This window comes from Oncorhynchus mykiss, chromosome 16 (assembly GCF_057628025.1).
Source record: "Oncorhynchus mykiss isolate SJ-2025 chromosome 16, ASM5762802v1, whole genome shotgun sequence".
In the NCBI taxonomy this organism is placed as follows: domain Eukaryota; kingdom Metazoa; phylum Chordata; class Actinopteri; order Salmoniformes; family Salmonidae; genus Oncorhynchus; species Oncorhynchus mykiss.
In genome coordinates, this window is record NC_143037.1 from 45581355 (window position 1) to 45653443 (window position 72089).

Genomic DNA, 72089 nt, shown 5'->3' on the forward strand with positions numbered 1-72089 from the left:
GGGGGGGGGGGGGCGGCAGTCCTTGTTAGCAGGCCGCGATGGTGGCACTGTATTATCCTCAAAGCAGGCAAAGAAGGTGTTTAGTCTGGCTGGAAGCGTGACGTCGGTGTCCGTGACGTTGCTGGTTTTCCTGTAGACCCTGCCACGTATGTTTCTTGTCTGAGCCGTTGAATTGCGACTCCACTTTGTCCCTCTACCAGCATTTCGCTTGTTGATTGCCTTGTGGAGGGAATAACTACACTGTTTATAAGCAGCCATATCCCCAGACCTCTTTCCAATGCATGGTTTGCGCTTTCAGTTTTGCAGGAATGCCGCCATCCATTCACGGTTTCTGGGTAGGGTAGGTTTTAATAGTCACAGTGGGTACAACATCTCCAGTGCACTTCCTTATAAATTCACTCACCGAGTCAGCGTATAGGTCAATGTTATTCTCTGAGGCTAACCGGATCAAAATAATCTTGAAGCGTGGATTCCGATTGGTCAGACCAGCGCTGAATGGTTCTACTCACTGGTACATCCTGTTTGAAACTGGTACATCCTGTTTCTGCCAATAAGACGGTGGGAGTGAGATGGCGTCGTGGTCGGATTTGCCGAAGGGAGGGAGGGGGAGGGCATTGTATGCATCGCTGAAGTTAGAGTAGCAGTGGTCAAGTGTATTACCCCCATGCATAGTGCAATCAATATGCTGATATAATTTAGGTAACCTTGTTCTCAAATTTGCTTTGTTAAAATCCCCAGCTACAATAAATACAGCCTCAGGATATATGGTTTCCAGTTTACATAGAGTCCAGTGAAGTTACTTGAGGGCCTTCTTCGTGTCTGGTTGAGGGGGAATGTACACAGCTGTGATGATAACTGACAAGATTTCTCTTGGGAGGTAATATGGCCGGCATTTGATTGTAAGGAATTTTAGGTCGGGTGAGCAAAAGGACTTGAGTTCCTGTATGTTGTTATGATTACACCATGAGTTGATAATCATGAAGCATACACCCCTGCCTTTCCTCTTCCCAGAGAGGTGTTTATCTCTGTTGGCACGATGCGTCGAGAAGCCCGGTGGCTGAACCGATTCCGACAACATATCCCAAGACAGCCATGTTTTTGTGAAACAGAGAATGTTACAATCTCTGATGTCTCTTTGGAAGGCAACCCTTGCTCGAATTTCGTCTACCTTATTGTCAAGAGACTGGACATTGGTGAGTAGTATAATCGGGAACGGTGGGCGATGTGCACGTCTACGGAGCCTGACCAGGAGGCCGTTCCGTCTGCCCCCTTTGCGGCGCTGTTGTTTTGGGTCGGCTTCTGGGATTAGATCCATTGTCCTGGGTGGTGGTCCAAACAGAGGATCCGCTTCAGGATATTCACGTATTCCTGGTTGTGATGTTGGTAAGTTGACATTGCTCTTGTATCCAATAGTTATTCCCGGCTATATGTAATAAGACTTAAGATTTCCTGGGGTAACAATGTAAGAAATAATACATAAAAAAAACTAAATATTGTATAGTTTCCTAAGGACTCGAGCGAGGCGACCATCTCTGTTGGCGCCATCTTTAAAATATATATATATATATATATATATATATATATAGCCAAGTTAGCATACTCATTGTGCATTTATTCCTAATGTTATTATTTTTCTATTATTGATATTTTTCCCCCTCTCTCTGCATTGTTGAGAAGGGCACATAAGAACGCATTTCACTGTTAGTCTACACCTGTTGATTACGAAGCATGTGACAAATACAATTTGATTTGGTAATATAGCATTTACTATCTATGGAAATAATTCAAGTTCCTTTCTTCCATCATCTCAGAACCCTTGGTAAAAACAAAATGGAACTTAAATCAATGACATTTTGCACATTATTATCGCTGAAACAGCCCTTACATATCCTGGTGTGTTCTCTGGCCCCTGGCCCTTTAATAAACTCATGATTATCTGGTGTAACAAATGTCTCGCTGCCATCATCAAGTCCAGGCGAGGGAGGAGTTTTTAATGTTCAGTTTGTTCTATGGATCGATGTTTGCTGGCATCGCCTCACCCTGCCTGCTCCGTGCGTGATAGCCTACCATTACCCAACGTTTTACGCTCTTCCTTGAACACACGCTATTCAATACAGAGCGCTCTCAAAACCTGCCTGGCATCTGACGGACGTAGTCCCATGGCTTTGGTGGTCCAACACGAAAAGAAAAGAAGACAATCCGCCCTAGATGATCTAGGAACGGAGGTGAAAGAAGAATAACTGCTCTGACGTCTGTTTTGCCTAGACAACGTTTTCTGACTCTGGATTTTATAGTGAGAGAAGTAGGCTACTCTAAATAAAGAGTCGCTCTCTCTGCATGGACTATCATACTAGACCGCATACCGATTTCACCTGGGCAGAGTGAGTGAGCTACGTGAACTACCAGTTCAAAAATGCCAAGGAGAAAACAGCAGGCGCCGAAACGGGCTGCGGGTAAGAGGACATTCACACCTATCATATTAGTCATAAACAATATTAGATGTTGTTATTATCAAACTGATATTGTATATGTTAAAACAGTATAGCAGTATACTTTGATCTGTATGATGTTTTGGGTAGTACACTGGCCCAAATCGAATGTCAAAGTGACAGTAATACCGGATGACGAAGGTGCAATTTATTCAAATATGATACTCGGCAATCTTTTATAGCCGAGTATCATATTTGAATATTTGGCTATCTTCGGCTATAATTTTTTAAGTTTTCTGTTTTTGAAGAAGGACATGTATTGTAATTTATTCCAAGTCGTTCAAAAGTTGTTTTAGTATAACGCAAAAGTGGTGTGTATTGCCATAAACAATTAAGACTTGCGCAAATGTATATTTCATGTGTGCTTCGGGTGGCTGTCCTAAACATTTGAACTTCCGATGAACTCTTTATATCTATAGCCCAGACAAATGGAGGACACAAGCACGCACACGCAGAGAGAGAGAGAATCTATTTTAAATTTTAAAAAATATATATGATTATTATTATTCAAGCATGTCACATTTTGTTTGTGTGTGTGTGTGTGTGTGTGTACTGTGTTGTTTATGATGTTCATAAACAATTATTATTTTTCCTAGATGGATTACACCCGAGACAATCATTGACAAACACTGTAACAGTGTAATGCACATTTTATGTAAATAGTTATACCTGGTTGTCACTCATCTGTATTCAGTCAGCTGAATACATACAGTAGGCCTACACTTACAGTACAATGTGCAAAATATAAACACAAGAGTAGACCACGCTCTTTTGCCTACTGTAGTGCTTTGGGTCATCAGTGTGCCTATGGAGGGTTTATTATGGTGACCGACTCATTTGAGTGTTTACAAACCTGGTTACTAAGACCAGATAGGCCAGTACCAAAAAAAAAAAAAACCTACTCTTTCGTTCATCCTTTGTTACCCCACACTGCAAAATAATTATTGTTATTGCTTAGTAATTCATCACTCGTATGATTAACCTTGACTTTGTTCTTGATGGTGTTTACACAATGGCATTCTATAGTGCATCCAAGTTGCGTTATTAAAAAGAGGGAATCAAAATAATTGAGATGATGGATAAGAATGAATTGATGAAGGGTATTATCAGTGGAGGTGGTGGGATGCTGTTCAGTGGGTTTAGAAGTTATCGGTCCTTATTATGGTTGCGATGTAGACACCAGATGGTGATTGTTCTCTGCCAATAATGGCGGATCTTTGTATCCGCTTCAGATAGTGAAACCCTTATCTAATAGACACACTCAAGTGTATGTACACACACATACATACACACACACACACTTAGAGAGAGAGAGAGAGAAAGAAAAAACATCACCAAACACAGAGACTCATCCTCATATTCATACACAAAATATTTGTCCCACATTCCACTCTGAAAAAAAGCCTTATCCCACTATTATTCTGGGAACTGTTGAGAGTTCCTAAGCGATCCCTTTACACGCTCTCAGCTGCCTCGCCTGTAATCTGGTAAATGTGTCAGCCCTATAGAGAAATAAGCCTTCCAGAAGAGTTTCTTCATTGTTGAGGTAATTGTCTCCTCTTTGACAGGCACATTCATCAGTGGCTTAATGGTCAATCAAAAGTTGGCAGGCAGAGTGTTTTCATTCTTTCCTATCCACTACATTAGGAATACTTAATCAAAATGTCTCCCGGTAATGGCTGTGAAGAGTTCATGACTGACTGATCCGTTGTCTGTGCCGATAGAAAATTAACAGCTCGGCACTGGAGAGATGTGGGCCTGCAGATAAACAAATTGTGCATTAATATTTCATCTTCAAGACCTGGGATGTGCTATCAGGCGGCAGAATATTCCTGGGCTGTGTTGTCATTTCTCTCGCTCGCTTTTTTCCCTCTGTATTCTTGAAAGGTCTTTGCAGCTGTAACTCATTTCGCTTGATGACTTTACTGGGGTTACAGAGAGTGACGACAAATTGATTACCTGGCAGAGCAAGAATGGAGCGAAGAGAGACGTGGGCTGACAGTCATGTTATAATAATATGTTTAATGATGTGTGGAAGGGAACAAGGAGAGAGTGGTATTGAAATAAGAGATGCAAGGAATAGGTTTCATTTATATGTAGTGCTCTTGAAGATGTAGTTGGCCTATCCCTCTGTGAAAATTAAAAATGTTAAGGGGTAGTAAAGACAATCTCCTCAAGCAACAACACATTAATTCATGGGACATTTGGTTTTCAGGGTGCTTCTCTTCTCCTTGGAGAATAGTACTATTAATAGGTATGTTTGTACATTTGATTCGATTTTTTTCAACATTCATTGAGCAGAAGGTAACTTAAAGTGACAATTCCTTCCTGGCACACTGTAGAACACGCTAAACCTTTAGATTTAAGTAGAATAGTTCATGAATATAGGAAGGTATATAGTAAACATTTATGAAATGTGTATTTTGGTTTCCTATGTTGGATACACGTTTAACCCTATAAGTGGTTAGTGGACTAAATACATTTCTGAGTGAAAGTGGCCTTACGTTTATTTTGCGTCAGTGGAAGTATTTATCTTATAGGTTTTACAATACCTCTAGCTGTGCCTCAAACCGTTAGCCCAATTTGCTGTTAACAAGATAAACTGGAGAACAGACAAAGGCATTAAGTGTTGCAGTACCATTAAGTGAGTGACAGCAGCTTGTGGGAATTGGCTAGCTGAAATTCCTCCTAAGTGGTTTGTTCTGGAAACATCTTACCATTAAGGCAGATGTTGTTGATCCTAGTTTAGGTAAAAAGAAGTCCATTGCATCTGTTTGATTTGACATGGATTAAAGGAAATTACACCACCAAATAAAATTGTGAGAAATTATCTGTTTTTCTGTCGAAGATTACCACCATTGTTATTGTCATGTTTTGTTCCAAAAATATAGAATTTTGCTGCATATCTTGGATTTTGGTGGCTTGGTTTTGCTCCCCTTTTTTAGCTGCCCCCATCCTTCGCTTATATTTGGTGTAAGAGTAATATGGGGTTGTATTGTTTGATCTCATTGCATTTCCACCTGCATGCCATGCCAGTGAGGTGAGGTGACAGCAGGTGTGGATAGCTAATAGTTTGGAAGGCTTTTGTTTTTTTGAGAGGGAGTCAGACAGGGCGGTGCACTGTCTAGGTGATAAGAACACAGACTACTGTGCCCTCCAGCGTACTGATCTCGCTCTCCTCTCCTCCTCTCCTCCTGTGTGGAAAACAGACTGTTATGATTGGTCTTAAGGCAAGTGCCTGACTGCTCCTCAGTCACAACGCAACTGCAGCCTGCTACCGCTCATTCACCTTGTGTTCCCTCTGAGACCTGCACTAGTTTCCAGGCAAATTACACAATTTGATATGCTATTGGGCTGGGTGATTCATGTGGATAATGTTTCCATGTGATCGTCACAGCAGAAAAAGACTATTTCTTGTTATGATTTATTTCCTCATTAAGGCAGACAATAACAAGAGTATTGGGAGAGTTTATTGTAAACAGGCTAAATCTCATTATTTCTACCTGACATCCCAAGTATGAAGGAAATTATGCCACGGCACTGTGTTTTGTCCATGTCCCTACAGACACAATGGGTTAAAGACCGAAATGATGAAAAGACTGAAGAGCAAAGGCAGTTCATCAAATGTACTTTGAGGATGAAAAATTGGGAAGGGACTATTATAGATAATATAACAACACTCTGTGGTCCTGCTATTTGATGACATGGAGAACGTTTGTCCATGATGAAGTGCAGTGGAGTTTGTCTACTTGCAAAGCGCACCGCATTCTTATAAGAATGTAATAAGCACTTTTACCCTGTACATCACCTTCTGAAACACAGTTTACTCTTACACAATGAAGTAAAAAAAAAATAGGACCGCTTCATGTGTTGTTGACTGAAATGTGTAGTTGTACACCAAAGTGTTGGCCATATGGCTCTGAAGTCAGGGCTGGATCAGGTATCCACCACCATATGCCTCTCAAATAGATATCCATACAGATCCATATCTGTTCTAATTGCCACAATTCACAGAAGAATATCCTAGATACAAAGATGTCCTCTTATTTCAGCGCTATACAAGGACTTACATGCCGCATTGCATTGTAAGTTACTTAAATTGCGAAGAACATACTAGCATAGAGCAAATGCAAAATGGAGGACAGAGAAACTATATGAACCATACAAGATAAACAAAAAGCCAAAACGCAGGGAAAATATTCATCTGAAGTTCTCTGCGGCGTACCTGATTTGCTTCTAATCAAATCCTTAATGGGCTTCAATTAAGATGTATTATGCAAATTAACCCTCAGTAGTTACTGTCTGCAGTAGCAGGAGCTATGACAATATTTTGCTAATGGTGTGATCTGTAACAATTACAGAGGAAACTGATTTCATACTGTGCCTCTATGCTTCTCCTAAAGGTTAACAGGCAGTTCAATTTGCATTTAAATGTTGTTCGTATTTAGTTTATTAGTATATTGGAAAGACTGCATTCTTCTAATTATTTTCAGAAAGTTGGAACAAGGACCAAACAATCTCACTACATTTCTTCATAGGTTTAAACAATTTTTTTTTTTTTGGTAATGTGCTGTTACGATGTGTTATTTTAAGAAAAACTATTGTACTGCTTTCTCAAAATTGACAGGCGTAACAAAATTGATTAGCAAATTCATCTATGAAAATTGCATTTGTTGAGGTAATCAGCGGGCTTAATTGCTACATTGCCCAAGCCGGCTTAAAACACCTCATCTCTATAATGCCAGAGGAATAGGAAGTTGGACACCTTGCACTTTCATTTAATATGAGCACTGATTGCCCGTCTGGCTGTTTTATAGCTGACACCTTTCGTGAGTCGTTCCACAGTGTAATTACATAGGACCTAATTTGATGAATCAACTCAATACTCTGTCGTCCAGGCTGACCTCCCTGGCCTATGCTCTCCATTCTCTAGACTGGTGTCAAACGGTGGGGCTTTCACTTTTGAAATGTTCACCAATTCAATCACGTTTGGTGTCTAGAAGAACGATGCTTGGACCTGAACCTCTTAGTATACCACCGATCCAGGAATATACAGAGGCCAATAAAAACAGGATATTTCCAATGTCAATTACTGTATACATATTGTATTTGACAACCAATCAATTCCTTGATTCCCTAAGCAGAACCATATATCGATTTCTTCTGATGTTTGCCATTTTAAACCATGTTCTTATGGTAGCTTCGGTTCATAATGTCAGTTAATGGGCCTCTTTAATAACACATGGCAATAAAGATTCATACTGTACAATATTCCTTCAAATGTGACATGGTTGGAAATACGTTAAATGTAGTACGAGTACCCATACAATGTGATAATGTAAGACTATCCTTGCTCTTCACTTTCCATTGGTGTGCTTTTCAAGCCTTGAGAATTTGCCTGCATGTGCTGAGCCAGTCTGTTGAAACTAACATCGTAATTGAGACTCATTAAATAGCACTGACAGCTTAGGTGTCCGTGTTGAATATAGAATAATTCTGTTGTACTTGCAACTTGATTAAGAGGACCCAGAGAACATATTAATGTTGTATGCCTTGGTCTACCCTGGTATGTGGAATTCATAAGTAAATCATCAAAGGGAATAACCTGTATAATGACTTTGTACCACATATGTACATATTAGGTAGCAGTTATAGGTTACTTACGTGCATAGTACTTATCACTGTTATTTCAGTTTGCAATAAAATACAATACTACACAAACGATTGAGTAATTACTGCATACGTTAATAATATGTATGTAATAACTTGTAATATGTATGTAAAAGCTTGTAATAGCCTGTTACTTTGTAATTACACAAGTTTTTCCACTGGTAGTTACTCTGGAACCTAACTTAAAGTGTCACTGTGAATACTCAACATACTCAACATACAGTAACAGGCCCATTCGCATGCAACCTAACATGTGAATCATGTTAACTTATTATTCTATTTATTCATGCAGGTCACAGTGTATTTTCTTAGCTACAATAACAGAGTCGAGACAGAGTATGCATCCAAAATATGCATCCTGTATCATCTAAGCTAGCAATGAAAGGAAATTGGAGTTGGTTCAAAATTGACTGTCCTTGTAATGAGCGTATGATGGATGGTATAATTTAAGGAAAGAAAATGGATGCGGGCAAACCCAAGATATAATGATTCTGTTGCATTTTGATACACCATGAAGATTGACTAATTCCACTTAATATCCCAAGAAATCTATGATAGCAAGTTACTCAGTAGATATTTTCTAACATTGTTATAGTCTTGTGGTAACCTGTCTCACATGTATGACACATGAAAAGGGCATAGATAGTATATTTTTATATTTATGAGGATATGTTATGCTTCTGTTTAGAGACCAGTGCAAAAACATTTTCAAATAATTTAGCTGGAAGCAGCAATGAACGGGGTTCACAGGAAGACAGAAAGGACACAAGATCAGTTGGATAACAAAGCAAGCACTCTATCATGTAGGAACTATCTTCCTTTATGTGCAATCAGTGAAAGCATTGCCCCATGTTTATCTCATAATACCACAAGGATGACACAAGTGAAGTAATAAACTAGTGCTGTAGGTTGGTTATTTTTTTCAAATTTACTAGAGGCTAATTCATTGAGTATACATGTACTGAACAAAAAAACGCAGCATGCAACAATGACAACAATTTTACTGAGTTACAGTTCATCAGTCAATTTAAATATATTCAATAGGCCCTAATCTATGGATTTCACATGACTGGGCAGGGGCGCAGCCATGAGTTGGCCTGGGAGGGCCTAGGCCCACCCACTGGGGAGCCAGGCATAGCCAATCAGAATGAGATTTTCCATGCAAAAGGGCTTTATTACAGACATAAATACTCCTCAGTTTCATCAGTTGTCTGGGTGGCTGGTCTCAGACGGTCCTACAGGTGAAGAAGCCGGATGTAGAGGTACTGGGCTGGCATGGTTACACATGGTCTGCGGTTGTGAGGCTGGTTGGAGGTACTGCCAAATTCTCTAAAACTATGTTGGAGGCAGCTTATGGTCTAGAAATTAACATTCAACCCTCTGTTAACAGCTCTGGTGGACATTCCTGCAATCAGCATGCCAATTGCACACTCCCTCAAAACGTGAGACATCTGTGGCATTGTGTTGTGTGACAAAACTGCACATTTTAGAGTGACCTTTTATTGTCCCCAGCACAAAGTGCACCTGTCTAGTGATCATGCTGTTTAGTCAGCTTTATGTACCACACCCATCAGGTGGATGGATTAGAATATTTTTAAAGTATTTTTAGCATTAGCATATGTGCTAACGTGCATCTATAGGTACAGTGTAGCCATATTTTAATGCAGCATCTATTTCTCAAAACCATTAAGACTTATGTAATGAGTGAATCTGACGTATGGATCATGAGAAGAAGATGATTGCAGATGATTTTGAGCATTAGCGCTACATCATGCAAAGAATGAGTTGTTAATAGTTTCCTTGTTGTTTGAGACATCAATACCAAATTCAGTATGGTTCATCTTAGGGACGACCATGATAGTGGTGTCATACTTTCTATGTATTTTTTGCATATTTTAGCTTATTAGCGCATGGTATAATCTCTAGGTCAAACCCAGTGATTGCTATTATGCTTATAACATTGCCCCCTATAGGCCAATCATTGCCATTATTTTTTTTACCAATTTACTCATGGCCTCTACTTTCTGTGTGTCAAATTAGAAAAAAAAGTTCCCAATCTATGCTTGAGTTATTTGACCATGTCATAAGAAAAAGAAGAATAACAATAGGTTTCAGAGCTTCACTGCGAACCCCTGATTATTTAGGCATTTTCTTAGCCTTTTCCTCACCTCTTCTTTAAGATGATCATCTCACACATAAGAAAGAACATTAGCTGTCATCAGGAAAGGTTCATGTGGGTGTTGGATGCCGTGATGATGTCACAGATGAGATTTAGAGAACCGCAAATGTTTCATGATTGATTGGACAAATGCATTTCCTGTTCAGTCAGTTCTAAATAACACCCAGGCAACTTTTTCCAAAGAACTAGTTGGTTAAAAAGGTAGGTACTGTGATTGAAAAGGGATTGAATACAAGTCTTCAAGGTAACATTTATCTATTGAATACCTATTAATATCACTTACTTTAGTAATAACACATTAGTAACTGATTATCCACGTACAATACAGTATGAGCAGATACAGATGAATCTGTGTCCTCTGATACAGGAATTTCAGGGAAGAGTTGGACATTGGACAGATGCAGGCAGTAGGCCACAGATACTGGACAGTAGGCGACAGATACTTTGAATATGTGAAAATGTAACGACTTGTGTACTAACTTTACAGTTTTCTGTACTGCATATAGCATATTGTGTTGTTTGTGTATTTGAATGCTGACGTCACTACAGGAATTTCCATGTAAATGGGCAATAAAGTATATTGTATCCTATCCCCTGTCGGTTGTCCCTGTGTTCCCTGCTCGTCATATTTCACATCACGTAATGTACATTCAAGCGGTCACTAACCAGGCCCCTCATAAGTTATGCTGTCAAGCTAGTGAAGTATCTCCACGTTTCTCTTCCTGTCTTTCAGATTGTACTCATAAACCAAAAGCAGTAGGGAAAAAAACGTTTTGAAACAGTGAAACAGGGAGTTAGTACCTGAACCTGCCTGATAAGGAACGCTCATTTTCTGTGGTAAAACGTTTTGCTGTACTGAACATGGGAATGAACTGAGTGAGAAGGCGGGTGACGTCTGAGAGCTAACCAGATCGTCTGGTCTGATGATGGCAAATAGTCTGAGGGGCCTGTGTGTGTGTCTAGGCCAGGGAGGCAGGGCTTTGTGGGATCAGCACTCTAATACCTGCCATTACACTGCCAGAGGGAGTCATTAAGGGTTAGCAGGATCCTGTTCCACATCATACTGTAGTTCAATTAATTCTGAGGGATAACGACAATATGCATTTCAATGGAAACCAGATCTAGATATTTCTCAGGCGTTTCCTCTGTTGTTCCCTGAACATACAGTGTCGATTTGTATGCGTTTCAATAAAATGTCAAATACAAGGGAAAAGGGATATTATATTAATAAAATATAGGAAGTTATTTAAAAAAAAAAAATCCATGACTAATCTTTGTTATTTATGGTTTCCCTTTACACTTTTTTTAGTACCTGTAGTTGTTTAGGTATACTCTGGCATTAAATATTAGCATTGTGCTAACCATGACGTGATCAGAAACTGTTGTAGGACGTCTTGTTGTGGGAGCTCAGCATTCTCCTTTTTGTTTGATCGAATTACCTCACAGATCCCTCAGGTTATTTTGGGAAGTTCTGGAAGATTGGCCATTTTCTCCATGACTGTCTGTGGTATAGTGTTTGGGACAGAGGAAAGCCATTGTGTCTGGTGGTGAGAGTGATCATATTTGGATTCAACCACGAACCTTGGCCATAAGCCACAACAATCGTCTGTGAGTCTGTGAGTGACATGACCAGAACTCAGGGCTTTGGTGTCTCTTTGGTAACCGTTGCCTGTGGGGAGATCATCTCCACGACAACGTCACAGAGGTCATACACAGATCATAGCCCATCGCCCGGAGCCATGACATTAACACTGGACTGGCTCTTTCTCAGCTGAACTGCCTATCCCTTCATATCTACTGCACTATAAACATACATCTAAACGGTCTGAACCTCTATCATTGTTATGTTTTCAGACAGACTGGGTTCAGTTCTGTTTGTATCCAACAACAACCATGGCATGTCTCAGCACACTATATGTATTCATACACAGCCCTGTAAGGCTGGCTGAAAGAGGCTTAGTGACAGGGGTTGATTACATTTGAAAAAGGGATTGGCTGTGATTGGCTGTTTGATACGTGAAACTATATACCAGATGGAACACATTTGATGTAGTTTATATAGATCTGGGGTTTGTTTGTAAACAATGCAGGCCTATCCATCTTACATTTTAACTGCATTTCCATCGTATTTTGACAACACTGTATTTTTGCGCATGTGTTTGTGTGTGTACGTGCATACATACATGTGTGTCTGTTAGCATGTTCCCTGCATGTAGCCCTCCCACCCTGGCACGGACCCAGCTGAGAAGGTTCCGGCTGTGTCCAGGCGCATTCTTTAGGGACCTCATCAGGCACTGAATTTCCTTCCCCACTCTCCTTCTCCCTCTCGCCTGCCGGAGGGCATCCATATTCATTTCCTTCTCTGATTTGGGGGGAAATGATGAAAGGCGAGTTTCTCCCCCCCCCCTCTCTTATTTCCTGCCAAGTTTGCCTGCGTAACTTTACAACACAACGTAAATCTGAAAAGACCTGCACACTCATTCCCATTGGATTTAGACCCTAGATTATTTACACATGATCATCATGCCACACCAAAGGGAAGAAGGAAAAGCTCTATGTTAGGATGGATGATTACTGAGTGTCGTGTTGGGGAAGTGACTAAGTGGAAGAAAATGTTTGACCTCTTTTATTTGAGATCCTTCGTATTTAGAGTGTACAGGTTCTTACTGGAAAAAATTTGAAATTACATTCTTAGTTGCTTTATATAATAAAGCTATTAGTGCCTGATGATATCATAGAGATAACTGTGATGGTTTGAAATAAATAGCCAACCCTATCATAAGACTGCTGGCTGTATATTACTGAGGAAATGAATGGTAATGAAAATAACAGTCAGTCAGTCATGTTGCTCAACTCTGTAATTACTGGCATACTTTGATGATATGACACAGACAGTATACGCATCACCCTATTTATCCAAACCTCCGGTGTCATCAGCACAAAAAAGTATCCTTCCCCCTCTTCTACATATGCAGGCCTGGGCTGGGTGGCTTCACTATAGCTCTGTGATTCTGTATGGTTGCCATGTCAACTCTAAACACACATACACACAACCTTAACGCCTTAGCTTTGAGAGGATCATCTCCACCTCTGGCTCCGATCATGAGGGGTCTCTGTCTCGGCTCTGTTCAGTCAGAGAGGAATGTGCTCCCTGCTCTCTGCCTCCCTCCCGCCTTCAGGCACATTGAACAGAGTGTTTGCGGTCTGCAAACAGCCCACATTGATCATTATTCATGACAGAAAGTCATATGATGGTTTATGCTTATTCTAGCAAGAATAGAACCGTGTGTTTTTGATCTGAGTAACAGATACATTACTACAGTTACTGTAAAGACACCTCCTTCTTCTTTGAAATAGGTGATGTGATTCATATTAACAGTCATAATGTAGTACCTACTGTATTGGCAGCTGTGACAGTTATAAAGGCCAGATTCAGATTACTAAATGGAAACTGAAACTAAATATAATAGAAAAATAGTATAATTACAGTGCCTATATACGTTTTTCATTAGTAATGGAATCATACACAGCAAATTTGAGGTCAGAATTTTAACAGCCACGGAGTTAAATTGAACACCTTCAACATTTTCTTAGAAATTTGATGTGACCCACCAAAATAGTGTTAAACTATTGGGATGGGGGGAGGGGGGGGGGGTTGTTGTTGTTGTCTGGTTTGTCAAATGATTAGTAATTCCCATCAGAATTGAGCCAGAGGAAGGATATCCAACAATTGGAATATTTTATCATCCACAACCTGCATTCAAGACGACCTTAACCATCTAAACTGGATCAATCGTCTCAGTAACGGGGGAAATAAGTCCATCTCCTTACAGATTGGATTAGTTTAGATTTTTATTTGATATTTACTGATTAATGAATCAATCAATGTGCATGCAGAAACATAGATATTAACACAAACTATTCTAAAAATCAACACGTCTTTTTAACTCTGGGAGGGTTAACGGAAATTAACTCGACACAGTCGAAGTAACAACAACACCATCAAGTGTTCATTCCACAGTGATTCAAATAACACTTAATTTATTCACCGCATGTGGTGTCAATTTCAATCCCCCTGGTGTTAACCCCCCTAGAATCAACACTCAGATATAACGCTCACAACACATTTTACCTTAACACCGAGATTTTAACACTTGCAAAGTTGCTTTGTACTAACTGTGTTAAGGCGTCAGTGTGTTTTGGTTCGGCTGGCGCCTACTGTAGCCAACATTCACTTGAAAAAACGAGAAAAAATACTGTTTATCAATCTTGAGACGCCGTAGCCAAAATAGTTCAAATTAATCTAAAATAACTCAAGAAATCTGCCATTCATTTTACATCTAACTAAGATGTTTGGTGTATTTCTCAATGAAAAAATATGCATGAAAACAAGTCATCCCTTGTTGAATGACAACAAACACTTTGTTGAAGAATCTCTACTGTTGACCAATCACCGACAAAGAGGCATAGACTTTGGCTACTGACTTTGGCTTGCCTCTTGATACATTTTTGTGTGCACAAACAGCCCCAAAAAAAACTTGCAGAAGATAAAAACAAACAAAAACGTCAAAATGTTTTGTCATAATACACAGTGGATTCTGAAAGTATACAGACCCCTGGAATTCTTCCACATTTTGTTAAGTTACAGCCTTATTCTAAAATTGATTAAAATGTGTTTTTTCCTCAAACTACACACAATACCCCAAGAAAAAAACAGGTTTTTAGACATGTTTGCATATGTATAATTTACATAAGTATTCAGACCCTTTGCTATGAGACTCGAAATTGAGCTCAGGTGCAACCTGTTTCCATTGATCATCCTTGAGATGTTTCTACAATTTGATTCGAGTCCACTTGTGGTAAACTCAAATGATTGGACATGATTTGGAAAGGCACACACCTGTCTATATCAGGTCCCACAGTTGACACTGCATGTCAGAGCAAAAACCAAGCCATGAGGTCAACTGAACTGTCCGTAGAGCTCCTAGACAGGATTGTGTCGCGGCACAGATCTGGGGAAGGGTACCAAAAAATGTCTACAGCATTTGAAGGTCCCCAAGAACACAGTGGCCTCCATCATTCTTAAATGGAGAGGTTTGGAACCACCAAGACTCATCCTAGAGCTGGCCGCCCGGCCCAACTGAGCAATCAAGCAATCAGGGGAGGAGGGTCTTGGCCAGGGAGGTGACTAAGAACCCGATGGTCACTCTGACAGAGCTCCATAGTTCCTCTGTGGAGATGAGAGAAGGACAACCATTTCTGCAGCACTCCACCAATCAGGCCTTTATGGTAGAGTGGCCAGACGGAAGCCACTCCTCAGTAAAAGGCACTTTACAGCCCACTTGGAGTTTGCCAAAAAGGCACCTAAAGGACACTCAGACCATGAGAAACAAGATTCTCTGGTCTGATGAAACCAAGATTGAACCCTTTGGCCTGAATTCCAAGTGTCACGTCTGGAGAAAACCTTGTACCATCCCTATTGTGAAGCATGGTGGTGGCAGCATCATGCTGTGGGGATGTTGTTCAGCAGCAGAGACTGGGAGACTAGTCAGAATCGACTGAAAGATGAACGGAGAAAAGTACAGAGAGATACTTGGTGAAAAACCTGCTCCAGAGCACTCAGGACCTCAGACTAGGGCAAAGGTTCACCTTCCAACAGGACAATGATCCGAAGCACACAGCCAAAAAAACGCAGGAGTGGCCTCGGGACAAGTCTCTGAATGTCCTTGAGTGACCCAGCCAGATCCCAGACTTGAACCCGATCATCTCTGGAGAGACCTGAAAAATAGCTATGAAGTCAAACTCCCCATCCAACTTCACAGAGCTTGAGAGGATCTGCAGAGAAGAATGGGAGAGACTATAATCGCTGTCAAAGTTGCTTCAACAAAGTACTGAGTAAATGGTCTGAATACTTATGTAAATGTGATATTTCACATTTTTATTATTAATACATTTGCAAACATTTCTAGATACCTGTTTTTGAGTTGTCGTTATGGGGTATTGTGTATAGATTGATGTGGAAAAAAACAATTTAATAATTTTTAGAATACTGCTGTAACGTAGCAAAATGTGGAAAAAGTCAAAGGGTCTGAATACTTTCCGAATGCACTGTATGCACAAGCTGTTTCAGATGAGAAGCATGCAGACGCCTTTCTGTGAGCGAAAGAAGGTGTTGTGTTGAATTGGTGTGTGGACAGATATGAGCACCGTAGGGGTGTGACTGTGAATGTCTATCTTGAGTCCTCTCTCTGCAGGGGCAGAAGGCAGTAGGTTGTGGGCAGTAGGCTGGCTATGGCGTCAGGCACTGGGCTTGGCTGGCCTGTGCTGTGTCCGGCCTGTGCTGTGAGTAATTGACCTGCTCTGATAACTCCTCTGAATGGTATAATTCAATGTAAAAGATGCACTGTCACCAAGAGGAGCTAACTGTCTCCCAGAAATATATGGGTGCAATTTTCGAAATAGCTTTATAGCAATTCCTGGTGAGGAGAGCGAGATAGTGATATTACTGCAGCTGAACACCATCTAGCACGTTTCCCCTCTGTATCTCTCTTCCTCTATTGAGTATTGTGAAGGATCGCATAGCCCATACATTTTAGATAAGGGAATATTTGAAACGGTACTTCAGTACAGTGCAGGATAGGAGGATGAATAGCCACCCAAACATTATTACCCATTTATACTGTATATTCTATCACTGTTGTAGCTAAAGGCGTCATACAGTTTCCTGGTCTTCTGTTAAATTACTGTAGTTGTGGCCCTTGGTAGTAATGGTGGTGTTTTCTCCAGCCACGACTTGTTTACACCTTATAATATGAACCTAAATTGTGTGATCCGTTTGTATTATGGTCGATATTTCCATATAATAAGCACCAACGTCACCATAAAAATGTTTTATTTCTGAAATTAATTAATTTACTAGAATGTAGTAGACTTTCCCACACACAATAGGAATGTGTGCCAATGACTATAATGTGGTGCACAAAATACATTGGAATTACAACTGAGATTAGGATATAGGACTTTTTCTTTAAATGTCATCTACAAAAACATTCCCTACTAAAGGCAACTGGTTCTTTAACAATCAAGGTGCATTCAACTGTCTTTTTTATTAGAATGAACAGCTCATTGTTGAACCCCGCTCATTGGATCATTCTGGTGTCTTTACTCGTACCAAAACAGAATGTGAACTCCTAAATAATAGAATTAGAGGCTGTATAGCGCATCCCATAAATCGATGTTGACCCAAGCGTTTGAACAAAAGGAACACTGTTACATTGCCCATGTTAGAGAGCTGAGGCCACTCCCCTCTCTGGCTCCAAGTGAATACTCTCCTTTAATAGTATGATGGGTGGTAGCTGAAGAAGTGGCTCATTTTGTGGGTTGAGGGAGAGAAGAGGTAGGATGGGGTTTCTGTGACTGGCAGCAATCAATCACTGTGTGAGCGCAGGCTAATGAAGCGGCCTGTGGTTTATTAAAGGGCTAGCAGGGAAAAGATTACTGCGGGGCCTGGATTTCCCAGAACCAAACAGAGGATGGATACAGACAAGACAGACAGACAAGACTGGGCTGCTGTAGCTGACGGTTAGAGGGCCAGCCATAAAGCAATCAAGGTGTTTACTCAACACTGGCTCCTTTTATGTGACCTGGGTGTGAATGTGAATGCTAAGCTTTATACATTCTTTCTTTTAGTAGGAGGAGAGGCGAGAAAATCCAAATAACATAAACATCGTGTTGTTTGTGGATGTTTAGTCTTCAGAAAGTATTCACACCCCTTGACTATTTCCACATTTTGTTGGTGTTACATCCTGCGTTTAAAATGGATGAAATTGAGATTTTGTTGTTGTTGTTGTCACTAGCTCACACACAAAACTCCATCATGTGAAAGTGGAATTATGTTTTGTTTTTATTTTACAAATGATTTGTAAATTAAAAGCTGAAGTGTCTTAAGTCAATACGTATTCAACCTTTGTTATGGCAAGCCTAAATATGTTCAGGAGTACAAATGTGCTTAACTAGTCACACAATAAGGTGCATGGATTCACTCTGTGTGCACTAATAGTGTTTAACATGATTTTCGAATGACTACCTCATCTCTGTACCCCACACATGTGTAAGGTCCCTCAGTCAAGCAGTGAATTTCAAACAGATTCAACCAGACCAGGAATATTTTCCAATGCCTTGCAAAGAAGGACACTTATTTGTAGATATTTCAAAAGAAATAATACATTGAATTTGCCTTTGATCATTGTGAAGTTATGAATGACCTTTGGAGGGTGTATCAATACACCCAGTCACCACAAAGATACAGGCGTCCTTCCTAACTCAGTTTCCGGGGAGGAAGGAAACCACTCGGGGATTTCACCATCAGGCCAATGGTGATTTTAAAACAGTTAGAGTTTAATGGTTGTGAAAGGAGAAAACTGAGGATGGATCAACAACATTGTAGTTACTCCACAATACTAACCTAATTGACAGAGTGAAAAGAAGGAACATATTCCAAAACATGCATCCTGTTTGCAATAAGGCACTAAAGTAATAGTGCAACAAAATTTGGCAAAGCAATTCAACTTTTTGTTCTGAATACAAATGGTATGTTTGGGTCAAATCCAATACAACACATTACTGAGTACCACTCTCCATATTTTCAAGCATAGGGGTGGCTCCATCATGTTATGGGTATGCTTGTAATGCTTAATGGGATAACAAATAAATGGAATTGAGCTAAGCACAGGTAAATCCTAGAGGAAAATCTGAATCAGGCTTCTTTCCACCAGACACTGGGAGATGAATCCACCTTTTCAACAGGACAATAACCTAACACAAAAGGCCATATCTACACTGGAGTTGCTTACCAAGAAGACAGTGAATTTTCCTGAGTGGCCGAGTTACAGTTTTGACTTAAATCAACAACCAAATCGAAAAGTTTGAAAACATTTATTTACAGAAAAATGGGCAAATGTTGCACAATCCAGGTGTGGAAAGCTCTTAAAGACTTACCCAGAAGACTCACAGCTGTAATCGCTGCCAAAGTATTGACCCAGGTATATTTCCTTTTCAACAAATAAGCAAAAATGTCTAAAAGCATGTTTTCACTTTGTCATTATGGGGTATTATGTGTAGGCCATCAATCCATTTTGAATTCAGGCTGTAACAACAACAAAAGTCAAGGGGTATGAATACTTTCTGAAGGCACTGTACATGCTGACGCCACCGATTGACAGTGTCTACACAATTACGATAAACTAATCACAAGTTGGTTATTTTATTGGTTTCTGAATTCATGTAATAGTAGTAGACACATATAGTTAGCTCAGGTGTGGGAGTGAAACAAGTTTCTAATGTACGATTAATATCATACGGTATGTTTATATGAATTACTTTTGATACTTTTTTTGTTTTGTTTAAAAAAACGGCGAGAGCATTTAAATCAGTGCTCACAAAGATATCATTTGGAAGACAAATTAGTACAGAGGGAGTGAAAAATGCAAAGCAGATGTTTTTCTCGACATTTCTAAAGGCAGTGAAACACTACTAATGCCATTACAGAGACATTTTTATGGCTTTTTTTAATCCCTCGACACACCCACCCACCCGCCCGGAGGAAAGAAACCCCTTGTGGTGCAAAGTAGCATTTTCTTGATAGTAACCGTTTTAAGCTGTTTCCAATTCATTTCCTTCTGTCAGTTATATACATGGTTTCCGTTGGTCTCACTCTACTCGCTGAAATATAAGTAAAGAAAGATACCGACACAACACTCTGAGGTAAATCAAGTTTTTTTTCATCTATGTTTAGATTGATGCAATCAAAACACAAAAATGGCACTTAGTGATAATACAGATGCATCACAGCAATGGGAACATTTTTGCCCTTATTTACCATCACAGATAGTTAAGTATTTTGTTGGTCAACATATTCTCACTTTTAAAGGCGGTGTTAACAACGACCCTGTTAACTATTACATCAATTCAAGTCAGACATCCTAACAACATATCCTGAACAGATTTACATGTGGCTGACCCAACCTGCAGTACAAAGCTCTGAGGAGCACTTCCAGAGTTCTGACTCTGGGATGAGGAGTAGATGAACTATATGTCTCCATCCCACAGTCCAGCCGGTAGTATATCAGCGGAATCGCAAGCCGCATGGGCGTGTGTCTGAACGTGCTGCTCATAAATATCCCCGTCCCCCCATAGGGGCCCCTCTGATGGTGATGGCGAAAGGATGTCGCTGTCTGGATGATTGAGTGCTCCTGCTCCTGGCCCTGGGCACATCCCTGCGCTCAGTGCCCGAGTGGGAGGCCTACCGCTGAGCTGAGCAGAGCACTGGGCTGGCTGGCTGGCCTGAAGGGGCTCTACTCCTAAAGCAGGCCGAGCAGGAGCAGTCATACAGCCACACACAGCATAGAAGCAGCACTGTGAACACAGAGCAAATGGGGTTTTGTCTGATATTAGGCCTACATCTATGGGGAAAAACGTACATACATTTATGAAATGTGAAAATCGGTGTGTTTAATCATATTGTTACCACGGATGTAGTGGAGAAACATCATAAAAACATTTAGTAGATTGTGCGATTAATGTTTCTTCACCTAGCCTCACACATACTATAAAATATCAATACAGTTTGTTGTGTGCCCTGCTAACTTTCAATTTCAAATAGGACTATCCCTCTCTCTCTCTCTCTGTTTCTTGCTTTTTCTCGTATCTCTCTCTCTCTCTCTCCTCTTCACTCTATCACTCACTCACACAGGAATCTGAGATAATCAAGGAGCGGTAATTAGCCTGACTTGCTTTATAGTAATTGAGGGCAGGAGGAGGTTGCTCTTTCTCAAATGTTTTTTTTTTTTTTACATTTATTTTATAATGACGTACTTTAGGTTGCTCAAGCCAGCTTGATTCTTTTTTTCTCTGTCTTTTCCTCAGCTTGTTCTCATACATTCTTTTGTTAGGGATTTTCTTTTTTTAAACAATGACCCAGCTTTCGTCATCAGTTAGTAACAGCTCAAGCCTTTGAGAAAGGGTAGAGTTCAGGTTCTGATACTGTTGTCTATTCCTTTTTAGGTTTAGTCAGTGCCTCAGTTCTTCAGCTGAGCTTTCAGCCTGAGCACTGACACTGTCCAGGTCCATCCTACTTGGCAAGAGACGCAGCAATAGAGAAAGGGAGAGTTTATTTCCTGTTCTTGTGAATCATATATCAGTACAATTCCCCTCTGTGCTGTTTGGCAACGGCGGAATGACGGGTGTCATTTATCATAAAGGCTGAACGAGGCTGTGGGAAAAGAGATTTTGAATTCTTTCGGAGGTGTGTGGATTCTCCTTAGTGGGGGATCATTAAACGCTGGAGTTTTTCAAAGGGGGATATGAGTAGTACCTCTCCTAGATGTTACTTTGTGCCCTGTTGCACTGGTTGGCTCAATCACTCAATGTCTCCAGAAAGAAGATTTAAGAGTTTTCATATCTCAATGGAGACAGAAGGCTTGTGACATGTCGTTAGCAGTAGGATTTTTCAGCCTGCTGGTAGATCCACAACTGAACATTGCAGTACTTGTTGGGTTGGCAATCTAGCATGATCTTGGTATCATAATCATTTTCTAACATCTGCTTATAATTACATAACATTTGAAGGGGCTAATAGCAGTACCTTGTCGGGTGTGAAAACGCCCAGGTGTGTTGAATTCTGATTAGTTATCAAATAGAGCTACCGGTATTATTATGAAATGTTTTATTTTATTTGAACTGATATCTGTAAACTGTTTTGATATCCAGTGGTTTCTGTGGTAGGTTTTTGTTTAATTGACACATGGCAAACATTGAATAATCATTAACATACTCGAAACAATCAAAACACACTACCAACTGTAAGATGAGGAGCTGCAGGCATTTTGATCTCTTTTGGAATATTTTTCCAGCTGTCTCCAGCATTTACCGTTTCTCACGTTTTGAATATGGGGGATCACACAAAATCTTTTCTGATGCGCTGTCACCAAGTCTTCAGCTGCAGTAGCAGAAATAAATGTGTCAAGCCGTAACTTATTCCCAGAGAAATACCTCCTTCCCTTCCCCTTTTTACCCCTGCTGTTCTAATTGACTGTAAATCCCTGAAACCTGTGAACACACACACTGAACTAAGTACATCATGAATCAGGTTTCTATAGACAGACCCAGCCTCCCAACCCCCAACCCTCCTCTTGTGTCCACCCCATCAAGAAAACCCCCTTAACCACCACTTTATTGGTTTTTGTGGGTTTACTGGAATGTGGAAGGCAATCTTTGTTCATCTTATTTCCCCCAAAATCAAATCTAAGTGTATTGGTCCAACTAAAGGTTTTATCAGGAAGTGATACTCTGTCGCCATCCAATGACAAATGACGCGAACATACTGTAGGCCTATAGGAAATTGCATGCTCAGAGCCTTTCAACTGTCAACAGTGTTAACTGTCTCTCATATGGAGATCACAATGTTAAATGTGCTGTCACCAAGTCCTCAGCTAGAAATAAATGTGTTGAGCTTAGGTTATAAAGTACCTCCATCCCCTGCTGCCCGGCTGAATAGAGATCCGTCAAATCTGGTGAACACATAAGCAAACCTGATCATACTGTGAATGTGCACTTGATTGAAAATATGTTCAGTTTTCATTATGTTGTTACATACAGTATTAGAATCTAAGTTCAATGAAAAGGCATAATTTACCTGTATCTAAGGTCCAATTGTGCCATTAACTTCCTGGGTTTACTTCACACTGTTTATCAGACACACAAACATCAGACCAGGTTACTAGCCACTGTGGACAGACATCGTCGCTCCCTTCACAACCTTCACTCGCACTGAGTGCAGAGGTGTGTCGGGGAGTCTTCTAAACCCAACTCAGAGTGCACAACCTTTTCAGGTAGCAGTAGAGTCTGGGGCCGGTATCTTGACATGTAAGGCTGCCACTTCCTGCTGAAGGAGAGTGTAGCCGCCCCTGAGGTAAACGAAAACATTTGGTTCTTGCCAGACCTGCTCAAGTCACGTCTCAACTGGGCCACATGGGCAGGCAGGCGAGCAGGTGACACGTGTACCAGAGGAGATCTAGACTAGAGACTGTAGTGTGGTGCTGGCCTACTTTTTTCTACTGTCTCCATGCAGGCCTGGGCCACAACCCAGAAACAACCCAATGAATGATTCTCATTGGCTCAGAAACACCCTCCTTGCATAAAACATGTATAGGTGGTTTACAGGGTTTGTTCAGCCTTTAGCCACTGCCTTCACAGCATCAAACCATTATCCAACTTCCCTACAGTGTTACAGTAACATACTGTGTATGAACTGTAAGTATCCTAACAGTATTAACATAGCACTACTACAGTGGAAGGAATGGAGCCACAGAGCATCTTCTTCCTGTTGTCTAGTGTATTGATGTTCCGTAGACAGGCATGACTAATCAACCTGCTGGTCTATCTGTTTTCTACTCTGAAAATTCACCATGGAGGGTTGAGAATGTGTCACCAACTCATATAAACGTTCGCAATTACTGCACAGCCCCCTTATGAATCCCTTAGGGAACCATGATTGCAATTAAAAAGCATGGGCCAAATGTTAATTAAGTAAACTGCTTGAAACGAAAAACAATGAATGCTTGAAATTCCTTGACTTATAACCCTGTGCTACAATTTAAGTTCCATTTTATCTTTGTTGCCTGTTGCACATTAAGATAATGATAATGCTGCATTTCACTGGCATACTCATTATCGTTGCTGTGTCTTAAAACAAATGGTTTTGTTTTTAAAGTATAGCTATTCACATTTGTTGCGGATAGCTGATATCCCAATTTGAAAATTAAACTCTAAAATACAGCTTTCTTTCAGAATCGAACCCCCACCAATTGGACGCGATGGTTTATTTTTTGTGGCGCTCGTCAGTTGAGTGAAACCTTGTTGTAGAGAGTAGAAAAGAGGACTTCAGTTCATGGGGTTATTAAATCATTCGAGGAATAGCAGCTGAACTTCTGGCTATCCTCTGTGATTGATGACCCAAGCCTTATTTGCTGAGGCGGAGTGTTTGTTCCTGTGTAATTGTCTACCAGATGGCTAAGCTAAGTGTTCTTAAATGCCTTTAGACCTGCAGGGGTCTGGGGTCCAAACATTTTCAGTACTAATGGTATTGTTGTTCTGAACATCCTGGCGTTCTAAATGCTGTTTAAGATCAAGATTCACTAGCAAGCTTTGAGTTTAAATAATTTGTTTAACCTAGATGTTTTCCGGTGACTGTGTTTGTAAGCTCTTTCACTAAAACAACCCTTGAATTTCGGAAGAAGAGAAAAGGGAATTAAAAATAACAGATTTTGTAGGGTATCCACCAGCTACGCTACCTGGGGTAGAAGAGTCAGATTGGAGCAGAAAATGGATCTAGGTGGCAGTGCTAGTCATCAATCACAGCCCCTCAAGGGGAGCTGCAGCTAAAGCTGGGCTGAAGTGCTATCTGTCAGCTGCTGCTCTGATACAGGCCTGACACCCCCAGAGAGGAGAGAAGAGGGGCCCTATCAGTGCCCATCAGCTCATAGCCCAGCTACAAACTGCCATGTAAACACGTGCAGGTGCTCCTGTCAAAATAACCCCTGTCCCAGTTCAGCGGGTCACATTATTTCCACAAATGGATGGATAGTCGTCCTTGTTTAGTGGGAGGATAGAGGACATGGCCTGTTCTCCTTCACGTTGCATTGTGAGGTTTTACTGTTTTACACTGCTTTCTCGAGGCGGCTGCCATTTTTAAAAGAGGTTTGTTTATAAAGGCTGGATTTGGAGCTGTATAATATTATTCATCTACTGTGTGTACTGTCTCTCTCCCTCCGCATCCTACTCCTGAATAAAGCCACCAATGTTGGTCAAGCCGCTGCTGTCAATACCTCTCAAGATGGATAGTTGTTCTGCATGCTTATTGATTCAGCACAGGCAAGAGCTATAAGTATCATTTGTCATTTCTGGAATTATTTGGAGTCCTAGTTAAAACCCAGAGTGGGGGGAGATAGCCATGTCTTGGGGGGTGGGAGGTACTGTAGGTGGGGTAGGTTGTCTGACGCTTTGATGAATGACTCCACAGGTTTTTGGTTTTTACTGTGAGTGCCGGGGCCCTTAAGCTGCTATTTGCTTTCACCACGGTCCAGGAAAAACAATACGATGGGTCCAAGGACTGAGCAGCATCATCCTGTCACGTGCAGCCACAGCCACAGCCATGCAGCGAGCAGGGTGGTCTGAGCTGAGCAGAGGAGTCAGGAAGAGGGACAGGGTGGGCCTTAGCCTTAGCCATTACATGCTGCATTTGCACCGACGCAGTAGACTTCAGTTCAGCCTGCTGGTGGGTAGGGCTCGTTGAATATGATTTTGCCTCTTTGAATACAAAACAATATTATTCAGGATACATCGAATACAAGTATTCAGGATGCTTTATCGAAAACAGACATTTTGGTAAATTGTAAGATAAATACGACAAGGAAGAAACACTGTGTTTTAGTAGTCAGGGCTACAGTATTATCCCCATGTGACTTCACTTTGATTATGTTCCACTTTGGGCTGGGAGCCAACAGGAGAACTGGCTTCATTACTGTATGGATCATCTTTTAAGACCATTTAAGATCACAGGGGCCAGAGTCACAGAGTCAAGTAATGACTGCTCCAACACTCGCAGAGGTTCGTTAAGCTCTTTCTTTCCTTCAACTGGACAGCACTTCTTTGATGGGCTTGTTTTCTCTGTACAGAACACCCCTACCACCAGTGTTATGACATACGGTGGATTATTATTTTTTATTTGTAGGAAATATGCTATTTGTTTGACTTCGGAGCTCTCCCTCAGTGGCTTGAATTTGAAGAAGAAGAAAAAAGAGTATGAGCCGGGACTGCAATAAGAAAACAGAGAAAGGAAAACTGAAACAGATGAATTGACAAGCAATTACTTCTGTTGTCCATCAAACTGTCTTGATTCCGTTGTTGGATCAAACATGATTGATATACAATGTCAAAATCCCACCTGAAAATGATTACTACTGCGTTTGAAAAGCTGTTTGTGTCAATGTGCATGTGAGCTTGTGTATACTATATTCACAAGTAGTCACCAATATGAGTTCTACTGTCACAGCTTTTCAACTCTTGATAGCCATTGTGTCTTCATTTCCATTTTAGCCTGCCAAAATAGATTTTCCCCCAGCTGGAGTGAGAGTGCTTTGTCTGTCCTTCGGCAACATCGGTGAAAATCCCCACACCCAGTATACATCCCAACTCTCCCCAGTCTCCTACAGACATTGAATATAGGACACTTAGGACAGTCCACCAGGCCTGCTACATACTCACCATGTAGGCCGCGCACACGCAACAACCCACACGGTAATGCGCCCCTGGGGCACTACCTGATGTCGCAGTGTGTTAAAGCATCCATAAGAGAATCCCCTTGCTGTTAATCTTCCAAAAATCAAAGTGTTAGCATTACCGGAGCAGTCATCTCCATTTTGTTTGCCTGAGCAGTGACACAACGCACAGCAGATCTCGCCTGCATTCTGAATCCCTGAAACTAGTGCATGAATTGATGTCCCTCGCTTTCCTCCGCTTGCTAATACCTTTCCTAGAACTTGAACAAACAGTGTGCGCTTGTAGGACACATGCGGCAGATGTTTAGGATTACTTTCACCTCGGTGCTCCATTGTGTACACTTTAACAGAGCTCAGCTGATGTGGAATGGCACTCATTCAGCCTCACTGCTACTCCAGGGTTCTTCTAGCTTTGTTTTCTTCCATAGAGCCAATCCCTGTGGTCAAAGACTGAACTGATGTTTATTGCTCTATTGAATCAGCTTTTTCCCCCCAAATATGTCATGCCATCCGGGACCTCTATACCAGGCGGTGTCAGAGGAAGGCCCTAAAAATTCAGCCACCCAAGTCATAGACTGTTCTCTCTGCTACCGCACGGCAAGCGGTACCGGAGTGCCAAGTCTACGTCTTAAAAGGCTCCTTAATATATTCTACCCCCAAGCCATAAGACCGCTAAACAGTTAATCGATTGGCTATCCAAACTATTTGCATTCACATCCTTTATAACGCTGCTGCTACTCGCTGTTTATTGTCTATGCATAGTCACTTTACCCCTACCTACATGTACATATTACCTCAATCACCTCGACTAACCTGTACCCCCGCACATTGACTCGGTACCGGTACCCCCTGTGTACAGATGACCTCGTTATTGTTATTCTATTGTGTTATTTATTTTTAAAAATTGCAACAGTTTTCTTACTTAACCAACAATGCCGTTTTTTGAGGGCTTGTAAAATAGGCATTTCACAATAAGGTCTACACCTTGTTGTATTTGGCGCATGTGACAAACAAACGGTTAGTGTGTATCTCCACGCTATTATCACTGTGTAGGTGTGTAGGCCCGCTGTATGTTTTTCTCAGTGTGTGTTGCCGGGTCTGTTTGCACACGTAAAAACAAATGGAGTAGGACCTCCTTGATATTGTTGAGGAGTGACATTATCTTTAAGCAGTGCACTTATCTAATCTGTCCGCTGTGCTTTGGGAAGCCGGAGGATGCGGCTATACGGGACAAGAGCAGGGAGAGGGGACAGGGATGCTACTACATCTTTAATTACCATTGATATCGCCACAGAGAGAGGGAGAGAGAGAGAGAGAGAGAGAGGGAGGATAGAGGAGTAGAACGAGGGAGGGGAAGCAGAGGGGGAGAGAGAGGACCCGCCGTGTTCACTTTTTAATTAAGGCTCCGTAGTGTAACTCGTCAATGTACATTATTGGAAGAATGAACGTCAATGCCATCGCTTCTCCTCCTTCTCCTTTATCTCTGTCAATGATTCAAAGACATGATTTATGGTTCGTCTCCGTCTTTCAGGATCATCCATCAAGTTCCGGCTCTGCCGGCGCGCCACCCGTTGTAAATCATCCTGAAAGCCTGTCACTCATTTCCATTAACGTTCCTCTGTTGCTCTGGTCTCCGCCTTCCTCTCAAGCTTTTTTTTCTCCTCCTTTTCCTCCCTCCCTCCTTTCCCTCCCTCCCTCCTTTCCCTCCCTCAGTTCAAAAGCTACAGCCACACGGGGTATCGGTTCCGTTCCACTGCCTCGTCCATCCGCCTACCTTCTTTTCAATAAATGAACCAATGAATAAAAAAGGCCCTGCACTCGTCAGGCAGGCAGCTCCTCCTCCTCCTCCTCCTCCATTACGGTTGAACACCACAGAAATGTCACTGCTGAGAAGCTCAGGGTAAATGAGGATATAGCGCAAAGACAACATTTGTGTTGTTGTAGGTTTACTAACTTTGCAATGGAGATATTATTGGAACACCTCTATATCCATGTAATAATAAACGTAGCCTACTCAGATGTTCCAAATTAATTTGGCTGTTAGTTCCACTGCTCACATCTAAATTATAAGATTTTATTTTTTTCACTCGGTTACATACAAATATTACTGAACTCTAGAAAATCAAACAACCTAAAATAATATCATCCTAAAGTAATGTAGCCAGGGTTACAAGGTTATGGTATGTACAGTTCTTTTTGTAGTGAAAACAGTATTAGTGGTAGGCCCCTACCACTAAATGATATTGCTTTACTTTAAATGTTACTGATTTACAAACCGTGGCGTACACTCCAACAATGTACTCTTTAAGCAGCTCCTATAGAAATAGGTTTTTATGAACTGAAACATTGACTCAATGGAGTGACTGTCAATCTCTCAACAATAGCTGATGTGCCTCCTCAGGGAGCTTCAATTCACTGGCGTGTTTCTTTTTTCATTCTAATCAACATCTAGATATCAATGCTACCGAATATCCACAAACAGCAGAAAGAAGCCAGCCTGTATTGAGAGGAAACTTTCAGTGATTGGGTGCCAACACATTTCACTATTTGGGCAGCCATTGTTCTCAGAACGGGCTGTCAAAGTGACAATGCAGCGCCAGGCAAATCCCAAAGTTTACGCTTTTCAGAAAAACAGCAGGCCCTAATCATTTTGCAAGAGGACATTTGACAACAAATTTGCCTTTAAACTGAATGGGATGGAGGCAGAGTGTTTTTGAAGCATTTCTGCCTTTCTTACTTTTTAGCTCGTCTTGTCCCCCAGAGCTGCTGCAGGTTTGGCGGGTCTGCTTCTCCTCTTTACGCTTGCCATGAAACAGCCTTTGGTCCCACAAGAAACCATCTGACAGTACCCCGCTTCTGTTGCAAATTTACTGTGTAGCCTCATTGCCACTTTTTCCCTTCATTAAAATCAATCCACTATTAATGAATTTGGAATATAAAAAAAAAAGTCTCCCTTTTCTGAAAACTGCTTGTATAAGGGAATGCCTAGGCTGGATCCCATCCAGAATATAATGAAGGATCCATAGAGAGTCAGAGGAGGGAGGGAGAGTTAGTGAAATGCAGATTGTTTTAATAGAATACGCATTCTTGTCCAGGCAGCTGCAGTATCAGATTCATCAGGCTAGGCTTGACCTTGACTGAGGTCTGCTGTTGTTGATGGCCAGTTTTTTGGCTCATGTAAAGTTCACGATGCTGTAACTGTGACTGTATACATTCACTTATCTCAGGGGGGAAGAGGAAATGTAACAGCGGGTGTCCTACAGTCCATTCGGAAAGTATTCAAATCCCCTCACTTTTTCCACATTTAGTTACGTTACAGCCTTATTCTAAAATGGATTAAATAAAATAAAAATTCCTCATCAATCTACACACAGTACCACATAATGACAAAGCGAAAACAGGCTTTTATATATTTTTGAAAATGTTTTAAACATAACAACAGAAATTTCTGATTTACATAAGTATTCAGACCCTTTGCTACGAGACTCGAAATTGAGCTCAGGTGCATCCTGTTCCCATTGATCATCCTTGAGATGTTTCTACAACTTGATTGGAGTCCACCTGTGGTCATGAAAAGGCACACACCTGTCTATATAAAGGTCCCACAGTTGACAGTGCATGTCAGAGCAAAAACCAAGCCATCAGGTCGAAGGAATTGTCCGTAGATCTCTGAGACAGGATTGTGTCAAGGCACAGATCTGGGTAAGGGTACCAAAAAATGTCTGTGGCACTGAAGGTCCCCAAGAACACAGTGGCCTCCATCATTCTTAAATGGAAAAAGTTGGCCACGCGGCCAAACTGAGCATTCGGGAGAGAAGGGCCTTGGTCAAGGAGGTGGACCAAAAAACCCGATGGTCACTCTGACAGAGGTCCAGAGTTCCTCTGTGGAGATGGGAGAACCTTCCAGAAGGACAACCATCTTTGTAGCATTCCACCAATCAGGACTTTATGGTCGAATGGCCAGACTGAAGCCACTCCTCAGTAAAAGGCACATTACAGCCCGCTTGGAATATGCCAAAAGGCACCTAAAGGACTATTTGGCATGAATGCCAAGTGTCACGTCTGGATGAAACCTGGCACCATCCTTACGGTGAAGCATGGTGGTGGCAGCATCATGCTGTGGGGATGTTTTTCATCAGTAGGGACTGGGAGACTAGTCAGGATCCAGGGAAAGATGAACGGAGCAAAGTAGCGAGAGATACTTGATGAAAACCTGCTCCAGAGCGCTCAGGTCCTCAGACTGGGGTGAAGGTTCTTCTTCCAGCAGGACAACAACCCTAAGCACACAGCCAAGATAACACAGGAGTGGCTTTGGGACAAGCCTCTGAATGTCCTTGAGTGGCCCAGCCAGAGCCCAGACTTGAACCCGATCAAACCTCTCTGGAGAAACTTGATTCCAACCTGACTGAGCTTGAGAGGATCTGCAGAGAAGAATGGGAGAGATTCCCCAAATACAGGTGTGCCAAGCTTGTAGCGTCATACCCAAGAAGACTTGAGGCTGTCATCGCTGCCAAAGGTGCTTCAACAAAGTACTGAGTAAAGGGTAATATTTCAAACATTTAAAAAATTATTTTCTTTGTTAACATGGGGTATTGTGTGTAGATTGATGAGGAAAAATCCCAATTTGAAACATTTTTGAATAAGGCTGTAATGTAACAAAATGTGGAAAAAGTCAAGGGGTCTGAATACTTTCCGAATGCACTCTATGTCTGGAGTGAGATGGACCACCACCGGCCTTTTTATTTCATATTGTATTATCACATGTTGAATACTCTCTGATATGATATATGTTATTGAGAAAACACACATCATATAGAAATGGACCAAAATATAATTTAATTGATTTCATTTTGGAACATATTCCAAAAAGATTAAAACCAAAATATATCCACATATATAAAAGACATATGCAATCAAATGACCTGGTTAAATTATTGTGGATCTTTTAATGAGTTTGTATGTGGTAGAACTGCTGGGCATCATAAACTCCCAGTCCAATCAGACAAGTGTAGAATAGATTGTCACATACTCCTATCAGCCAGTGGCTCATAAAAGCTTTGAACAAAGGCCTAATCTGTACGAGGCAGTGGTCCTTTAAACGATGGCCCACTTTCCCCTACCCTGCTTGCCTGCCTGCCAAGCCACGCAAACATTCCTAACTGACATTCAATCAGGGAAATTTGAACCGAAGCAAGATGGTCTTTTATTAGTTCCTCCCTGTTTGCTTGACTGGTCAGCTCCAATATGCGAGGGTTGGATGAGTGGCGTACATTAAGATGATGGGTTCTCTCTCTGATAAGGGTGAATGAGGGGTAAACTGCTATTCTGCAGAAAGGAACCATCAGACCTCATCATGTCGCTCCTGGAGAGCCATGTCACAAGCTCTTCAAAAACCAAGTGACAGAGAAAGTAGAAAGCTGCAGCACTGGGCTGGACTGGGCAGCAGCTCTCTCCCTTACTCAAATACAAATGTATTTTTTTTAAAAGTCAATTTAAATGCAGTTTATTAATTAAACTCAGCAAAAAAAGAAAAGTTGTCTCACTGTCAACTGCGTTTATTTTCAGCAAACTTAACGTGTAAATATTTGTATGAACACAAGTTCCACAGACATGTGACTAACAGAAAGGGAATAATGTGTCCCTGAACAAAGGGGGGTCAAAATCAAAAGTAACAGTCAGTATCTTGTGTGGCCACCAGCTGCATTAGGTACTGCAGTGCATCTCCTCCTCATGGACTGCACCAGATTTGCCAGTTCTTGCTGTGAGATGTTACCCCACTCTTCCACCAAGGCACCTGCAAGTTCCCGGAAATTTCTGGGGGGAATGGCCATAGCCCTCACCCTCCGATCCAACAGGTCCCAGACATGCCCAATGAGATTGAGATCCGGGCTCTTCGCTGGCCATGGCAGAACACTGACATTCTTGTCTTGCAGGAAATAACGCACAGAACGAGCAGTATCGCTGGTGGCATTGTCATGCTGGAGGGTCATGACAGGATGAGCCTGCAGGAAGGGTACCACATGAGGGAAGAGGATGTATTCCATGTAACGAACAGAGTTGAGATTGCCTGCAATGACAACAAGCTCAGTCCGATGATGCTGTGGCACACCGCCCCAGACCATGACGGACCCTCCACCTCCAAATCGATCCCGCTCCAGAGTACAGGCCTCGGTGTAACGCTCATTCCATCGACGATAATCGCGAATCCGACCATCATCCCTGGTGAGACAAAACTGTGACTCGTCAGCAAAGAGCACTTTTTGCCAGTCCTGTCTGGTTCAGAGACGGTGGGTTTGTGCCCATAGGCGACGTTGTTGCCGGTGATGTCTGGTGAGGACCTGCCTTACAACAGGCCTACAAGCCCTCAATCCAGCCTCTCTCAGCCTATTGCGGACAGTCTGAGCACTGATGGAGGGATTGTGCGTTCCTGGTGTAACTCGGGCAGTTGTTGTTGCCATCCTGTACCTGTCCCGCAGGTGTGATGTTTGTATGTACCAATCCTGTGCAAGTGTTGTTACACGTGGTCTGCCACTGCGAGGACAATCAGCTGTCCATCCTATCTCCCTGTAGCGCTGACTTAGGCGTCTCACAGTACGGACATTGCAATTTATTGCCCTGGCCACATCTGCAGTCCTCAAGCCTCCTTGCAGCATGCCTAAGGCACGTTCACGAAGATGAGCGGCGACCCTGGGCATCATTCTTTTGGTGTTTTTCAGAGTCCGTGGAAAGGCCTCTTTAGTGTCCTAAGTTTTCATAACTGTGACCTTAATTGCCTACCGTCTAAGCTGTTAGTGTCTTAATGACCGTTCCACAGGTGCATGTTCATTAATTGTTTATGGTTCATTGAACAAGCATGGGAAACAGTGTTGAAACCCTTTACATTAAAGATCTGTGAAGTTATTTGGAATCATCTTTGAAAGACAGAGTCCTGAAAAAGGGACGTGTTTATGTTGACAATTTTTGCTGTTCATAATTAAATGTAGTTTTCTTTTTTCTAAGAAAGGATATTTAGCTTTTGCCAGAAACTAAAATCCTTGAACTTGGACAGCAGTGCCACTGCCAGTGAGGCAATATTCACGTGGTTCCATCCATGTTTTTTGGTGAAGGGTGTAAAACCTCTCCTGACAGCCCTGAAAGGGTGGCCCCACTCTTCTGGTGAGATGCAACATGAAGCAATAGTACTGCCTGTGTGGCGGTGGCAGGCAGGCGGCATGGCGGCTGGCGGTAGCACCGTGGCACGCTCAAAATGATGACTTAGGTGCTGGAGTGCAGATTGGAATGCTCTCCCGCCGCTCACTTCCAATTAGGCAGCGGGCCGAGTGATGCGTCTTGGAGCAGAAGCTTCTAGCAGCCAGGCATCAAAAAGAGCAGCGTCGCTCAGTGACATCATGGAGGGAGGGACGGGACTCCTGGAGCTACTGTAGGATGGCAGCCACAGCTTGATGTGACTAAGTAAGAATTGTGATTAATATCGATGGAGAAACAGGGACACACTAGCAAATACCAGCATTTGTATTTTGTAACATGAAAATCCCAAAATCTAAAAGATAAAATCTCCAATTAAGCATGCTGTTTTTGCTACTATTTTTCTCTTACAGCGTTGTAACACAGCCATCTTACATGCTGACCAGAACGCTCACGTGCGTCTGCGTGCGCCATAGCATGCATGTTGATTTTGTCCGCCAACACCAGACGTGATCAGTACACGCAGGTTAAAATATCAAAGCGAACTCTGAACCATTTAGATTATTTTGGGGACAGGTCGAAAAAGCATGAAACATTTATGGCAATTTAGCTAGCTAGCTTGCGCATGCAAGCTAATATTTCCTGAGATATAAACGTTGGGTTGTTATTTTACCTGAAATGCACAAGGGCCTCTACTCCGACAATTAATCCACAGATAAAGGGGTAAACCGAGTTTGTTTCTAGTAATCTTTCCTCATTCTTCTTTTTTGGACTTTATATTGCAGTTGGCAATGAACTTTAAGGTGCATTACCACCACCAACTGCAATGGAGTGTGGACCTCAGTTCATCTTTCAATCACTCACGTGGGTATATGGTCCTAAAAACCAAAGAGGAGATGGGAGAGGCGGGACTTGCAGCACGTCAAGCATCACAAATAGAACCAAGTTCTATTTTAGCACCTGGACACGCAGACGCTCGTTGACGCACACGAGCGGTGTGGGTGCAATGATTGAATAAGGATTGAATAACATGCATTTATTTTGAAACGCTCGCGAACGCGACGCGAGCAGCATGTTAGGGTTGTGATGTGTTATAGATATTGCAAAGAGGCTGCTATCAAGGTTGTAGAGTCACGTTTTCAAGTAGTTTTTACCCTCATTAATGAACAGAATGTTGGTTTGTGAAAAAAAAACATTATTTGATTAATTGCCATAATTATTGTGATCATTTTTGCCCAAATGAACAGCCAGATGGTAGGATATGGTGTCATATCTGTGATCCTATCATATTAATCTGGGTATGAGTCCTTCCCAGTACATCCTGCTGCCTTAAGCAAAATTCACAATCTGCCTTTCTTCACATTGTCCATGTTGTCTGGTTTGAAATGGTAAGGTTCTCTATTTGAGTATATTAGACTATTAAATATTTAATGTGCGGGTGTATGAAAGCAAGGCATTTATCTGCATGAATAGCCCCTGTTTAGTGAAGTAGGTAATGCACTTTAAGTAACATCCCTTTCATGCATACAAAAATTAACACTAATCTCTGAGTCGTATGGTTTTGCACTGCGGCAGTACCCTCCGAGAGATCTTAACATAACCACTTTGTGGAAAGGTAGATAGGTTTTTAAACTCTTTTTACAGCATTTAAACCACTGTTTGACTGCATCTTATGGTTGTTGGTAACATAACAGTGTTGTTCTGGGTGTATCTATGACTGTGGGGTTGACGTATTGTATCTCGCTATATAAACCAGCAGGGGTCATGAGGAAACGTTTTAACACATTAGGCTAGGTGGTGAGAAAGGTCATAAAAGTTATGTAGGCCTACTGAATTCACAATCAAATAATAAAGATAAATGTTTATTTTATTTTTTATATTTCGTATTACCTTCTAGTAATAATTAATAAGAGACTTACTGTAAGTTCAATGATTATTTCCTTACTTTATAGACAGTATCCTTCACTTGGGGGAGTATTTGTCTTCTACCTTGACGTGAAACAAGGAAGGAGTGTATTTAGGAGTGAGTTCACTGCTTTGCAACAATGTTACGGTATGTGATCAGTTAAGAATGAATTCATGCAATGTCGGCCATGTATCCTGCTCTCAGACTGATCTTGATAAAAACAGCGTACCGTAACACCTGGCTTTACCTGACTGACATCTCTGTCAAATATTACATCTCTGGCATGTTGGGCTCAGATAGTTTTATGATTGCCTTGTGCATCCAGCAGAAGTTAATACTGTACATAATGATGACAAACCTTGTCAGTGTCGGGGTTTCCGTTAGCCGGACAGCACGAGAGCTGCTGCTACAGCATCGTAAACATCAAATGCATAGGCAGTAGAAGGCAAGCTTATTTAGTACGTTACACACCGCTTTGCAATGAGCTGGGTGCAGTGTGCATTTTGAAAACACATTTTAATTGTTTGAAACCGGAATGTTTCACTACATATTATGAGGCATGTCTGACCTTGCTTCAAAGTAGCCTAGCCAAAATCATATCCATGGAGGAAATTATTTTATATCAACTTTCTTTCATTGTCCAGTAGCCAAAGTCACAATCCTAGTCATATTAGCAACCAATGCTAGTTGTTGCATAGTAGATCTCTCCTCTCTCAAAAAATATATTATAGAAACCGCTTGCATGTTCGATGCGCTTCTGTCAACGGGTTTCCCAGTAATTGAACGAATATTCGCGTGTAGCCTACTGCTTTGTGCACGTTGCTTCGCTTGTAATGTGAATAACTAATCGTTTTTCAACATGTTATGCTAAATGTTCTGATTTGTTGCATCAGACTCTTTATGTTGCCTAGGCCTGCTAGTTGTATGAATGTGGGATCTATCGTCCCACAACTGTCCCAAAGTCTGTTTGGAACAGGCTATTTCTTTCTTGACAAGCTGACCAATAGAATAGGTCAACTTTTCTACTATGGGGGATAGTAGGCTGATTTTGCTGTTCGTTACGTGTCTTGTTGGCTGAGGAAAAGCAAATGTGGACAGTCATTCTAACACCTTCGAAGTGAGCATCAGAATTCGGTAAGAAAGAACTCACACCGTTGCATCATCTTGCATGTTCTGTTAATATGAATTACCATATTCTTAATGTGATTTCTGTCATTCTGAGCATAGTGGGTGGACGCCCTAATCAGGTTACGCACCCGATAGATATGGGTCTAGTATATTTCTCAAATGTCCGGTAAATTAAAGTCTTGCGGTAAATGTCCGGCGCCACATTTTCCTAACGGAAACCCTGGTAGGTGCGTAGCCATCTTGCAGACAGTATGACGTTAACAACAAAAGTATAGTTTTAGCAGATCTCTGATCAACATTAAAGTACAGTGTGTTTGGCCCCCCACAGCCTCGTTTTGAGTAGTGTCTCCCTCCAAACGTCTGAGCTCTCCAGCTCTATAGGATTCTGAAAAGCAACCTACATCATACCTTACTTACTTTAATCATATAGCAAAAATCTATGGTGACAGCGAATTAGAAGGCTCATTTACGAGTATATCGACAACAGTCTTCCAGAGGATGGGGTGAAGATTGGACTCTAGCATGCTGGGAGATGTCTGTTGATTGCTTCGCTTGCCTGACCTGCTTTGTTAACGTGTAGAAGCTACATTCTTATGTGGGACACCGTAGACGGACGGGTCTGCTGTGTTTTTTTTCCTTCTTTTCTAGCGTGGCATAAATCCGGGAGATGAAAATGTCACGGAGCAGGTTCATTTTGCAAAGAGGTTTTGATTGCAATGTGCGTGTAATTGATTGTTCCAAGGACAGGGGGAAATCTAGAAATGTCATAACAGTCCTGCTTAGGTCAGTCCCACCGCCAGGCAATCAATGAGAACTAAAAAGAGATATTGATTTGCGAGCAGGGAAAACTGTAGCTTGAGACAACCGGAGAGCAGTTGGGGAAAGTGGCACAGACATGCAGACCTGGCACTTGCAGATATGAATTACCCAATGTTCTGTGAGATAGTATTTCCTGGGATATTCAGAGTATCGCAGGGTATTACAAGCAAGCTGTCCATTAGCTAAACCCCTCAGGCTGCTCACTCACATTGCCTTGTCACTTTAATAAGGGAAATGTTGACCTTCCATGGGATAAATGTTGATATCTTTGCCATTACAAAAGTTAATAGCAGGCTAATAGTGGACATTGAATACTGTTACTGGGGAAACGTACTGACAAATTTCTGCACTCTGATTGTTCTGTGTTGAGAGTAGATTGAAGGAAAAACGTAAAGTTCTAGTGGTACATTTTAAAGTGTTTCGTATTGTTGTCCATTCAGTATAGCTTTAACAGAAAACAAATAATTCCTGTAAGTATGAGAACATGATTTCTTTTACAACTACTACCACTGCCCATTCAGTTAGCTGTGCTCTCAACATTGAGTAAAATTGCACTTGACTCCCAAACCGGCTGCCACTCCTGGATATTCAGGCCTTGCTGTGCCAGGAGTTTGTTCAAACGGATTCATGTTATTATCACTTCAAGTAGCTGATTTATGCTGGACACCCTAGGTTTTTTCACCTCTGCATACTCCTGTCTGAACATATACATTTGTAGTGACACAGATTGGAGGCTTTACAGGGGTTTATGACATGCCAAATCTAATTCCTGGCGTGCCAGCCCTCTTATTTTGTAAGCCTAGTTGAACTGAATGCTGCCCTTAACATACTAAAGTCACAACATTTGGTCAGTAGGCTTAGTTTGAAGTTTAGGAATAATGAATAAAAGTCATACAAATTATCATAAAATGTACTTGTAGTATTACGTCTCGTATTTTGACAGTTATAATTCTATAACTACAGGAATTATGTTGACAATCTATTGCTCATATAGGATATTCCAAGGGTCTATTGCTACACATGTATTCTCTTCATGTCAGAGATGAGGTCTTGTAGACTGGCCCTAGCTTACACAATGTCTCTGCCCTTGCATTTGATCTTGCATTGAAGAGTAATGCTCCTTGGCATCAACCAAGGGTTGGCAAACTGGAGTGGTGGATAGTGTGGAAGTAGGTGGGTGGAGTGACCCCTGCCGAAGTTTAATTGGTGCCTTTGGATGTATAGAACTTCTGATCTAAGGGGCAAAATGGCAGGAATTGCTGTTAATTGTGTCAATGTCATCTGGAAATATATCCATAGCATAATGAGTGATTATGCTAATGTTATATGGCAATCAGTCTTGTCAGTCAAACCATTTATTGGGGAAACATTTTTTTTTGTGTGTGTAATTATTATTTTAATAAACTGCAGGTGATAATCTGTATCATAATGTGTGCGTTCAGTCTACACATATCAAAAATAAAATGACATTATCTTGATTAACTTTTTTGTTTGTATAGCATTGCTGGATTTCATAGTGCTCTATGGCAGGGTAGATGAAGCTACTTGAACGTGGTAAATCGTATCATCTAATTGCCATGAAATAACCATTTATTGGATGTGTGTCCGCATGCTCCATTGCTGTATGATTGCGGAGTGTCTCTTAGTTAAATATTTATTCATGCTAATTCCTAAACCGTTAATTAGTTATAAGAGCTTGCTATTTCCATAAAGTATCCCACGATAAAGAAAATCAGTTTAGGCTATATCTGCAATATTTCACCAGTATACTGTATTACAGCCTCAAATAATCATTCAAATGTAAATGTTACATGTGGATGGATCATTTTACAGAATCGTGAGCATGCACGTTTGTCTTGGGAAACTCAGTTATACGGTAGGGCATCTTTACTCCCTTGATTTTCCATAGGACCATGCTTGACAACCTCTTGAAACTTGACTTGACAATGCACATTTTATCAGTCAATGTTCAGTTATGGAAGACAGAAATGAAAGGTTCTACAATCATTTGAACTTGGCAAGAAAAGCTATGCCTTTACATTGACTTCTGTCCATAGTCTCTCTCAAGACTCAAAACAGAAGACATCAACTAGAAGCTTGTCAGAGCCGATATTATTCTCGTTTTTTCACTGAGAACTATATATAAAACTATCAATAAAACATGTCTCTGTACTCTGGCAAAACTCACTCCCTCTTCACCCTGGAAGGGTGTTTTTGAGACCATCAACGATCTCGGTTGGCCAATCCAGAAATCTCTCCTGCGGTAGATCAGGGTCACAGCGCATTGGGGAACCTCTGGTGTGCTGCATGGCTCCTTGTTCACAAAGGCCCCATTCTGCATGTTTGTTTTGAAAGGCTGAGTCCCATCTCCATCTTCATCCATTAGCTGGCAAGGAGTTCACCTCCAGGGTTTCTCCTGCGGCACTTGTGAAATATTGATAGAAAAGGCTTATTTTCAGAATGCGAAGGAGGATGACATTCTACATTCTATGGGCCGACCCAGTGTACTGAGTGCTACTTACATTCAACATTCCACTCCATAGAGTGCCCCTAACTCAAAATAAAAATATTACCCACATGAAATGCATAAGTGCCTGGACAAGGCCATTGTGTCCTATTTATATTTAACTAAAAGCACATCTGCCATAACTTCTCCCAAAATGCACATTTTAAAACATGAATTCGAAGAGGACATAACGGATTATATACTGAACAAAAATATAAACGCAACATGCAACAGTTCAACATGCAACAGCCCTAATCTATTGATTTCACATGAATGGGCAGGGGCTCAGCCATGGACGGGCCTTTAACCCACTTGGGAGCAAGGCCCGCCCACTGGGGAGCCAGGCCAGCCAATTAGAATTAAGTTTCCCCCACAAAAGAGCTTTATTACAGACAGAAATACTCCTCAGTTTCATCAGCTGTCCGGGTGGTCTCAGATGAGGATGCTGGATGTGGAGGTCCTGGGCTGGACTGGTTACACATGGTCTGTGGTTGTGAGGCTGGTTGGAGGTACTGATACATTCTCAAAAATTATGTTGGAGGCAGTTTATGGTAGAGAAATTAACATTCAAGTATCTGGAAACAGCTCTGGTGGACATTCCTGCAGTCAGCATGCCAATTGCACGTTCCCTGATAACTTGAGACATCTGTGGCATTGTGTTGTGTGACAAAACTGCACATTTTAGAGTGGCCTTTTATTGTTCCCAGCACAAGGTGCACCTGTGTAATGATCATGCTGTTTATTCAGCTTATTGATATGCCACATCTGACAGGTGGGTAGATTATGTTGGCAAAGGAGAAATGCTCACTAACAGGGATATAAACAACAAAAAAATGTGCGTATGGAACATATCTGTGATCTTTTATTTCACCTCATGAAACATGGGACCAACACTTTACATGTTGCGTTTATATTTTTGTTCAGTATATATGACAAAGCTGACAAACTGCATATACTGTAAGATGTCTCTTCGAAAGTGTTGTGACTGCTGTTGATGTGTTTTGTGTATCCATATTGTGGATTGGCAACTTAATCAACAGAGAATATTTTGATTGTATTGTATTGATTATAGTTTTGCTGATATTACCTTTTGACTAACGTATCCACCAACCTCATCAAAATAGCCTAATATGCTGTATCGCAAGTAATACAAATTAGATGATGGTTACTGATTTAAAAAATACTGTTGTTTAATTATCAGTTAATTGATGTAATAACATTTGTGCCCTATGAGTGTGAACGAACAGGTGAATAATGAAATAGATAATTGCTGTTTACGAGACTGTCAAGGGCAATATAACGACGTGACAGGTTGCCAGTAATCTCTCTGTATTTTAGATAATGATCTAGTTATATTAAGTACATCTATTTTCAAACATAGTACTGTTTCTTTGCTGTGATTAACAATATAATTTGTTAATAATTAGCCATATTTAGGTTTTATATAGCATAAAGCGTTTACATTTGTCTGTCAACACAGATAAAATACTTTTGTTACAGACACTCTGTGACCACTTAAATGGAGAAATTATATATTTCAGCCCCCCAAAAATATATGAAATTGAAGTAAACCCCTCTCATCTTGCAAGGCTCGGGCTTTTTAATTTATTAATAGAACACTTTAGAAATTAGAATATCTATGTCTGTGTAATTTGCTGCAACGCAATCTGGTAGGTCCACGCATGGCAAAATATTATCCAAGAGAGAAAGCTTACACTTTTTCATTGCAGTTTGGAGACACTCATCACTTTGGAATAGGCCATTTGCAAAAACACTTAGTAAAACCCCAGGAGAAATCAATTGCATTTTGTCAGTCATTGGTCAAACGATTGTTGTAAACATCTCAACATGAGGCAGGGAAACCTTTGACACAGCACTAAGTCAATGGCCCGCCGTGAATCACAAGGAGCTGTTTGACCACCAGCAGTGTGTTAGTACAGGCATTATGTCCGTCCATATCGTTGATCCTCTCAAGTAGCTCTGGCCTGCATTGTGCAGCATTGTGTGGATTTTCCAGTTTTTCAAAAATATCTTGCATGTTTTACATTGGAACTCTTTCAAATGCCCTGTAATGATTGCAAGGCAAATCATTTTCTTCTCCCAATGGTGATTTCTTACTATTATTAGCAGACTTGTACAGAGTAATAAGAAATGGTCACTGAATTGAATCTCTTCTCTCTCCCTTTCTGTTAGTATATGAGCCTGATGAAGATGGCATCATGCAAGAGACCATCCCTGAGGATGACAGAGAGAATGACACTCCAACTGAAGAGGAGAGTTCTGAGAAGACAAGTCCCAAGGCCTCAGAGGACAAAGAGATGGACAACAAAAGCAGTAACAGCTACAGCTACCAGAATTCCCCCGTCAGTGTCCTTTCCAATCAAGAGGCCGAGTTGGAGTCACGCCTTAGCGACGCCAGCGATAGACTCTCGCTCTCAGACTTCAAAATGGCCTCACCACCTGAAAGTCAGAAAGTCGAGGAGAGCAGCGGTTCGAAACACAAGGATGACATGCACAGCAGTCTGGAGAGAATGAGGGCTGCGTATGCTAACTTTCTCTCAGATTCCTACTGGACAGGGATTGGGATGGACTTGAAAATTGGCAAAACACCCAGCAAAGCCAACTGTGACAGCACCAATGGGAGCACCAAGAATGAATTTGACTGGCACCAGGATGCACTCTCCAAAACCTTCCAGCAAACCCAATCCCCAAGGCCTGTGTCCAAACCCAACCTCTTCAGCTCGGTCCACCTCTACAGACAGAGCAGCAAAGCAGGTGGGACGGTGTTCACAGGAGCAAGTCGGTTCAAGTGTAAGGACTGCAGTGCTGCCTACGACTCTATTGTGGATTTAACAGTGCACATGAACAAGAGCGGACATTACCAGGACAACAACCACGGAAAACCGAGCAATGCCTCCACGTCCTCCAAATCAAGAAAAAGAAATTTGCAAGACATGGAAGGGAAAGACGATGCACAGAAAGTTCTGAAATGTATGTTCTGTGGCCATTCTTTTGAATCCCTCCAGGACTTGAGTGTCCATATGATAAAAACAAAGCATTACCAAAAAGTGCCTTTGAAAGAACCAATCCCAGTACTCTCACCCAAATTACTGCCACCAGCAAAGAAACGGGCCTACGAAGCCAATAGACCTTGTTCTCCTGACTCTACCACAGGGTTAGCTGGTTACAGCGAGGCCCAACGGTCCGCGGCTATTTCAAATGCTAACAGTAATCGTTATGGTTATCAGAATGGGGCTAGCTACACGTGGCAGTTTGAGACATGCAAGTCTCAGATTCTGAAATGCATGGAGTGTGGGAGCTCACATGATACCCTGCAACAGCTCACCACTCATATGATGGTCACTGGACATTTCATAAAAGTTACAAACTCCGCCTCTAAGAAGGGGAAACAGTTAGCGCTGGATCCCTTGGCTATAGAGAAGATGCAGGTATTAGCTGAGCCTCTTGCTAATGAAACTGAAGGCGATAAAGTGTCTCCAATAACTGCTTCCCTGGGGGACAGTGAGAAAGATAACCAGAGGGACGGCACATTGGACAAAATTGAAGAAAGTCAAGTGAAGGATGACAAGGCAGAGAGTAAGGATCAAAAGGCAGGGGAAGGGGCATTTAAATATCCATATCTCCGCGAGGAGGATCTGGAGCAGCAGGGATCATCAGGTGGAGGAGGGGATATCCTCAAGTCTTTAGCCAACACAGTGGCCTCTGCAATCAACAAGGCTCAGACTGGGACCCCCAGTTGGAGTGCCTACCCCAGTATCCACGCTGCCTATCAACTCTCTGGGATCATCAAGAGCAGCAATCCCCTCTCAGCGTCTGCCCCTATTCAGCTAAAGCAGACATTCAACCACAAGCTCAGATCGATCGCCCCAAAGGGGAAGTTTCTTCAGGGCGCTGGGGGAGTTGAAACTCAGAAGGGACAGCAACAGCATCAAAATGCAGACATCAAAAAAGAAAAGGTTGGCATTAGCGATGGTAAAGAAAGTCAGAATATTAAGTTTGATCTGGCGGAGAATGATGACAGCGATTGTCAGGACAATTTCTCTACCTCTTCAAAGCTCGAAGCAGACTGTCTGAATGAAGGGAGTGATGCGATCAAAGGGAAGTTGAGCCCAGAGTTCTTAGACAGAGGCAAGACACCAAGCCCTCCTGCCAGCAATGGACGAAGCGCTACTTCAGAGCTTGTCAATGACACCCCAGAAATACTGGGCATAAACCCTCTAAGTGCACTGCAGTCAGTTCTGAACAATCATTTGGGTAAAGCAAATAAGCCCACCAATTCAAGATCTGAAAACAGTCAACTCTCTGCTTGCTCTCAATCTATATTCGCTGAACTCAACCGGAGTATGGAGAAACCAGCAGTGGTGCATGCCACCCCTGCTAGGAACAGAGTTAACAATGCCTTTCTGTTTACTGGCAATGATCAGCCAATAGACCTGACAAAATATAAACCTAACAAGCCAAGTTCCTCACATCTACGGCCATCTGCCCCAATGCCACAGACACACGCTCTGTCTGACATTGCTGACATGGTCAAGGTTCTTCCTAAAGCCACCACACCAAAATCATCCATGCCATCGAGGATACCCACCATGAAACTGGAAACAGACGTGAGATGCTTTGAGGATGTGTCGGCTGAGGTATACTCGGTTCACAAGCGTAAGGGAAGGCAGTCGAACTGGAACCCCCGGCATCTTCTCATCCTCCAAGCCCAGTTCGCCTCCAGCCTCTTTCTGACTTCTGAGGGCAAGTACTTACTCTCAGATCTTGGTCCTCAGGAACGAATGCACATCTCCAAGTTTACTGGACTGTCCATGACAACCATCAGCCATTGGTTGGCCAATGTGAAATACCAACTTAGGAAAACAGGGGGAACCAAGTTTCTGAAGAGCATGGACACTGGTCATCCGATCTTCTACTGCAATGACTGTGCTTCCCAGTTCAGGACACCACCAGCCTTCATCTCCCACCTGGAATCACACCTAGGGTTCCAAATCAAAGATATGTGCAAACTGCCTATCGAACATCAGACGAAGGTAGAGAAGCCAGAACTGTCTAAGGCTCTCAGTTTCCGGGCAACAGAGACGCTAGTCACTGAGGAGGACGTTGACGCTAAGTTCAAATGTAAGCTGTGCTGTAGGACATTTGCTAGTAACCATGCGGTTAAACTTCACTTGAGTAAAACTCACAGCAAATCCCCTGAGAACCATTCACAATATGTGGAAATGGACAAAGAGTAGGAGTTGTTCATTTTTGCTAAATGTTTTGTTATTGATTTTTAAAACACGGGTCAGATATTTCAACCATATTTCCAGTAGCATTGTGTAGTATGCATAATGATTGAAAACATTTAATTGAAGATGACATGGACACACTGGCTAGACTAAACCCTAAAATGTTAGTGAATACACCAACTTATACCTTTGCACCCTGCTCAAATGCATCACCAGTAATGAAATGTATTAATGCTTGAAACATAATTGCTGATGTTTGCATGCAATAGCTATGGCTATGACTACTATTTATTTGTATGATATGTCACATTTCAGTTGTATTATTTCAAAGACAAAGTAATGGGTAAATTGTCATTTTTAACTCCAATGATACCTGCATAAATATGCCGTTTTTTAAACAGGTAGCCAGACACATGTTAACACATTTACTGAACTGTACAGTATATTGCTATGTAAAAATGTTTTGTGTTGCAATGATAGAACAGAAAAGCACTTTAATAAATGTTAAATCACCAGTTTAGGCTCAGATTCTGTACATGAACCCAACACATTTAGACAGGTTGGAAACAAGGATGTCTCACATGTAAAAGACACCCCCCCCCCAAAAAAAATGAAGACAAAAAAATGATTAGTGTTTCATGTTAAAAGGATGACAGTGAGACAAATGATACCTGCACCTTTTTTTTTACCAATTGAAATAAAGACTTAACATTTGCTACCAGCCTGTGTTCATTTTAAGTTTGCACGAGTCTCCTGTATGTCTCCTGAAATAGATTAACAATATATGCATAGACCAATGTGTGGTTGGGAGTGACTGTGTTCCTCATAGCAATTAAACATTTATTTTTGCTCTCTTATTTCACAGCTATACAAATAATTGCCTGCTAAATTCATAGACATTTTACACAATGAATCCATTTTTTTTTCAAGCAATCAAGTCCATCAATTACCACTACCCTTCACCACCCATCAAATAGGTTTTATAACAGGCGACTGACATTTGATGTCAAATGGAGAAAGAGCACATGGGCGCTATGGTGATTTGAATACTGTGACACCAACTTGCCCTCTATTGTTGGAAATGAGCAGGCAATCTCAATTGTTCATCAGATGACTCCTAATGCAGTTAAATATATTCAGATATAATTTCTCCTTGCATGTATAATTACTCTCATAGACCACACACCTCAGTGAACAGATTAAAGCTATAAATTATTTAATGCCTCGCCCCACCACTGGATCCCCTGATTCGTCTGTCGAGCCATTATGTTGTAGAGGAGCAACTTATTTTAAATTGAGGCTAAGGTATGGGTGGAACATAGTGAAACACTGATTGCAATAGTCAGATCTTTTGTGTTTATTAATGGAAATGAAATGTGAGATTGAATTGGCTTATTAAAAAGGAGATATGCCTCTGTACTGCTGCAGCTGTAATCATTCAGAATTACACAATTTAGCTTGAGTTGTTTTATCCCTTTTGAAATGTCTATAGAAATTCACTGCAATTCTGCATGTGGGGAAACAATATTATCATTCAAAGCATATGAAAATGTTTGGCTCTATCAGCAAGGGATCCACATTAGGCATAGGCTTAGCAAAAATAAAATGCTGTCATCAATGCAATCAGCAGGATTGTTTCTTACCTGAATTTGGTTTAATAAGTCAGTGTCACATTGGCTTTGTATTGCTACTGTACGGAGAAGATGTAGCCTATAAGTAAAATATAAGTATATGTGACCATGAGCTAAACAAATATTCCACAAGGTTAAAATGCCATTTCATCGCACCAAAAAAAAGTGGACTCATATCAAGTAAGCAAGTCAGTGGAGTTGCCAAACAATCCATGTTTTTTTTTTCATTTGAGATGTTTTCATTTTAATACAGTTGATCTAATATGGGACACCCTAATTATACACTTCCTTACACCTTACAGGCAATTATTTATTGATAAAAGTCACCTTATCCTAGAGAGATTTACATGGCTATGTTATCAAAAAGTCACGCCAGGGTAAAATCCCCTATGTGAAAAATGAATGGTGGAAAAACGATTGGAACCATTTCCCTGGTTGATCACAAGGTTTTATGGGTATTATGACACCTCCACTGTGGGGCTCTATACACAGTTAGCAGAGACAGTGGTATACACAGTACTGTACATCCAGAAGTTGTGGTGTTCTATCGATGTTAGATTGTATTATGTGTCATCACGTTCCCTCTCATCCATGAAACTTGAATGAAGGAAAAGTACATTAAATACATTTTAGCAAAATATTAGTATGTGTAATTCTCTGTCTTAGTCATATCGTGTTAAAGAAATTATTCTTACCCAATGTTTTGCAGACAATCAAAAGTAACAGCCTGCCTATACCATTATGCGGTACGTCTAGCTGTAAAATTGTTTTTGAAACATTTAAACCATCTTAAGGTCTATAAATGTCATGATTCTGATTATTCATAGTCTGATGGATACGAAACATCAGAACAGCTCACACTCTTCACACAGGCCAGGGCTTGGGGATTCTTTAAAAAAAAAACGTACTAATAGCTTAGTAGAAAAATCAAATTATGCACATAAGTATGCTTGCATAGCAGAGGCGGCTGTGAAAACCAAACTTAGCAAAAATTGATGCCAGCTCTCATTTGCAAATCCTTTGTCTATCTGTCATTAAACATGTTGTCAAATAATGATAAGTGTACACTCCTAGCTTACATTGGCATGCTTTCCTCTGATGTTGATGTGCTGTAATGGGACAAATGTACACTGGAATTTGCCTGCTTGGATACGCACAAAACATTTACTATCTGCCTGACTTTGTGTCCTTCTGTGGCTTTAGACAAGGATGTGTTTTCTGCATTATCTGTGAGTCACAGAGGGAAAAGAGGGGTGGAAAAGCTCATCACACAACATCATAATATGTTTGTCTAATTTGTTTAATGAATGACTATTTTCAACAACAAAAAATTACCTGTTAGTCGAACAGTGTTCGCGAAAAGAGACGGAAACCGAGCCCTTGAGTTTGATTTCTTCTTCCCTGAAATCCTTGATGATTTGTGATGTCCTTTTTAAAGCATCCTGGATCTCGCCATCACACCCTCACTACTGGGCACAGATGTCAATGCGACATCTATTCCACGTTGGTTCAACGTATTTTCATGGAAATTCTCATGCCTTTATTACATGGGCTATGACTGGATGGAAGACGTGGTCTAAATGAGTAGCAATCTCCATTCCACCACCTTTGGGTAGGCCTATCTGTCGCGTCTTTTCTGTGAGATTGTTGTGTTGTTGCAAATTTGCTAATCACGCGAAACAATTGATTAACATACTGCAAAACATTTGATCAATCAATTAAGCCGCATGACACTGCATGTTCATTGTGCATCATGAATATCAACTCCCGGGTCATTTATCAATTATAGCACATGCATGCTTTATCAATCATGTAACCTGACACCTGATTCTAACGAGAACATACGTGGGTTGATAAAGGTGAAAACCCAGGAACAGAGTGATAATCCATTTGCTGTCTTCAAAACTTTCTACCACAATAGTTCAAACTTTTTGTTTTCATAATTTCATGATTTTCTGTCCCTCTTTTCTGTCCTTCTCTTATGGTTCGACTTGGTAATGGTCGTCCTTCATTATTCATTTGGTTTCATTTCTGTGTTCAACAACAACAAAAAAACACATGTTGTTACTTCTCTGTGGGAGGAGAAGAACATTTGAAAGGCTTCACCGATGTGTCGGTCAGTCAATTGAAGTCACTTTTAAAGAGTCTCCCTCCCTCTTAAAGAACACCACGTGACTAAAAGTATGTGGACACCTGCTCGTCGAACATCTCATTCCAAAATAATGGGCATTAATATGGAATTGGTCCCCCCTTTGCTGCTATAACAGCCTCCACTCTTCTGGGAAGGCATTCCACTAGATGTTGGAACATTGCTGCGGGGACTTTCTTCCATATGTATGGGCTCTGCGCAGGCCAGACAAGTTATTCCACACTGATGTCGACAAACCATTTCTGTATGCACTTTGCTTTGTGCACGGGGGCATTGTCATGCTGAAACAGGAAAGGGCCTTCCCCAAACTGTTATTTTCATGAAATAAACACACACAGTGATTGTGATGATTTAAGAATAGAATTATAAAGACTGCACGGGTGGCTTTAATTCAAAAGATTGTTTAAAGTCCACATCTTTCGGTATTCCCCTACCAACATTTTTCTTTTTACAGGATGAGTTTTGTCACAGAGAACTGTGGACGAATTTTAGCATAGGAATGCATGGGCAACGTTTCATTGCCATCATATACTGGATGAGAGAAATAACACTTGATTGCCAGCAGTTCATCAGTGCATCCTTCAAATGTGTCACCGAGCGTGCCTCAAGGCAGCGTGCTGGCTCAAATTGAAGCTGACATCTCCCAAATATGAAAGCAACAAATCACACATTTTTATTGGGGCCTAATGTGCAGCCTAGCCCCCTTGCAGACGTCAGCACAATCACGGATGCCTCCCTAATTCATGCCGACTGGCTGCTTGTGCCTCCCAAGCATCTCCGGACTCACAGACCAAACGCTAATGGCTGGGCGCCAGCGATGGGGGTGACACCTATGCTTATCAGACGACTTTAATACGCTTGTAAAAATGGGTGAAGAGCGGGAGGAGATAAAGACATGGATGAGATATCAATAGAGGTTACATTTGCAATCATTTCGGTGTTCATTCGAATCAAATAAGGTTGTTTGAGGGAACAAAATGTGGGTACAAAACCAACTCTGAATGTAGCTATATTGTCAAAACATTAACGAAGGCCTTAATGAAGCCTTTATAAAAGCCTATATAAGGCCTACGTAATAGTATTCAGAAATAATTCATAAGCAAATATCATCATATGTGGCAAATGCTTCATACTGTACTTCATGATGTGCCTATGATTAGACTTATGAAAAACAGAAAGGTGAAATTGAGGATACAGGATGCTCTTCATCCCCTCTTCTGTCTATTCGGCCTAGTCTGTCTAAGAGCTTACAGAGATACATAAAAGGGGGGATTGGAGTACGAGTGCAGGCCCAGGGTTGCCTCTCCACCTCTTGCCCTCCTCTCCTGTCATCTGTTGCCCCACAGCAGGCCAGAGATTGTTGGCGTTTTGCTCACTTGTAATCCGTCTCACTGTCAGACCAGCGGCTCCTGGGTCACCCTTCACTCACAGTGACATGAATCAGGGTTGACGCCAGCAGATTTAAGCTATTTCTCTGAGTCTGTAAACACAGGCCGAGTTCACATAGCAGGCCTAAAGCCAAAGAACAACCTGCCCTGCACTCCCCATGCCCTGAAACCACTGACCTCAGGACAGGTACATGACCCACATTATTGTTTTCAATTTACTCACAAAACCAAATTCAAATTCCATCCAATACCATCGCCAGCTGTTATTTGAATGCAATAGAAAGTGTAATTGTAATGCCCTGAAAGTTGATATGCATACTAAGCATTATATTCAACATTTACAATACAATAATAGCATGTGAAACGAAATGAAAATGGTTATTGAATGAATATAGGAATTCATAGAAAATCGGTAAAAACATCAGTCGTAAAAAGTTGAATAACATTATCTACAACAGAAGAAAAATACGAAAAAAAACTGCAATAGCAGTCATCTTGTCATTATGCCTAGGATTCAGACATGGACATGATGTGCTTGTGCTCTCTTAAAAAGCCCAGCCAGTCTGTAGACAGGGAAATCAATACAGCGTTTTGTTATCTATCTCTATTTTACAGCTTAAAAAAGAAGGATTATATGTCATAGAATGAGCCTGAGCAGACTGAGGCGGAGATCTATCATTGTAGAGGGTCAGTGGCCTTTCGTGCGTAAATCATGTGTCACATGGCCGCCAAGTTCATTCTCCGGCCACGGAATACATTTAGGACTCGGGACGTGAGCTCCCATTTCTCTCATTTGATTGAGTGCTTCCTGCAGTTGGTGCTGTTATAAGTAGAGGTTCTTGTTTTTTAACATTTCAATAGTTGTCGTGATGTAACAGTCCTTATGAAATCAAACAAGAAGTAGTAGGTGTATGAGCTAAAAAAAAGTCATTGTTTTTGCATTACATTTGAATAATCATGTCTCTCTAAGGGGAGTAGCTGTCAGAACTGTTTCCGTTTTTAATGTGGCAAACGTTTGACAGCAAGGCAAGAAAAGCAAATGACACACCTGTGGCAAACTGAAGAGTTTGAATGTTCCCCATCAGAGTTCTCTGTCCTGCTACCCTTGGACTTTCAGAACCCAAAACATAGATGGAACTGAAACAGTGAACGATCTGACTTCATTATTTACAGGCCCTTCAGCCTTGTGGAGTTTGAGAGCCATTAACCACATGGAACATAATGCTGACCACACAGACCAGTGGAGAAAAAGTACAATGGGCACATAGAATATGGAATTGTCACATAGTTGCATGGTGTAATACATTTTCTCAGAATGGTTCATGAAGTCAGAAATATCATGAAATCCCAACGTACTTGGGTGGTATAAGTCAAAAATATTTTTGAAAACAAGTGCAAACCAATTGTCATACAGATATAGGATCTTCATTTCATCACTCTTTTGTTGCCCGGGAATTGCGGATGAGCGTTGTGATTTACAGAAATTCACTGAAAACCCACACGGACACGCCATTAACAATATTACATGTTTCATGTAGACAATTTTTGTCTCGCTAATAGCCTAACCACTGATCGAACAACATTATGAGCTAAACATTAAAATCACGTTGCTGCAGGACTATTTTGCTTTTGACAATATACATGCAGGTGAAATTAAGATCAGTAAGAGACGACAAAAGAAAAATGTTGTGGCTCTGAGTGACACCGGTCACACCATATTCCAACATCTTCTTCTTATGTCATCATATGAGGTTAACAGGTATTTGAGTTTTCAATCATGCTCTTCAGGACAAATAACACAGCCCTCTCCCCAAGCAGTACATACAGGTACTGTATATTTCTGATCTCCATTATGGCTACATACCTGACCTGCAGGTAGTCACTCATTCAAGACATCTATATTACATCTGCGGGATGCAGTCCTCCAACGATAATCATTTCTCTGTTTCACTTTCGGCACAAAGAATCATCTTATGCCATGAAAGAATGTGAACACTGAAATTGTCAGACAGCTCCCACTCTGAGCTCTCATCATCCCTCTCCCAAGCATTTCTATTTAATTTAAGTGTGCTGGCAAGTACTTTCATTTTGTTTTAATGAAATTTCTCAAGTTGACTGATCTGTAAGCTGTTCCGGTCCAAGTTTTTCTTTTCATTCTTTCGACCTCTCATGTATTCTCTGTATGGCTGTCATGTGTGGGGATTTTCAACCATTACATTGTTTGTAATATTACACAAATCTTTATTTTAAAGGTAGACTTAGCAACACTGCCTCATCATACAGACAACAACAACACAATTTAAATCTGACTGCCCCATAACTCCTTAATAAATGCGGCCCTATAACATCAGCATAATGTCCCTATAACGTTCCCATAACATCACCAGAACATCCCCTTAACAATCAACATAACCATTCCATAACGTTCCCATAGCGTCATTATAACATCCCCATAATGTTCCCATAACATCAACACAACATTCCCATAATGTTCCCATAACATCTGTATAACAGCCCCAAAACGTCCCAACAATGTTCCCATAACATCGCCATAACATTCCCATAATATCCCCATAACATTCCCGTAATGTTCCCATAATGTCCCCATACCATAACATCTCCAAAATGCTCCCTGAACATCCCCATAACATTGCCATAACATCGCCATAACAAACACATTTCCAAAGCTTCTCAGAAAAAAACATTGAAAGGAAGAAACAAAGCACGACAACCCAACTTCCTTGGCATTATCATAAGCTCATACTAGCAAACATGATGCCACTAAATGTACGCAATAATCACTCACAAATGAACAGTGGTGAAAAAAGTACCCAATTGTCATACTTGACTAAAACTATAGATACCTTAATAGAAATTGACTCAAGTTAAAGTGAAAGTCATCCAGTAAAATACTACTTGAGTAAAAGTCTAAAAGTATTTGGTTCTAAATATACTTAAGTATCAAAAGTAAAAGTATAAATCATTTCAAATTCCTTATTTTAAGCAAAGCAGATGGCACCATTTTTTTATTTATTTTTTATTTACGGATAGTCAGCGGTACACTCCAACACTCATTGTTACTCAGACATTATTTACAAACAATGCATTTATATTTAGTGAGTCTGCCAGATCAGAGGCAGTAGGGAGGACCACGTGTTCTCTTGATAAGTGTGTGAATTGAACCATTTTCCTGGTCATGTAAAGTACTTCTGGTTGACAGGGAAAATGTATGGAGTAAAAAGTACACTATTTTCATTAGGAATGTAGTGAAGTAAAAGTAAAAGTTGTCAAAAATGTAAATAGTAAAGTAAAGTACAGATACCCCAAAAAACAACTTAAGTAGTACTTTAAAGTATTTCTACTGAAGTACTTTAGACTACTGTAATCCGTTAAATTGACTCAAAATACTCATGAAACACCTCAACATCAACAAGATGTTACATCCAGTGTCATGGCATTATGTTCAGGAATGTTTTAAGAAAGAATCAAACCAATAGACAATATCTGTAAGGAAACAGAGATGGCTTTTTACAGGCTGCCACATCAAAATGCAGAAAAAAGCCAGAGCATTTGAAAGCCTAAAGGCTTAAACTAATACAAAAAGTCTAATCAGACTAGCAATCCCCGATGTTAATGAAGGTGTCACACACTGCACAAAGAAAGTTGTGCCTGGCAATCTTCCATTTTTCGGCTGCCTACACCAGTGACATTTCATCTCACATTCAAAGAGCGCCTAGGCCCTTAATGAAATGCATAATTAACATATTCTAATTGTGCTGAGCACAGTGATGGTTTTGACAGAGCTCACTTTCCATGTCTAATTCAATGCTAATTTAATCTGTTCTTTTCCCGCAGACATGACCTTTCTTGATTGAGTTTCACCGCAAATAATTTTTTGATGGATTGATTTATCAACCTCTTGGAACGCAACAAAAGCGCATAAAAAAAGAGAAGGTTGGAGAAAAGGAAGACAATGGAGACACCAGACATGAAATCAGGTGACAGGAGAGAAAAAACACACGAATTGAATAAAGTCAGGCTACCTGAAACAGTGTCCGTCAGTTGATATACTACGTCATAAAACCATTTCTCTGTGACATATTTTTCTTTCGTCTTTGAATTCTGGCACACTTGCTGAACATTGCTTAAGCTGGCTTACCTTTAACACAAGGATTAGTGGAAATCTTAAAGCTTCCCTTTACATGAAAAAGGAAGACGAATTCTATTCATGAATCGCCTTAATCTGACTATTTACTAAAGGTTGATGCTGAACAGGCAGCTCAGAGCACTTCATCCCTCTCAGGTAAAGAGACATCCCCTCCTTGAGACTGAAAGAGGGGTTTGAAATGTATGTCAATGTCTTGTAATCCACCACCTCCATCTTTATTGGGCGGAATACACTTAGATATTCAGTGAAAATGTGAAAGTCTCAGAAAGTACCACGACATGTTTTCTCTCATGTCAGAATATTGTGAACGTATATATATTTTTCAGAGTACAGGACACAATGCAATACATTTTAAGAACCTTCGGATAAGTGTGAGATTTCATACAACAATAATTGCCAAATGTAAACACTGTTCCAAGGTACTTCCAATGGCTGTTCTAATCCTGGTCTAAGTGAAAATGTTGGAATTGAAATTGGGAGAGGAAAACTAGGAATCGGAGGAAATGTGCAGCTGTCTGCCTGTCTGTCTGTCTCTGTCAGTCAGTCAGTCAGTAGCAGGGATGGGAGGATTATGCAGGGCTCAGAGCAGTAATTGAACATCGTCGGGCCCGCCCTCATTTACATCTTTCCCTTCTCCAGTGTCTTTGATTGGCAGCTGTACATGAAATGCCACATCAGTTGAAAGTATGTTGTGAGCTGGCACTAACAATCCCGTGGCTCCGGGGAGACCTGCCATATTGTAATTTGGTTATCAGGCATGAAGGAAATAATTCTAAGTGCAAAGAAATGTGAGGCAGAATAAATGCTTCATTGCTGCAAGTTGCCCAGGGTGACAGTTCTTATTTAATGTACAAGAGCGTCCTGTTGCCTGCAGGATTTGGGGAAGAGAAGGGAAAGGAAGGGCAGGGGTAGGTACTGTAGAGGTGGCGGGGATATTTTCAAAGAATTTCAGTTTTGCTATAGTGATAGGTACAGTAGGGATGGAAACCTGTTCGTACATAGATACAAGACATATTCATATCACATTTGTAATATTCATATACAAACAATAATATTCCAAATGATAATTTCTAAATGTTTATCCCAAATTCGGTGCAATTCGAATATACAGCTCTACAGTTTTCCCATATTTTTTTACAATCCATATTATAAGGTCATGCACAAGACTGCCAACCCAGACAGAGGGGGCAAGGCCAGACTAATACCCTATACGAATACAATTGGTGCACTTCCATGTGTTCTCTTGCATCATTTGGTTGACATGTTGTGAGAATGGGAACTGATCGCAGCCACGTCTCTTAAGTGGCTTGGGCCTTATTTGTTTTGATGCACTGTTTTTGCATTGGGGGAGTCTTTTCTCTTGAGATGGAGCTGTCAGGTTGCAAAAAGAAGCCCCTGATGCTGGCAGCAGCCCCCGGGCAAAATGAAAACAAGTAAGTGGCATAGATAAATCATGCCAACCAACGTCGTCCTGATGAATCAAATCAGACCAGAACGTCTCCGGGAACACTGGGTTTAATGGAAGTCCCAATGGCAGCTGTGGGATGATGTGCCTATAATGAATCTACTCTATAGTATTGTTCAGTTATTGTATATTCTCATGTTGTAATATAACAGATAGAATATAGATAGATAGATAGATAGATAGATAGATCGATAGATAGATAGATAGATAGATAGATAGATAGATAGATAGATAGATAGATAGATAGATAGATAGATAGATAGATAGATAGAGATAGATAGATAGATAGATTTGTGTCACTGGCCCTCACACAATAGACCATAATGTCAAAATGGAGTTGTGTTTTTAGAAATCCTTACAAATTAATTAAAAATGAAAAGCTGAAATCTTTTGAGTCAATAAGTATTCAACCCCTTTGTTATGGCAAACCTAAATAAGTTCAGGAGTAAAAATGTTGTGACTTGACTTTAACATTAATCTGAAGACTGTTCTTTATCTAATTAACTATATTTAATTGTTACCCGATTAAATGAATCGTGTAACAATTAAATAATTAGGATCTGGGACACCACGAGAGCGTTTCTTTAAAGAGTTACCATCTCCCGAATTAAACTCTAAAACGTCTTGACCTATCACATCTATAAACAGTCAACTTATTAATCATAAACTCTTTTCATCTTATCATTCTGAACAGTCTTAACCTCCTTGCATCTGCAAAAACCCGAGCCCTACTTATGATTCAGTATGACACAAATTAGTTTAATTATTTATTTACTAGCTAATTAAATGGGAACACAGGATAAACATACACACTTTGCACGGGTTATTGATTGGGGACTTAATACGCTGAAAACAGGTCCCTAGCGGAATGACAACAACATGGCTGCTTGTTAAAGAAGAGATGTAGAGGGAGAGAGAAAGGGACAGAGACCCTTAACATTGATACATTTAGAAAGCACTCTCGCCTTCAGCAACCATATACTTTGCACACAAACCGCCACCCGCTTTGACTAAGAAATCATGAATGTATTTCCGTGAAATACCTGGGTTTACCGGGGATGGACACTTACCACACTGCGCATTGGTCCTCCGATCCTTCCTACTACTCCTCAGAAGAAGAGGAGGAAGACGAACGTTACAGAATCACCCACCACCAAAGGACCAAGCAGCGTGGTAACGGGCAGCAGCAGCGATCTCCAGACTCCTGGACATGGGAGGAAATCCCGGATGGCAAGGGACCCTGGGTACAGCCGGGAGAGTATCGCCGCCCCAAGGCAGAGCTGGAGGCAGTGAAAGCCGAGAGGCGGTGGTATGAAGAGGCAGCACGGCAGCGCGGTTGGAAGCCCGAGAGGCAGCCCCAAAAATTTATTGGGGGCGCAACACGGGGAGTGTGGCGAAGTCAGGTAGGAGACCTGCGCCAATTCCCCATGCTTACCGTGGAGAGAGAGGGACCGGGCAGGCACTGTGTTATGCCGTGAGACGCACGGTGTCCCCAGTGCGCAGGCATAGCCCGGTGCGGTACATAGCAGCGCCTCGTATCGGCCGGGCTAGAGTGGGCATCGAGCCAGGTCGCCATGAAGCTGGCTCAGCGCATCTGGTCTCCAGTGCGTCTCCTCGAGCCGGGGTACATGGCACCAGCCCTACGCATGGTGTCCCCGGTTCGCCAGCACAGCCCAGTGCGGGCTATTCTACCTCGACGCACTGGCCTGGCTACGGGGAGCATTCAGCCAGGTAGGGTTGGGCAGGCTCGGTGCTCGAGACCTCCAGTGCGCCTTCACGTTCCGGTCTATCCGGTGCCACCTCCACGCACCAGCCCTCCGGTGGCAGCCCCCCGCACCAGGCTGTCTCTCCGTCTCCTCCCTACAGGTGCTCCCGCCTGTCCAGTGCTGCCAGAATCTCCCTCCTGTCCAGCGCTGCCAGAGTCTCCCGGCTTTCCTGAGCTGCCAGAGTCTCCCGGCTGTCCTGAGCTGCCAGAGTCTTCCAGCTGTCCTGAGCTGCCAGAGTCTCCCTGCTGTCCTGAGCTGCCAGAGCCGCCCGTCTGTCCTGAGCTGCCAGAGCCGCCCATCTGTCCTGAGCTGCCAGAGCCGTCCGTCAGCCAGGAGCTGCCAGAGGAGTCCGTCAGCCAGGTGCTGCCAGAGCCGTCCGTCAGCCAGGAGCTGCCAGAGCCGTCCGTCAGCCAGGAGCTGCCAGAGCCGTCCGTCAGCCAGGAGCTGCCAGAGCCGTCCGTCAGCCAGGTGCTGCCAGAGCCATCCGTCAGCCAGGTGCTGCCAGAGCCGTCCATCAGCCAGGAGCTGTCAGAGCCATCAGTCAAGAGCTGCCAGAGACGCTCGTCAGTCAGAATCTCCCGTCCATTCGGGACCCGTGGCTTGGGTCCCCAGTCCGAGGTCGGCGGCGAGGGTCGCCGCTCTAAAGAGGCCACGGAGGTGGTTAAAGAGGCGGAGAAAGACTATGTTGGAGTGGGGTCCACGTCCCGCGCCAGAGCTGCCACCGCGGACAGACACCCACCCAGACCCTCCCTTATAAGTTCAGGTTTTGCGTCCGGAGTCCGCACCTTGGGGGGGGGGGGGGGGGGTACTGTCAAGTTCTGACCTTAGTTCTGTTGTTATGTCTTTGTTTTGGTATGGTCAGGGCGTGAGTTGGGTGGGTTGTCCATGTTCCTTTTTCTATGTTTTGGGATTTTTGTGTTTGGCCTGGTATGGTTCTCAATCAGAGGCAGCTGTCAATCGTTGTCCCTGATTGAGAACCATACTTAGGTAACCTGGTTTCACTTTTGAGTTGTGGGTGATTATTTTCCTTTCTGTGTCAGTGTTTGTTCCACACGGAACTGTTTCGGTTTTGTTATTTCAAGTTGTCGTTTATTGTTTTGTTCCGTGCTCATTATTCTTATTAAACAATATGGAGACTTACCACACTGCGCATTGGTCCTCCAATCCTTCCTACTACTCCTCCTCAGAAGAGGAAGGGAAGTCAACTACAGAGTTGACTTCCCTTCCATTCACTCTTGAAGAGGCTTCTTTGAAGATAGGCTAGCCAGCTGTATCGATGATTTGAGCAGAATAACAGGATGGTCCTACCTCAATTTGTTTTCAAAGATACTTTCCTTAGAAGAGCTAATCAGCAGTACCAGTGATTGTCTGGGAGGTGAGTATATCATCTCTACCATGTGTTGAGATTCAAAGTAAAAAAATGTGCAGCTGCAGCTTCACATACAGTGCCTTGCGAAAGTATTCGGCCCCCTTGAACTTTGCGACCTTTTGCCACATTTCAGGCTTCAAACATAAAGATATAAAACTGTATTTTTTTGTGAAGAATCAACAACAAGTGGGACACAATCATGAAGTGGAACGACATTTATTGGATATTTCAAACTTTTTTAACAAATCAAAAACTGAAAAATTGGGCGTGCAAAATTATTCAGCCCCCTTTAAGTTAATACTTTGTAGCGCCACCTTTTGCTGCGATTACAGCTGTAAGTCGCTTGGGGTATGTCTCTATCAGTTTTGCACATCGAGAGACTGACATTTTTTCCCATTCCTCCTTGCAAAACAGCTCGAGCTCAGTGAGGTTGGATGGAGAGCATTTGTGAACAGCAGTTTTCAGTTCTTTCCACAGATTCTCGATTGGATTCAGGTCTGGACTTTGACTTGGCCATTCTAACACCTGGATATGTTTATTTTGAACCATTCCATTGTAGATTTTGCTTTATGTTTTGGATCATTGTCTTGTTGGAAGACAAATCTCCGTCCCAGTCTCAGGTCTTTTGCAGACTCCATCAGGTTTTCTTACAGAATGGTCCTGTATTTGGCTCCATCCATCTTCCCATCAATTTTAACCATCTTCCCTGTCCCTGCTGAAGAAAAGCAGGCCCAAACCATGATGCTGCCACCACCATGTTTGACAGTGGGGATGGTGTGTTCAAGGTGATGAGCTGTGTTGCTTTTACGCCAAACATAACGTTTTGCATTGTTGCCAAAAAGTTCAATTTTGGTTTCATCAGACCAGAGCACCTTCTTCCACATGTTTGGTGTGTCTCCCAGGTGGCTTGTGGCAAACTTTAAACGACACTTTTTATGGATATCTTTAAGAAATGGCTTTCTTCTTGCCACTCTTCCATAAAGGCCAGATTTGTGCAATATACGACTGATTGTTGTCCTATGGACAGAGTCTCCCACCTCAGCTGTAGATCTCTGCAGTTCATCCAGAGTGATCATGGGCCTCTTGGCTGCATCTCTGATCAGTCTTCTCCTTGTATGAGCTGAAAGTTTAGAGGGACGGCCAGGTCTTGGTAGATTTGCAGTGGTCTGATACTCCTTCCATTTCAATATTATCGCTTGCACAGTGCTCCTTGGGATGTTTAAAGCTTGGGAAATCTTTTTGTATCCAAATCCGGCTTTAAACTTCTTCACAACAGTATCTCGGACCTGCCTGGTGTGTTCCTTGTTCTTCATGATGCTCTCTGCGCTTTTAACGGACCTCTGAGACTATCACAGTGCAGGTGCATTTATACGGAGCATTTATACGGAGACTTGATTACACACAGGTGGATTGTATTTATCATCATTAGTCATTTAGGTCAACATTGGATCATTCAGAGATCCTCACTGAACTTCTGGAGAGAGTTTGCGGCACTGAAAGTAAAGGGGCTGAATAATTTTGCACGCCCAATTTTTCAGTTTTTGATTTGTTAAAAAAGTTTGAAATATCCAATAAATGTCGTTCCACTTCATGATTGTGTCCCACTTGTTGTTGATTCTTCACAAAAAAACACAGTTTTATATCTTTATGTTTGAAGCCTGAAATGTGGCAAAAGGTCGCAAAGTTCAAGGGGGCCGAATACTTTCGCAAGGCACTGTATATTTGGTCTGGTATGTTAATTTCTTAACCGCTCATTTATACAGTTTGCAGGAAAGGGGCAGTTCCGGCAGGCTGACATGCTTTATGACCTCTCTCAGGGTCGGTGACTACTTGCTGTGCATAGTTATAAAAGAAACAATTATCTCTTATAGCTTCTCAAATCACATCCCTCTCTTAACAAAAACACTTTCATAACTGTTCATATTACATGCACAACACATAGTATGGAAACGTCATACATGTAGTGGGTATACTTTCCAAGTTACAGTATTTCCTTTATAACATTTTTAATGACATCACAAAATAACAAACACAATTACATTAGTGTTCTATAGATCGCCTCTGACCATTCCCCATGTTCTATGTTAGATATATTGTTCCAGTATTCGCATTTGAAAGTGTTAGCGTTTCAGCTGGAAAAGTCTGTTGAAAAAAAAGGCATTTCTTTGGTGAATCTTGAGAGTGCAGACCAGAATCTTCTCCCTTGATTTACAACAGGGCGTGTTTTCGTGGACAGTCATGACATCACATAATATGTGTTTAACAAGTCACATAATAAGTTACATGGACTCACTCTGTATGCAATAATAGTGTATAACATGATTTTTTAATGACTACCTCATCTATGTTTTATTTATTTTTATTTTACCTTTATTTAACTAGGCAAGTCAGAAGACATTCTTATTTTCAATGACGGCCTAGAAACAGTACCCCATACATACAATTATCTGCAAGGTCCCTCAGTCGAGCAGTGAATTTCAAATGCAGATTCAACTAGAAAAATCAAGGATGTTTTCTAATGCCTCACAAAGAAGGGCACCTATTGTTAGATTGGTAAAAAATAAAAAAGCAGAAAATGAATATCCCTTTGAGCATGATGAAATTATTAATTACACTTTGGATGGTGTGTCAATAGACCCAGTCAATAAAAAGATACCGGTGTCCTTCCTAACTCAGTTGCCGGAGAAGAAGGAAACCACTCAGGGATTTCCCCATTGTGCCAATGGTGACTTTAAAACAGTTACAGTTTAATGGCTGTGATAGGGGAAAACTGAGGATGGATCAATGTCATTGTAGTTACTCCACAATACAACCTAAACAACAGAGTGAAAAGAAGGAAGCCTGTTCAGAATCAAAATATTCCAAAACATGCATCCTGTTTGCAATAAAGCATTAAAGTTTAACTGCAAAAAATTTGGCAAAGAATGAACTTCATGCAAAGCCAACACAACACATCACTGAGTACTACTTTTCGTGTTTTCAAGCATGATAGTGGCTGCATCATGTTATGGGTATGCCTGTCATGGGCAAGGATTATGGAGTGTTTTTTTTTAGATATAAAGCAACGGAATAGAGATAAGCACAGGCAAAATCGTAGAGGAAAACTATCACACCCTGATCTGTTTCGCCTGTTTTTGTGCTTGTCTTCAACCCCCACCAGGTGTCGCCCATCTTCCTCATTATCCCCAGTGTATTTATACCTGTGTTCTATGTTTGTTTGTTGCCAGTTTGACTTGTCTTGTTAGGTCTTAGCAGCGTGTTTTCCCGTCTCCTTGCTTTCTCAAGTTCTGTTTCCTAGTTACCCCAGTTCTGACCATTCTGCCTGCCCTGACCCAGAGCCTGCCTGCCGTTATGTACCTGCCTGACTCTGACCCGTTTACAAACCTCTGCCTGTCCTGACCCAGAACCTACCTGCTGTTCTGTACCTTAGTGACTCTGCCCTGGATTATGGATCTCTGCCTGCCTTTGACCTGTCTTTTGCCTGGCCCCTGTTTGGGTCAATCAACATCTGTGACTCTAGCTGTCTGCATCTGGGACTTTTCCTGAGATTCGATAAAAACCTTGTTCAGCCTGCTTTCCACCAGACACTGAGATTTATTCACCTTTCAGGAGAACAATTACCTACAACGCATGGCCAAATCTACACTGTAGTTGCTTACCAAGAAGACAGTGAATGAGCCTGAGTGGCTGAGTTCCAGTTTTTACTTAAATCTACTTGAAAATCAATGGCAGGACCTGAAAATGGTTGTCTAGGAAGGATCAACAAACAACTTAACAGAGCTTGAAGAATTTAAAAAAAGATCCAGGCGTGGAAAGCTCCTAGAGACTTACCCAGAAAGACTCACAGATGTAATCATGCCAAAAGTGTGTCTACAAAGTATTGACTCAGGGGTGTGAATACTTATGTAAATGAGATATTTCTGTCGTTCATTTTCAATACATTTTCCAACATTTCTAAAACATGCTTTTACTTTGTCATTATGGGGTAAAACATATACCACGTTAATCCATTTTGTATTCAGGCTGTAACACAACAAAATATGGAATACGGAAGTCAAGGGGTATGAATACTATCTGAAGGCACTGTAGATTGATAGATGGAATAGATCAGCATGGGAATAATGGTGATTAAATTAACTTGTATGATATTGATTCGCTAGGGGAAAATGCAAGAGGCTAGGAATATTCCTAACAGATACAGTATTCTCCTTATGATGGCTTTCTCCCATGACCCAGTTCCTGATCGAATGTGATTGTTTTCCTCCTTCTGACCCATTCACAAACAAGCAAAAACCTAGTTAAACATACAGTGCCTTGCGAAAGTATTCGGCCCCCTTGAACTTTGCGACCTTTTGCCACATTTCAGGCTTCAAACATAAAGATATAAAACTGTATTGTTTTGTGAAGAATCAACAACAAGTGGGACACAATCATGAAGTGGAACGACATTTATTGGATATTTCAAACTATATTGCACAAATCTGGCCTTTATGGAAGAGTGGCAAGAAGAAAGCCATTTCTTAAAGATATCCATAAAAAGTGTTGTTTAAAGTTTGCCACAAGTCACCTGGGAGACACACCAAACATGTGGAAGAAGGTGCTCTGGTCTGATGAAACCAAAATTGAACTTTTTGGCAACAATGCAAAACGTTATGTTTGGCGTAAAAGCAACACAGCTCATCACCTTGAACACACCATCCCCACTGTCAAACATGGTGGTGGCAGCATCATGGTTTGGGCCTGCTTTTCTTCAGCAGGGACAGGGAAGATGGTTAAAATTGATGGGAAGATGGATGGAGCCAAATACAGGACCATTCTGTAAGAAAACCTGATGGAGTCTGCAAAAGACCTGAGACTGGGACGGAGATTTGTCTTCCAACAAGACAATGATCCAAAACATAAAGCAAAATCTACAATGGAATGGTTCAAAAATAAACATAACCAAGGTGTTAGAATGGCCAAGTCAAAGTCCAGACCTGAATCCAATCGAGAATCTGTGGAAAGAACTGAAAACTGCTGTTCACAAATGCTCTCCATCCAACCTCACTGAGCTCGAGCTGTTTTGCAAGGAGGAATGGGAAAAAATGTCAGTCTCTCGATGTGCAAAACTGATAGAGACATACCCCAAGCGACTTACAGCTGTAATCGCAGCAAAAGGTGGCGCTACAAAGTATTAACTTAAGGGGGCTGAATAATTTTGCACGCCCAATTTTTCAGTTTTTGATTTGTTAAAAAAGTTTGAAATATCCAATAAATGTCGTTCCACTTCATGATTGTGCACCACTTGTTGTTGATTCTTCACAAAAAAATACAGTTTTATATCTTTATGTTTGAAGCCTGAAATGTGGCAAAAGGTCGCAAAGTTCAAGGGGGCCGAATACTTTCGCAAGGCACTGTATATACTAAATTTGTCGAACTATTTAATAACATGCACATCATTTTCAAGATATGTTCATTCTATGTTAAGGAAAATAATATTTTCACCAAGTAAGCAATTGATAGTGACGTTCGTTAGCATTAGCATTCTCCTAGAGAATGACTGGCGGTCTTAGCTAGTTAGCATATTAGACTATCTAATGGTTGTTTTCCAAGCTGTATCCCTTTTCAATCAAAGATCAATGCATGAAGTATCAATGTTTTTAGACAGAATATCAATGACAAAAGACAGAAACATTTGGATATTTTCAATCTGTTGTGCCACAAAAGGAACTACCTAACACCGCCAGTCATTCTCTATGAGAATGCTAATGCTAACGAATGTTGCTACCGAGTGCTTATACTTGGTGAAAGAAAACCTTTACATTTTTTCAGTAATTCTTCTCAACATAGAATAAAAATATATTTCAAATTCTGTGCACATTATTTAATAGTTTTACCAACGTAATTCATATTTAACAATGTTTTGCTTGTTTGTGAATGGTCCAGAATGACGAAAACAATGCATCAAATTGGATGTGCCCTTGTTGCCAGGCAAGGTGAATATTTAAGCAATAAGGACCGAGTAGGTGTGGTATATGGCCAATATACAAAGGCTAAGGGTTGTTCTTATGCACAACGCAACGCAGAGTGCCTGGATACAGCCATTAGCCGTGGTATATTGGCCATATACTACACCTTCTTTGCTCGCTTTGAGGATAATACAGTGCCACTATCGCGGCCCACTAACAAGGACTGCGCCCCCCTGCTCTCCTTCTCCGTAGCTGACGTGAGTAAAACATTTAAACGTGTTAATCCTCGCAAGGCTGCTGGCTCAGACGGCATCCCTAGCCACGTCGTCAAAGCATGTGCAGACCAGCTGGCTGGTGTGTTTACGGATATATTCAATTGCTCCCAATCCCAATCTGCTGTCCCCGCATGCTTCAAGATGGCCACCCTAGACCCACTTCAGTTTGCATACCGCCCCAAAATCGCCATCACACTGCACACTGGCCTGTCCCACCTGGACAAAAGGAATACCTATGTAAGAATGCTGTTCATTGACTACAACTCAGCATTCAACAGCATAGTACCCTCCAAGCTCATCATCAAGCTGGAGGCCCTGGGTCTCAACCCCGCCCTGTGCAATTGGGTCCTGGACTTTCTGACGGGCCTCTCCCAGCTGGTGAAGGTAAGAAACAACATCTCTACTTCGATGACCCTCAACAGCTAACTCTCAACACTGGGGCCCCACAAGGGTGCATGCTCAGCCCCCTCTTGTACTCCTTTTTCACCCACGACTGCGTGGCCATGCACGCCTCCAACTCAATCATTAAGTTTGTAGACAACACAACAGTAGTGGGCTTGATTACCAATAATGGCGAGACCTACAGGGAGGAGGTGAGGGCACTCTGAGTGTGGTGTCAGGGGAACAACCTCTCACTCAACATCAACAAAACAAAGGAGATGATTGTGGACTTCAGGAAACAGCAGAGGGAGCAAACCCTTATCGAAACAAAGCCGTCCTCTGCAGCCCCCATTCCGACAAAAGTTAGGCTAGTTGTTGTTGAAGTGACGGTGGCTAGCTATATTCTCAACACTAGGAAAATTCAGGTAAGTTCGATATATGTTAAACTTGACCTTCTCTACACTTGTAGCAGGTAAATAAAATTAAGCATTCATTTTGCTAATCACAATTCGTATATTCACAGATCTATGCGTTTCAGACCAACAAATCGTATCTTCTTATCTTTTCTCCCCACATCCTGAGCAGAGTCAAAAAGCCCCAAAAAGTCCTGTGCAACAGTAAACCCAGAGTTCACAAGATTGGCCCAAAAACGTACAGTTATGAATATAACTACTGTTCCCTGAAGGAGAGAATGAGGTAAAAATATACTATGGGGAGTCAACGACCAATCATATTAACCTGAAGGAACCTGAAATCACACCCAATGGGCCAATGGATGTATCGCTCTTCAGTGAGTCCGAACACCCTGATGGCGAGGGGCCAAAATATGTTGTACCTCGTCTCAGGGATCAGTAGTAATATTCATAACTGTACGTTCCCTTTGAGTCGCTCACTCGGTATAACATACTATGGGGACAGATAGTCACGCCCCAAGCTGGCTCACAGGGTACTAAACTAGAAGGCACACGGCAGCCAAACACATACAGGTTCCACTGGCTGCAAAAAGGGGTTACAGATGCCACAAAAACTTACCAGAGAACTGTCAGAGCCCCATAGAGTGAACCAGAACCTGCTGCAAGTTGGCACTGACATGCTGCCACTGCAGCCCAAGTCCATAGAAGCCATGGTTCCAAGAACAATATCTACCTTGGAGCATGACATTTTAGAACTCATACAAGGAACCGCAAGACCAAACCAAGACCAACGCGTGTGTGTTTGGTAAAGTGCACGCGCGCACTGCATAGCCTCGACCGGAGTCGATGAACCACGGCAGCCTGAGGTGCACACCCACAGGAAAGCTGAAGTGACCTGGAAACTGTGTACTGGCACGCTGCCACAGCAGCCCATTGCACAAACCCACAGGAAACTGTGATAACCCAGCTACATGCACAACCTGTGCGCTGCCTAACACCCACTCCCAGACCCAGCCATAAGAACACTATGAGCCACACTGGGAGCAGTTACATCCGAGTGACACAACCTCACAAAGGTACGTGGGGAACCTCAGCTGTCTGCAACACAGACATCAACAATTGTCATGCCCCTGAAAAATTCCCAAGAAGCCACCAGAACCCTAGTGGAGTGATTAGGTGCACCACTAGCCAACCCTTGTCCTTTGCTGTCATATGCCGGAGAGATCACCTCCACAATCCAATAAGAAAGACGCTACTTGGATAGCGCCCTACCCCAAGATGGATTAGCAAAACAAATGCAGATATCCTTGGTTCTATCCATATACATGCGTAAAGGGCCCACCGGACACCGGCCATGCAACCTCTGTTGTTCACTGAAAGCAGAAAGGAAACAGCTCAAAAGCCAGGGACCTGTAAGACATAGGCATAACCTTCAGAGCGAAAGCTGCATCGGGACATAACATCACTTTGGAATCGTCAGGCACAAACTCTAAACGGGTAGGGTGTACATATAGTGCTTGGAGATACCCAAAGTGCTTGGCTGATGCCAAGGTCATGAGCAGGACAGGCTTGTAGTAAAGGATCTTCAGGTCTTAAGGGGGTAATGGGGTTCCTCCAGCATCTTCACAAGGTCCTTTGCTGTTGTTCTGGGATTGATTTTCACTTTTCGCATCAAAGTACGTTCATCTCTAGGAGACAGAACGCATCTTCTTCCTGATCGGTATGATGGCTGCGTGGTCCCATGGTGTTTATACTTGCGTACTCTTGTTTGTACAGATGAACTTGGTACCTTCAGGCATTTGGAAATTGCTCCCAAGGATGAACCAGACTTGTGGAGGTCTAGAATTTTTTTCTGAGGTCTTGGCTGATTTATTTTGATATTCCCATGATGTCAAACAAAGAGGCACTGAGTTTGAAGGTAGGCCATGCACAGGTACACCTCCAATTGACTCAAATGACCTATCAGAATCTTCTAAAGCCATTACATAATTTTCTGGAATTTTCCAAGCTGTTTAAAGGCATAGTTAACTTAGTGTATGTGAAATAAGCATAAGTGAAATAATCTGTCTGTAAACAATTGTTGGAAAAATGACTTATGTCATGCACAAAGTTGATGTCCTAACCGACTTGGCCTCTGATACACCAAAGCATCCATTCACAATGGAGCGCCCAGATCACTCACTCAGAAGAACAAACGACAATCTGCATTTTCTCGTGACGTGTAAAGATCTACGTCGGCCCAGCTGAACTGGTCCCATATCTGGGCATTCACAGAGGGGTGCAGTCTACACTCCGTAGACATAGGATCCCCCTGGAAAGTAGATCTGCACAGATGTTGAGAGATTCAGGAAGACATGTCGTCCTAAGTGACAGGAATGCACCCTGCTCCATACAAGCAGATAAAAGGACAGGTTTGGAAGAGAGAGACCGCGTCCACCCCTGCCTGTTGATGTACGCAATCACCGTCCTGTTGTCGAACCTTACCAACACATGCTGGCCCTCCAACATCAAAAGGAAACGCCTCAGCTCTGGCAAAGCAGTCAGTAGCTCTAGATAATTCATATGTAGCACCCTAGATATGTTGCACTGTTGACCAAATCCCTCTTTCCGAGTAGCCCATACAAAGCAAGTAGCCCACGCACATCGTCCAGATAGGCCAAAATTCTGATCCTCTGGCATTGCACCGGCGCCAAAGCCGCTTCCACCACCATAGAAAATGTGTGGGCGACAGGGAGAGCCCGAAAGGCAGGACCAGAAACTCATAGGCACCCTCGAAATGAAACCCAAGACACATTATGTGGGGAGGATGTTCACTGTAGCCACATGAAAATAGGTGCTTGAGGTGCTTGTTTAAAAGTCCAGGATGGGACGCAATGTTCCATCGCTGTTGGGATCTTAGAAGTACCAGCCGCTCTGTACTTTTGACATGGGGACCACCTGAATCGCCTGCTTTCGAATGAGAGAGGAAATCTCCTGCCCTACGACACAGCTCCATCAAAGGCACATTAAGCACCAATGGTTCAGTCTCCCCCACCGAAGCCAAAGCCTCCTGAGCGTGTTTCCACCCCAGGAAAATAGGACAGCACTAATATCTTTAATTTTCATTGTGAAACCACATGGCCTCGGGCACGGTCAGAGGTTCAAACTTGGCTGTTTAGCCTTTTTTAACTTACTCTTACCACTGGCCATCTTACTCAAGCAAGGAAGCACTCTGGCTACACAACCAGAGCAGAAAGTAGTTAGCTTTTAGCAAACACAAAAACCGATAGCAAGATCCAAAATTCGCAACATCTAGGGGGACGAGTACTCTCTCCCCACTAACAGACACCTAAGTCAGAACCGAATCTTGTAGTCTTCGTGTGCTTGAAAAGTTTGTAAATTGTGTTACATGTTCTTCCTTCAGGCAAGCTGAAGAGTGAAGAATTTAGGAAATAAATGTGAGCCACGAGTATTATAGCCAGGAAGGTGGTGAGGACGGCCTCGGCACCCATTGGCTTGTTGGGTGTGATTTCAGTTTTCTTCAGGTGAATATGATTGGTCGTTGACTCCCCATAGTATGTTAAACCGAACTTAACAAGGCTTCTAAAGCCTTGTTCACACTGCAGACCTTATTGCTCAAATCGGTTTATATATTTTTGGGGGGGTTTGGAATACCGACTGTCCAAAAAACAAGTTACAGGTGACGAAATTGGATTTGTGTGTGTTCAGACAGCAGTAATTTGCTGACATGGCTACACTAGTTGTCATAGTAATGGCTGGTGCATGCACAGTGGTGTAGGCTGATTGGTGGTGGTGCTCGTGCTTCTTATCACTCAGAAGTTACATAGCAAGCTAAGGTGACAACAATGCCTGCAATGGATGTTTCCCAGTTGCTTTGCATGTTCAAAATCATAGTGTAAGAACACCTTTACAGCATGAAAGGATAAGATAATCCAACTTTCAAAACAATTGTTTTCTGGCTGGCACAGCAGTCAACTAGCTAGCTAGGTAGCTGTTTAGCTTTCTAGCACATTCAATCTCTTTGTAAACAATTACCAAGCTAGTTAGCTACCATGTTCTTGTCAAACTGTCAACAGAGTAGCTGGCAAGATATGCCAAATAAGTCTAAGAATCACTTTAGGGCAAATAAATCAGATTTGACCGTTCAGACACAAGTCGCATGGCCAGGAATCAGGTTTGTGGCTTGAAATATAATTTTCCATGTGCTTTTTGGCTGTTCAGACTGCAGGAAAAATACCATATTTGAATCAGATATGCAAAAAAATATAATTTGAATCACTTCAAACTGCCACTGTCAACAAGGCTTAATTGGCTAAACCAAACCAGGTTATGCCAGTTCACATGAACACAAAGGTCAAACTAATTAACTACAGGGTAAATGAAAGATTTCAACCCACAGTGCCTCTTTAATGATTGACATGTTGTTTCTTTGAAGTTTGCACATGAAAGCAACATGAGTGTCTGATGCAAAAGCTGTAGAAACAAAGTGTTTCTAATAAATGGTTTCAACAGGGTATTTATTACCTTCCAGTGAACGGACTAGAAGGTGTGATGTGATGGCTGACACAGATCATTTGTCTAGGGGGATAGGAGCCATGGCGTGGGTCGCTCGGACTATAGTGTCTGTGGCTAGAGCTAATATACCCCGTGTCAGCAAAGATCTCCCTCCCATATCTTTGTATACACCTAAACCTAGGTTTTAAACCATACACCAAGGTGTATTGAGGCACACCAAGATGTTCTGTCAAGGAAACTTTGTTACCGGTCTTATTAGGTTGCAGGTATATTTATGGTCTGTATCTCTATGAACATCCAGAACATACAGTGCCTTGCGAAAGTATTCGGCCCCCTTGAACTTTGCGACCTTTTGCCACATTTCAGGCTTCAAACATAAAGATATAAAACTGTATTTTTTTGTGAAGAATCAACAACAAGTGGGACACAATCTTGAAGTGGAATGACATTTATTGGATATTTCAAAAAATGTTAACAAATCAAAAACTGAAAAATTGGGCGTGCAAAATTATTCAGCCCCTTTACTTTCAGTGCAGCAAACTCTCTCCAGAAGTTCAGTGAGGATCTCTGAATGATCCAATGTTGACCTAAATGACTAATGATGATAAATACAATCCACCTGTGTGTAATCAAGTCTCCGTATGAATGCACCTGCACTGTGATAGTCTCAGAGGTCCGTTAAAAGCGCAGAGAGCATCATGAAGAACAAGGAACACACCAGGCAGGTCCGAGATACTGTTGTGAAGAAGTTTAAAGCCGGATTTGGATACAAAAAGATTTCCCAAGCTTTAAACATCCCAAGGAGCACTGTGCAAGCGATAATATTGAAATGGAAGGAGTATCAGACCACTGCAAATCTACCAAGACCTGGCCGTCCCTCTAAACTTTCAGCTCATACAAGGAGAAGACTGATCAGAGATGCAGCCAAGAGGCCCATGATCACTCTGGATGAACTGCAGAGATCTACAGCTGAGGTGGGAGACTCTGTCCATAGGACAACAATCAGTCGTATATTGCACAAATCTGGCCTTTATGGAAGAGTGGCAAGAAGAAAGCCATTTCTTAAAGATATCCATAAAAAGTGTCGTTTAAAGTTTGCCACAAGCCACCTGGGAGACACACCAAACATGTGGAAGAAGTTGCTCTGGTCAGA

At 41.8% G+C, this 72089-nt stretch overlaps 1 protein-coding gene across 1 annotated transcript; it reads left to right on the forward strand.

The window, feature by feature from the left end:
• The first annotated feature begins 1928 nt into the window (after positions 1–1928).
• Positions 1929–46189, forward strand: LOC110492060 (teashirt homolog 2). The gene is made up of 2 exons (XM_021566041.3): positions 1929–2453; positions 42410–46189. Exons 1-2 carry the CDS (start codon positions 2414–2416, stop codon positions 45472–45474), a joined length of 3105 nt encoding a protein of 1034 aa, XP_021421716.1. The 5' UTR covers positions 1929–2413; the 3' UTR covers positions 45475–46189.
• Positions 46190–72089: the final 25900 nt, after the last annotated feature.

What these genes read in the sequence shown, in the direction of transcription:
- LOC110492060 (XM_021566041.3), top strand. Translation starts at nt 2,414, where the DNA reads ATGCCAAGGAGAAAACAGCAGGCGCCGAAACGGGCTGCGG. An exon ending in GGCGCCGAAACGGGCTGCGG is followed by an intron (nt 2,454 to 42,409) that starts GTAAGAGGACAT and finishes CCTTTCTGTTAG; the next exon opens with TATATGAGCCTGATGAAGAT.